The 72,089-nt window shown below is 40.8% G+C and overlaps 3 protein-coding genes across 5 annotated transcripts; all 3 read left to right on the forward strand.

The window, feature by feature from the left end:
* Positions 1-2,957: 2,957 nt before the first annotated feature.
* LOC132897530 (transmembrane protein 273-like) lies at positions 2,958-8,428 on the forward strand. 2 transcript variants are annotated; one of them, XM_060938792.1, is made up of 5 exons: positions 2,958-3,139; positions 7,655-7,702; positions 7,879-7,995; positions 8,097-8,121; positions 8,233-8,428. In XM_060938792.1, exons 1-5 carry the CDS (start codon positions 3,076-3,078, stop codon positions 8,258-8,260), a joined length of 282 nt encoding a protein of 93 aa, XP_060794775.1. In that variant the 5' UTR covers positions 2,958-3,075; the 3' UTR covers positions 8,261-8,428. The 2 variants fall into 2 exon arrangements, with proteins under 2 accessions (XP_060794775.1, XP_060794776.1); XM_060938793.1 differs by having other exon boundaries at positions 7,885-7,995; positions 8,233-8,425.
* Positions 8,429-18,585: 10,157 nt separating this feature from the next.
* On the forward strand, positions 18,586-60,290 carry vstm4b (V-set and transmembrane domain containing 4b). 2 transcript variants are annotated; one of them, XM_060939496.1, is made up of 9 exons: positions 18,586-18,749; positions 20,032-20,430; positions 42,632-42,685; positions 42,938-43,045; positions 52,170-52,203; positions 52,355-52,476; positions 52,591-52,655; positions 58,033-58,154; positions 58,313-60,290. In XM_060939496.1, the coding sequence occupies exons 1-9, from the start codon at positions 18,698-18,700 to the stop codon at positions 58,350-58,352; spliced, it is 996 nt and encodes a 331-aa protein (XP_060795479.1). In that variant the 5' UTR covers positions 18,586-18,697; the 3' UTR covers positions 58,353-60,290. The 2 variants fall into 2 exon arrangements, with proteins under 2 accessions (XP_060795479.1, XP_060795480.1); XM_060939497.1 differs by having other exon boundaries at positions 58,033-58,121.
* An 11,020-nt stretch (positions 60,291-71,310) lies between these two features.
* Positions 71,311-72,078, forward strand: lrrc18b (leucine rich repeat containing 18b). The gene has a single exon (XM_060938794.1). The coding sequence runs from the start codon at positions 71,311-71,313 to the stop codon at positions 72,076-72,078; it is 768 nt and encodes a 255-aa protein (XP_060794777.1).
* Positions 72,079-72,089: the final 11 nt, after the last annotated feature.

Below are 72,089 nucleotides of genomic sequence, written 5' to 3' on the forward strand. Positions count from 1 at the left end.
CCATAAGCTAGTGGAGTTGACTCTGAAGACCTATCATATCCCAGAGCGATTCCAGAAGCTCTTGCAGAACTACTTCGACAGATTTAACATGCGTTTCACCTGCGGAGAATTCACCACGAGTTGGCAGAGGCTAGAGGTGGGCATCGTCACTGGCTGCACAATTTCAGTGATTCTGTTTTCTGCAGCGATGAACCTTCTCGTCAAGTCAGCAGAGAAGTTGCGTCGAGGTGCAGTCCTGGCAAGCGGCATGCAGATGCTGCCTATAAGAGCGTTTATGGACGACCTCACCATCACAGCAAGATCAGTGCCAGAAGGAAGATGGATTTTGGAGGACTTGATTGAGCTCATAAATTGGGCAAGAATGGAGTTCAAACCGGCAAAATCCAGAAGCCTAGTTCTGAAAAAGGGGCGTGTCCAGGAACGATTTCACTTCAAGATTGGAGAGGACATTATTCCATCTGTCCAAGAAAAACCTGTGAAGTGCTTGGGGAAGTGGTTTAGGTCAGACCTCAATGACAGACAGAGCGTGAAAGAGATGCTTAACCAAGCAGAAACCTGGATGACATCTCTGGAGAAGAGTGGTCTGCCGGGTAATTATAAGGCCTGGGGCTACCAACATGGGGTTCTCCCCAGACTGCTCTGGCCACTCCTGGTTTATGAGGTACCTGTTTCCACAGTGGAGAGGCTGGAGAGGAAGCTGAACACTTACTTGAGGAGATGGTTGGGTGTCCCAAGAAGCTTCTGCTCCATTGGCCTGTACAGCTCAGGCAGCAAGCTACAGCTGCCAATAACATCGGTGGTGGAGGAGTATAAGGTCGCAAAGATACGGCAGGCCATGATGCTACGAGATAGTAGAGATGAGAGAGTGCGGCAGGCGGGCATTGTTGTCAGAACAGGCCGGAAATGGTCAGCCAGTACAGCACTGAAGGAGGTGGAAGATCGACTGCATCATGCTGACATCATTGGGTCAGTAGCCCAGGGAAAACTTGGGCTGGGTTGCTTCACCAGAACAAGCTGGAACAAAGCCGATCCAAAGGAACGTCGAGGCTTGGTGCAAAGGGAGCTGCGGAAGGCAGAGGAGGAAAGCCGGCATGTCAAGGCCGTGGCCATGAGCAAACAAGGCAGCTGGACTAAATGGGAGGGAGCGAGGGAGAGAGCTTTATCTTGGCGGGACATCTGGAGCATGGAAGGCCACCGGATTAAGTTCCTGTTGCGTTCCACATATGACGTCCTGCCGACTCCATCAAACCTCTACACCTGGGGAATGGTAGAGAGCCCGAGCTGCAAGCTCTGTGGAAGGACAGCTAACCTAGAGCATGTCCTCTCCTCGTGTCACTCAAGCCTTGCAGACAGGAAGTTCCGATGGCGACATGACCAGATCCTCGCACAGTTGGTCGATGGTGTTGAGCAGGCGAGGAAAAAGGCAAGACAGCTTTCCAGGGGGCCTCGCTTCATCCATTTTGTCAGAGCGGGAGAAAGCTCTGTAGCAGGAGGGAGGAGCAAAGGGGTCCTTGCCACAGCAAGCGACTGGGAGATGCGGGCTGACCTGAAAAAGCAGCTCAAATTCCCAGAGGAGATAGCCCACACTAGCCTGAGACCAGACATTGTACTGTGGTCTAAAGGTACCAAACAGGTGGTGCTCATAGAACTGACGGTTCCCTGGGAAGAGAGGATAGAGGAGGCATATGAGCGTAAGCTTAAAAAATATCAAGCCCTCATCCTCGAGATCCAGCATAATGGATGGAAGGCCTGGAACTTGCCGGTGGAGGTGGGCTGCAGGGGTTTTGCTGGGCGGTCGCTCTGGAGAGCCCTTGGACTGTTGGGAATTGAAGGGTCAGCTAGGAAGCAGCTGGTGGCCAACACCACCAAGCGGGCAGAAGAAGCGTCACGCTGGATTTGGATCCAAAGGGAGGTGCGGTGGTAGAGCCGGCCTACTGAAGAACTGAAGGCATAGAGTTGGGTGGCGTTCAAGCGGGGGTAGAGCCAGGATGCTGGTTCTGCCGTCGAGCCCCTCCGAGGTGTCATGGGCTTAAATCGATGAAACACCAGTGAAGGGGGGTGCCCATTTGACAACCTGCTGAAGCCAGCCAACTCTTGTCTAGTTGTGGCATGCAGTCAAGCTTCGTCTTGGCTTAGGGAGGAGGGCGCCCTGCCACGCAGAGCCCCGCTGGTGCCTTGAGGGAAGGAGAAAGAGAGAGAGCGATGCCACTGGCTCACAGATGGTGCAGGGCCGAGTACCTGTAGAGGTGAGCCAGGTGCGATACCCCTATCGTATTTTGCATATATATATATATATATATATATATATATATAGGCGGCACGGTGATGTAGTGGTTAGCGCTGTCGCTTCACAGCAAGAAGGTCCGGGTTCGAGCCCCGTGGCTGGCGAGGGCCTTTCTGTGCGGAGTTTGCATGTTCTCCCCGTGTCCGCATGGGTTTCCTCCGGGTGCTCCGGTTTCCCCCACAGTCCAAAGACATGCAGGTTAGGTTAACTGGTGACTCTAAATTGACTGTAGGTGTGAATGGTTGTCTGTGTCTATGTGTCAGCCCTGCGATGACCTGGCGACTTGTCCAGGGTGTACCCCGCCTTTCGCCCGTAGTCAGCTGGGATAGGCTCCAGCTTGCCTGCGACCCTGTAGAACAGGATAAAGTGGCTAGAGATTTATATATATATATATATATATATATATATATATATATATATATATATATATATGTATGTATTTTTTTTGCGACAATGTCTACTATTAAAAGCACTATACAAATAAAATTGTGCACTTATAAAAATCTGTATACTGCATACAGGAAAACCTGATTCATGACCACAAAACTGATTGAGCTTCTCAAAAGCATTTTGCAAAAGTGCTGTAGCCAGGCACACTAGGCTGTACTATGTTGTCACACATTCATCAACTCTTTCATTTGCTTACTGTGTTCAGATAACTGGGTCAAAACATGAAGCCGCAGCCCCAGTGAGAATTTATATCTCTTCCTTTTATCTGAAAACTACTGTAGTGCATCAACAGGAAACAGCTTTATTTCTCAAGAAAAGACGCTTGGAAAGGCTTTTATAAAATGTGTTCAAATATACTTGACCCTCAAAGACATTACTTTATCATTACATTTGTTTTCATTGTTGGTAAGTACTGTAATATTCTTCTGCTTGTTATGTGTCTGGTTTGTTTCACAATGAACAGCTGAGCAGTTACATTATTAAGCAGCGTCATGTAGTTTGCATTTAGACATTTAAGCTCTATAATCTAGCTTTAGCCTATGTTTTTGTATGAATGATGTATTGTGTATAAAAGGATAACAGATTTAATAAGCACATAATCCAGTGCAAATGATTCATGAGGACTTCAAAATTTGATTGACTCCATCTGAGGTGCATTGAGGTGCAAATTTTAAGGTGCATCTTTCTTTGAGCCCTAACAGACACATAGCTTATCAAAGAATGACTAAAAAACACAAACTGGCAGCTATATTTTGAGTGTATTTCCAGACCTATTGAAAAAAAATATTAGGAATGAGCCCTTTACCGGTATGTACATTGTACTCTCATGTTCGGCGTAAACATTGCCTCTCAAGGTAATTCATGATGTGAAATTATAATATATGTATAAAAGTGTTGCTGTAACATATGGACCCAAAGAAATTGTATGGGCAGTAATAATATGATAATTATGTGTTTTCACATAGGAAAGACAAGACTAAATGTTTAATGCCCCAAAAACAAGCTGAGAATAAAAAAGACTGCACAATAGACGGCGAATTATAGACTTTGCAGACCAGATAATCACTGAAAGAAATTTGAAATCAAATATTCCAATTTTATTATTCGGTGCAATGGCAGTTTAGTGATCAAGTGTCACAGGATTCCAGGATGTCCCGAAAGCCACTGGTTCCTTGATCAAAGCTCTAAACAATTAGCTGTTCAGTAATCTGACTCAGGTCCACTTCTAATTTGTTATGGACACAAGTGTCTGATATACAGTGTACTGAATAGTTGCATATGCTTCTTTTAAATTAAATACATGAAAGTTATCCAGGGTGTGATTGTGGGTCTCTGCCACAAAACAGGACACCAAATTATCACTAGGTGTGAATGAGTGTCACTGTCAATATTTATTTTATTTTATTTATAAATTTTGCTGTTAAAAATGGCAGGGAATCCTCAACAGAGCAATAAGCTCCAATATCTGAGGTCCCGCAAAATTACAAAATTAAGTCGTACAATAAATAGATCAACAATAAATAATACAATATACAAGTTGGACAAAAAGGTATCAACAGCCTGGGAATATATACAAACTAGTAACAGCACAAGCTGGTGCCAAGGGTGGAGATTGGCTGACATGTATGACATTTCACACACACAGATTTAAAAGTCTGTGGTCTGTCGATGTCAAAATAAAGCCTAGTTAAATTACTATAATATGAAAAAAGATCCTACTTAAACTGTGAAAGTGATTGATTCCTGTTCCTTAAGTGCGGGGGTAAAATGTTCCAAATTCTAGGGCCCCGAATATAAAAACTGGTCTGAAAAGTTAAATTATTAGCCTTGGGTACATTTAACATATAGTGGTGCTTGAAAGTTTGTGAACCCTTTAGAATTTTCTATATTTCTGCATAAATATGATATAAAACATCATCAGATTTTCACACAAGTTCTAAAAGTAGATAAAGAGAACTCAGTTAAACAAACGAAACAAAAATAGTATACTTGGTCATTAATTTATTGAGGAAAATGATCCAATATTACATATCTGTGAGTGGCAAAAGTATATGAACCTTTGCTTTCAGTATCTGTTGTGACCCCCTTGCGCAGCAATAAGAGCAACTAAACGTTTGTGGTAACTGTTGTTCAGTCCTGCACACTGGCTTGGAGGAATTTTAGCCCATTCCTCCGTACAGAACAGCTTCAACTCTGGGATGTTGATGGGTTTCCTCACATGAACTGCTCGCTTCAGGTCCTTCCACAACATTTTGATTGGATTAAACATTAACTTTATTCTTCTTTAACCATTCTTTGGTAGAGCAAATTGTGTGCTTAGGGTCGTTGTCTTGCTGCATGACCCACCTTCTCTTGAGATTCAGTTCATGGACAGATGTCCTGACATTTTCCTTTAGAATTCACTAGTATAATTCAGAATTCATTGTTCCATCAATGATAGCAAGCCATCCTGGCCCAGATGCAGCAAAACAAGCCCAAATCATGATACTACCACCACCATGTTTCACAGATGGGATAAGGTTCTTATGCTGGGATGCAGTGTTTTCCTCTCTCCAAGCATAACGCTTCTCATTTAAACCAAAAAGTTCTATTTTGGTCTCATCTGTCAACAAAACATTTTTCCAATAGCCTTCTGGCTTGTCTGCATGATCTTTAGCAAACTGCAGATGAACAGCAATGTTGTTTTTGGAAAGCAGTCGCTTTCTCCTTGCAACCCTGCCATGCACACCATTGTTGTTCAGTGTTCTCCTGATGGTGGACTCATGAACATTAACATTAGCCAGTGTGAGTTTCAGTTGCTAAGAACTTACCCTGGGGTCCTTTGTGACCTTGCCGACTATTACACGCCTTGTTCTTGGAGTGATCTTTGTTGGTCGACCACTCCTGGGGAGGGTCACAATGGTCTTGAATTTCCTCCATTTGTACACAATCTGTCTGACTGTGGATTGGTGGAGTCCAAACTCTTTAGAGATGGTTTTGTAACCTTTTCCAGCCTGATGAGCATCAACAACGCTTTTTCTGAGGTCCTCAGAAATCTCCTTGTTCATGCCATGATACACTTTCACAAGCATGTGTTGTGAAGATCAGACTTTGATAGATCCCTGTTCTTTAAATAAAACAGGGTGCCCACTCACACCTGATTATCATCCCATTGATTGAAAACACCTGACTCTAATTTCACCTTCAAATTAACTGCTAATCCTAGAGGTTCACATACTTTTGCCACTCACAGATATGTATTATTCAATCATTTTCCTAAATAAATAAATGACCAAGTATAATGATTTTGTCTCATTATTAACTGGGTTCTCTTTATCTACTTTTAGGACTTGTGTGAAAATCTGATGATGTTTTAGGTCATATTTATGCAGAAATATAGAAAATTCTAAAGGGTTTACAAACTTTCAAGCACAACTGTAGTTGCCCTGGACTGATCTAATCGCCTAGTAAACCTTCTAGGTACACTGATAGAAATATTAAGGTCTGTTGACATTGACTTGAAAAGATAAACAAGGTCCAGGTACTCATGCCAGTAACACATGGGAAGGAGTCCTAGCTTTAACAGTCTATCCTTGTAGTTAACATCTGATCTGAACGTCTCTCTCTCATGTGTCTTGCTTGTTTCTCTCTCTCTCTCATGTGTCTGTCTCTCTCTCTCTCTCTCTCTTTGGCTCATTTCTCTCGTGTGTCTCTTTGGATTACAAAGTTGTCCACTAGATGTGAGGATACCTGTAATGGACTAGTCAAGGTGTATTTTTTGCCTCACATCCACTGTTCCTGGGATCCCCAGCCACCCTGACAAGGAAAAAAAAAATGCTTACTAAAATGAATAAATGACCAAAAGTTATCCAGATTAATTAAGTAATTCATCATTAATACAGTTTGTGGAAAAATGTTGCCCTGGTAGTATTGGGTTAAATACACCAGACAGAAGAGGCAATGTATTACCAAGAGTACCGAAAAATAAAATACTAAAATCAAAACCATCAAAGTGTGTTAAGTAGCAGAACATATCAGTGACCTTATCTCAGTTCTCAGTTCCACTTTGGATTTAAAAAAAACAACCTTCCTGTTCTTGTCAAAGTGTCTGTAGAGCAACTTAACTTAAAAAGTGATAAACTGCAAGTATCACTGTAAAAAAAAAAAAGTTATGCCAACTTAAAAATTCAAGGCAACTTACTGCACAGGATTTTTGAGTTTATGTGACAACTAAGATTTTTAAGTTTTGAAGAAAGTTGTGCTAACTTATACTTTTGGTCTTCATATTCACACAAACTTATTTTTCTCAGTTTTACATGATAAGAATTCAACTTTAAGGCCACTAATCTTTCATCCAAGTAAAAACTTCAAAATTTGAGTTCAATTTTCTTTTTATCCCACAATAAAACAAATAACAATCCAGTTCAAATAGCATGTTGATTTTAACATGATGGTAGCAAAACTGCTATAAAACTGTAGTGGCAGTGCTTTTTTGTTAAGTCACACATTCACTTATTTTAAGCCTGAAGCTAATTTGACAAACGAAATGTGCAAACAATTCAGTATACTGAATTGTTTGCACATTTCGTTTGTCAAATTAGTTTTTACTTGGATAAAAGATTAGTGGCCTTAAAGTTGAATTCTTATTATGTAAAACTGAAAAAAATAAGTTTGTGTGAATATGAAGGCTAAGTTATCTGAGACCAAAAGTATAAGTTGGCACAACTTTCTTCAAAACTTAAAAATCTTAGTTGTCACATAAACTCAAAAATCCTGTGCAGTAAGTTGCCTTGAATTTTTAAGTTGGCATAACTTTTTTTTTACAGTGTACACACACACACACAGAGCACCGAATGCAACTTATGATTCATGATCTTATTTTTTTTAATGTGCCTTAAATGACAATAATGTAATGTAATTTGGAAAATATCTGTGTTTTAGGCACACTTATCATCCATATAAGAGGAGATGACCAGTCCCAGGAACCAGGTAAGTGAAACAGCTATAGATTGCTGATATTCATTCCACTGATATACAAAACCATGCATTTTATCAGTCATTCTCATACTGTAGGTTGCATCATATATAATTACAGAAGGCTACAATGCATCCAATTATATCCTTATTTTTTACACTATTACTTATCTCTCTTAATTTCCTTTGAGCCTCAGAACTGAAATATGCAGCAATTGGAATAGGGGTTGGTTTATTTCTCTCCATCTGCTTCCTTGCAATAAAGATATGCATGATTAAAAGACATATTCTGGACAATGGACAGTCAGGTAAGCTCCACACCATACACACCATAAAGGGCATATTTTCCCTCTAACAATTTTCTGTCTACTATTCTCCAAGCTCATCTTAAAATGTCTTGTTTTTTTAGAGGATTCAGCAAGAGTATTTACAAGGTAAGCAGTTATTTATTTATTCAACTGTTTATCTACATAATTATAGATTATATTTATAATTACACTTTCATACATTATTACACTTTCATAAGTATATTTCTTTCCTTGTAGAAGTATTGATGCTGAAAGCAGGACCTGAGCAACAAAGCAAAACCCAGTCACAAGAAAGGATAAGCAACGTCTCAGCACAGTTTTGTTATTATGTAATGTTTGCAATGTCTGTAATGCCTGTAATGTTGTTCTGTTATCCCTATTAAGGAAGTTATGTTTTATTATTATTATTATTATTATTATTATTATTATTATTATTATTATTATTAAATTTCCTTAGGCTTGCTAGTTACAATCTGCTGCTGAGTCTTATTCCCATGACCTAGGGCAACAGAAAGTTGAAGTTGTTAAATTTTTCTGTGACATTGAAAGAACTTTTCTTAATGTGTGTGCAGTTCCTCAACATGATCTTTTGGATGTCAATAAGGTTTGGATTGCCTGGTATTTTTTTGAAGATTTTGTTGTTGTTGTTGTAACGTTTTTTACTTGGCCAAGTGATCCAGTGATGACTGGTACAACAGCAGTTTTCAACAGCCATATTTTTTCAATTTCTATTTGGAGGTCTTTGTATTTACAATTTTTTCAAACTCTTTTCCACTAACATCGGCACTGCCATGTCAATAAGTGTACAGGTTCTATTGAAGTTCTTAATGATAATATCAGGTTTGTTGGTTTTGATACCTGTATTTCTATCTGTGTGAACAGGAAAGCCCCATACGATAGGTGCATCAGCAATTTGGGTGACTGATTGCTGTTAATGTTTATGCCACTCCTGTTCATATGGAGCCCCAAAATGTTGGCAGATTTTCAAGTGCAAATATTGTCCAATTTTATCATGCTTTATTTTATATTCCGTTGGTGTTAGAATTGGACATCCAGAAATGTTGTAGTCAATAGTTGATCACATACATGGTATTTTGGGTCAGCTCCATTTTTTAGGACTTTGACTTGATATATACACATAAGCAGACTTTGGTGTTGTGTTGAAAGAATAAATCCTTCCATTTCAGATTTGAACCCTGTACCTCTTAGCCACTGATGGGTTTTGTTGAGACCAACATCAGCTTGTTGGCATCAAAGTACATACTGGCCATGTAAGGGTTTCTATTGCCAAGTCTCATTCATCTTGTTGAGAGATTCTTGTTTTGCTTGCAATTTTCTCTTCTTTGGCATGATGGCAGGACTGTGATAGTCTCTGTTAAGGTTATCACTGATGAGTTCAATTTCTCTCAACCGTTTGGTTCTCTTTTACTATTGAATACAATTTCTCCTTTTCTTTGTGTGATTTCACAAGTTTTAGGAGCCAGTTTCACTGACTTCTAGGTATCTGTGTAAACCTATGGTAGTGGTTTAATGCACCATTTTCAGTTGCATCAGGTATTATTATTATTATTATTATTATTATTATTATTATAACCCCAATGCCAAAAAATGATGGGATGCTGTGTAAACTGTAAATAAAAACAGAATGTGATAATTTGCAAATCATGGAAACCCTATATTTCATTGAAAATAGTACAAAAACAATATATCAAATGTTGAAACTGAGAAATTTTATTGTTTTTTGAAAAATATATGCTCATTTTAGGGGCGGCACGGTGGTGTAGTGGTTAGCGCTGTCGCCTCACAGCAAGAAGGTCCTGGGTTCGAGCCCCGGGTCCGGCGAGGGCCTTTCTGTGTGGAGTTTGCATGTTCTCCCCGTGTCCGCGTGGGTTTCCTCCGGGTGCTCCGGTTTCCCCCACAGTCCAAAGACATGCAGGTTAGGTTAACTGGTGACTCTAAAATTGACCGTAGGTGTGAATGTGAGTGTGAATGGTTGTCTGTGTCTATGTGTCAGCCCTGTGATGACCTGGCGACTTGTCCAGGGTGTACCCCGCCTTTCGCCCGTAGTCAGCTGGGATAGGCTCCAGCTTGCCTGCGACCCTGTAGAACAGGATAAAGCGGCTAGAGATAATGAGATGAGATGAGATGCTCATTTTAAATTTGATGTCAGCAACACATTTCAAAAAAATTTGGGACGGGGCATGTTTACCACTGTGTTGCATCACCTCTACTTTTAACAACACTGTAAACATTTGGGAACTGAGGAGACCAATTGCTGTAGTTTTGAAAGACAAATGTTGTTCCATTTTTGCCTGATATACAATTTCAGTTGCTCAACAGTTTGGCTCAACACCCTCATACCATGAGTTCAAAACCCTAATATGATCACAGATGCTGGCTTTTGAACTGTGCACTGCACGGGCGATTGCTCTAAGACAACGAGGGAGGCTCAGCCTCCTCTAAAAATGCCCTTATAACTTTAATGTGTGCGTGAGTTTCTCCCCCTCGTGACAGCGCGATGCAGCGCAGCCTCAGTGGGCTTCCATGGCATTGGGAGCTCTGCGCTTTCAATCTCAAAATGCAAGACGATTATTGGACAAATACTGCGAAAATGCCCGCCTACGGACTCCCAGCCTCAGTGGGCTTCAATGGCATTTGGGAGCTATGCGCTTTTCAATCTCAAAATGCAAGACGATTATTGGACAAATACTGCGAAAACGCCCGCCCACGGACTCCGAGCCTCACATGGGAGGGACATGGCAGTTTCCGCGAGAAGACTGGTGATTGGTGAAAGCGGCCGGATATTTTCTTTGATTGACAGCTCGTTTCAACTATAGACAGGCAGCGGTACAGTGTTGCCAGATTGGGGGTTTCCCGCTCAATTGAGCGGTTTTAAGTGCATATTGGCGGGTTTTGAACATATTTTGGGCTGGATAACGTCAGCAGTATCTGGCAACATCAGTTCAGTCCCATGCGGATTTGCAAGTGCTGTATTGTAAGAGATCAGCTTACATTTCGATTTCATTCATTACATACGGTTTCTACCAGCTTTTTTAGTTTGTATATATTTTCATTGTAAATAAAGTGTAAATATAGTGTTGTCAAGTTTGCCATCTTAGTTCCAGAAATTTCGTTTATTTGAGTGACTGAACTTGAACTTGAGGGGGCTAGTCAGCTAGCAAGAAAGCTGCACATGGATGCCAAGCATTGCTGATTTAATTTTGGCGAAGCCATTTGCCAGTCTTCCTTTCGAGGAAAAAATTAAAATTAAAGAGCAGGGTAGACCAATACCTCAAATTGACTTGGTGAAAAAGGTAGGGAATAATACTCGTTCCTTTCAGCTCTCCTGGTACGAGAAAGTGAATTGGCTAACAGCAAGTGACCCACATCAACAACAGTAAATAGGCTACTTTAGTAATATGTCATGGATGGACCAAAAATATAGAATCTATTTAAAATGTTTATGCTGAGTATATTATATTGGAATATATATTTTTCTGGATATGAATTAAACACAGCTACAATTTGGAAAACATTTTTAAACAAAAACACAGCCGAGAACATTTCACACTACAGACCTGGATTAAAAGTGAAGGGTTATCAAAATTGTCAATAAAACATTTCTCAGTCAAAATAAGTAAAATATAGGGAAAGTGTCATTGAATGAAATGTGTGGCACCCAGCTCTACTGCTGAGGTTCCTGACAAAGAGCTGCTTTCAATAATGATCAATTTTTAAACAACATGCCACAATTTTAAAATATAAAATGTTAAAATATACCCCCCTCCCCCCAACACCACCATCATGTATATTGGACAGTAGGCTAATGGGCCAAAAGAACCTGTTATTTCACAGTTTGTGACGCTGCCAACAATCAGCCAGATCAGAGGCAAGAGTATGGGCAAAATTGATGTGTTTTTTCTTTTAAAATCTGGAAATATCGTAACCGACCAGCCTCCCCTGTTTGAAAGACTACCAGCCGCCACTGGTGCACTGATAACAAGCCAGATGGTCCCTCTCCTCTTTAGCTTGGAGGATATTTTGTCGATTTCTAAAAAAAAAAAAAAATTCTACTTTTGATTCGTCAGACCTGAGGACAATTTTCCACTTTGCCTCAGTCCATTGTAAAAAAGTTCAGGCCCAGAGAAGGTGGCAGTGTTTCTAGATATTGTTTATATCTGGTTTTAACTTGCATTTGTGGATGCAGTAATGAACTGTTTTCACAGACGATGGTTTTCTGAAGTGTTCCTGAGGTCATACAGTGATTTCCACGACAGACACGGGTCTGCTTTTAATGCAGTGTCGCCTGAGGGCCTGAAGATCACAGGCATCCAATGTCAGTTTTCAGCCTTGTCGCTTGCATACAGAGATTTCTCCAGATTCTCTGAATCTTTTAATGATATTATGTACCATAGATGATGTGATCCCCAAATCCTTTGCAATTTTACATTGAGGAACATTATTCTTAAATTGTTGCATTGTTTGCCCATGCAGTTTTTCGACAGAGCGGTGAACCCCTCCCCATCTTTACTTCTGAGAGACTCAGCCTCCTGGAATGGTGTTTTAATATCTAATTGTGTTACTGACCTGTTGCTAATTAACCTTATTAGTTTTTTTGTTTGTTTATATGTTTGTTTGTTTGTTTTATCATTAGAAACTTTTTCAGTCTTTTGTTGCTCCTGTCCCAAATTTTCTGAAATGTGTTGACATTAAATTCAAAATGAGCATATATTTTTCAAAAAACAATAAAATCTCAGTTTCAACATTTGATATGTTGTCTTAGTACTATTTTCCATGAACTATAGGGCTTCCATAATTTGCAAAACTTCACAGTCTGTTTTTATTTGTTTTACACAGTGTCCGAACTTATTATTTTTTAAATTGGGGTATTATTATTATTATTATTATTATTATTATTCATGTAAATACAACTGATTTTGTTTTAGAGCACTGTCTAACTGGTAAAATATTCAATATGTGATATTAGATGTCCCAAAACCCTTGTGTATTCTGACTTTGCCTAGACAATTAGCTTAACATGTTAGGTTTATATAAGCCTTTATGAAGTTTTTAGATCTTTTTTTAATAAATGCAAATAATTTGCATACACATATTTCACATAAAAGACACAAAAAGTGATTTAACTGCAGTGACATTTAATTCCTATAATAGTCCTCAATATGAGACTAAAGTTATGAAAGTTGGAAAACATACTTTGAAAGAAAATTCAGTCACATAAGCATTAGTCTTTCCCAAAAAATAAATAAATTATTATTATTAATAAAACAGTGTGTACTGCATTACCATTACTTCTGTCATCATTAATCCTGTCTTATTTAAAGAACTATGGTCTAAGCTTTATTTGACCATTTACTCTTTTAGGTTTTTACACTTTTGGAAGCTGAAGAAATGGCATTCCCAAAAGGACAGTACATGACTTTATAGATTTACTGTAATATCATACATTATCCAGAAGAGGGCAGTTTACACTCTTAAATGCAGACCCTCAGCATATCATGCAAGACTTGTATCATGCAAATCTGGTGAAATGTTTAGATTGATCCATTTTTATTCAAAGTGATGTGAAGGTGTGGGAAGAAGTAGAAAAAGTAACAGCAGCACAACAGCTGGATTATGTCCGAGGACATGGTTTACTTGCTTCAGTGGATAATCTCACCTGCACAATGAAGACATACTGTAGATGTAGGCCTCTGGTTTGCTCATTAGGGATCTAAATCTACATCTGGATTTATTTATTTATTTATTTATTTATTTATTTATTTTTGTAAAATTGCTTTGTGACAAACTCTATTGTTAAAAGTGCTACACAAATACAATTCACTTGAAATGAAAGAGAATTTATGTTGGCTAGATATGCACACATAAAAACAGTCATGGTGACAGAGCTTCCCATGCATTGAGCTGCAATAGTTTCAGGGGTTTATTTGTATTTCTGATGAAAAGCAGAGATAGAAAGATACAGCCACGTGGGTTTCCTCTGAGTGCTCCGGTTTCCCCCACAGTCCAAAGACATGCAGGTTAGGTTAACTGGTGATTCTAAATTGACCGTAGGTGTGAATGTGAGTGTGAATGGTTGTCTGTGTCTATGTGCCAGCCCTGTGATGACCTGGTGACTTGTCAAGGGTGTACCCCGCCTTTCGCCCGTAGTCAGCTGGGATAGGCTCCAGCTTGCCTGCGACCCTGTAGAATAGGATAAAGCGGCTACAGATAATGAGATGAGATGAGATGAGAAAGATACAGTCTAATAAAAGTATTAGAACAGCAAGGCCAACACTTTTGTTTTTTCTAAACACTGAAGAAGCTTGGGTTTGAAATCAAAAGATGACTGAGACGCTTCATCAAGATTTTAGCTTTCTTTCCTGATATTTCCATCTAGATGTGTTAAACAACTTAGTAGATGGCACCTTTGTTGGCAGACCACCCAATTTTTGGGGTGAGCAAAACATTAGAACAGATTATCTCAAAGTTAATAAACATAATTGGTTCTTTATCTCTTGCTTGCAATAACTGTAACAAGTCTGTAACACACTGACATCACTAAACTGTTACATTCCTCTTTTATTATGCTTTTTCAGGCTTGTACCACAGCTTCATTCAGTTGTTGTTTGTTTTGGGAGTTTCTCTCTTCAGTCTTCTCTTCAGAAGACGAAATTATGCTCAATTGGGTTAGTGGCTGGTGATTGACTTGGCTGATCTAAAACCTTCCAGTTTTACCCCTTGATGAAGTCCTTTGTTGTGTTCGCACTGTTTTGGGCCATTGTCTTGCTGCATGAAAAGTTCCTCAAAATTAGTTTGGATGTATTTGTCTATAAATTGGTAAATAGAATGTTTCTGTAGACTTCTGAATTCCTTCTGTTACCATCATGAGTTACATCATCAATAAAGATTATGAGCCTGTTCTAGAAGCATCCATGCAAATCCAAGTCATGACACTACCTTCATAGTGCTTGATTGATGAGCTTATATGTTTTGGATCATGAGCAGATGCTTTCTTTCTACACATTTTGGTCTTTCCATCATGTTGGTAGAGGTTAATCTTGGTTCCAGACCTTTTGTGGCTCATCTCTGGATTTCTTTGTGAATTCCAATCTGGCTTTCCAGTTCTTAGAGCTGATAAATGGCTTGCATCTTGTTGTGTCTCAAAATCTTCTTTGAATGGTGGGTTGTGACATGTGGACATTGATGGTGACATTTCTGACTTCTTTTTTGGCTTCACATCTCCAACAATGTTTCTGTCATTAAATGTTGTTTTCCTTGGTCGATCTGTTTGATGTCTGGTTGTTAGAAGTACAGTAGTTTATTTCTTTTTCAGGACATTCCAAATTGTTGTATTGGTTATGCCAATTTGAGCCCTTGTTTAGTGGCTCAGATCAGTTTTCCCTCTTTTCTCCACTTCAAAATATCTTGCTTTTCTCCCATAGACAGCTCTCTGGTCTTCTTGAGGTAGTTATCCTTTTTAACCACAAGTGCAGACTTCACTGAAAAATCCAGAGCTCAAACAAAGAGTAGATATTCAAAGTTTTAATTGTTTAAACAATTGATTTAACAGGTTACACCTGGGCAACAAGAAACCTTGAACTGTCAGGCATGTGTTCCAATATTTTTGATCACTCAAAAATGGGTGGTTTGAAACAAAATAGGCCACTTTCTAAGTTGTTTAACACATCTAGATGTAAATATCAGAAAATTAAATCTGACATTCTGATCTTTCATCTTATATTCATCTTTTGATCTCAAAATTAAATGTCTTCAGTGTATCCATGTAAATTGACAAATTTCCAAGGGTTACTAATTGATGTGAGAAGCTAAACTGAAGTTCAAACATATAGTCATGTTTTGGATCATCTGCAGTGGTTTAACAGTTTAACCAGCCACAGAACTGGGTAATTCCATGATGTACATTTAAAAACATGTATGTAAAGTAAAGTAAAGTTGAAAGACATTTTAAATATAGGTAAAGTTTACTTCACAACAACATATGTACTGTAAATATTTCTGTTAAATTATTAAAACATTAATAAAACATTTACAGCACCTAGTAAACAGCATTTTTGCTTGCTCCAGCCCACTATAACTACAACCCCAATTGCAACATAGTTGGGATGCTTTGTAAACTGGAAATAAAAACAGAATGCGGTAATTTGCAAATCATGAAAACCCTATATTTAATTGAAAATAGGACAAAGACAAAATATCAAATGTTGAAACTGAGAAATTGTATTTTTTTTTAAATATATGCTCATTTTGAATTTGATGTCAGCAACATGTTTCAAAAAGTTGGGACGGAGCGTATTTAACACTGTGTTGCATCACCTCTACTTTTAACAACACTGTAAAAGTTTGGGAACTGAGGAGACCAATTGCTGTAGTCCTGAAAGACAAATGTTGTCCCATTCTTGCCTGATATACAATTTCAGTTGTTCAACACTTCAGGGTCTCCTTTGTCATATTTTAAGCTTCATAATGCACCAAATGTTTGAAATGGGAGACAGGTCTGGACTGCAGGCAGCCCACTTTAGCACCCGAACTCTTTTAGTATGGAGCCATGCAGTTTTAATATGTGCAGAAAGCTGTTTGGCATTGTCTTGCTGAAAGAAGGAAGGCCTTCCCTGAAACAGATTTTGTCTGGATGGCAGCATGTTGCTCTGAAACATATATATATATATATATATATATATATATATATATATATATATATATATATATATATGTCTTCCCAGATGTACAAGCTACTCATGTCATGTGCACTAATGCACCCTCATACCATCACAGATGCTGGCTTTTGAACTGTGCACTGATAACAATCCAGATGGTCCCTCTCCTCTTTAGCCTGGAAGATGTTTTGTCCATGATTTCTAAAAAGAATTTCTACTTTTATTTCGTCAGAGCTCGTGACAATTTTCCACTTCGCCTCAGTCCATCATGAAAGAGCTCAGGCCCAGAGAAGGTGGCAGTGTTTCTGGATATTGTTTATATCTGGTTTTAATTTGCATTTGTGGATGCAGTAATGAATTGTTTTCACAGACGATGGTTTTATGAAGTGTTCTTGAGCCCATATAGTGATTTCCATTACAGACGTGTCTGCTTTTAATGCAGTGTCACCTGAGGGCCTGAAGATCACAGGCATCCAATGTTTTCAGTTTTCAGCCTTGTCTCTTGCATACAGAGATTTCTTCAGATTCTCTGAATCTTTACATGATATTATGTACCATAGATAATGTAATCCCCAAATTCTTTGCAATTTTACATTGAGGAATGTAATTCTTAAATTGTTGCATTTTTTGCCCATGCAGTCTTTCACAGATTGGTGAACCCCTCCCCATTTTTACTTCTGAGGCACTCAGCCTCTCTTAGATGCTCTTTTTAGCATCACACTTTTTTTTTTTCAGTTTTTTGTTGCCCCGTCCCAGCTTTTCTGAAACAGGTTGCTGACCTCAAATTCAAAATGAGCACATACTGTATTTTTCAAAAAATGATAATTTCTCAGTTTCAACATTTAATATGTTGTCTTTGCACTATTTTCAATGAAATATAGGGTTTCAATGATTTGTAAATCTTCACATTCTGTTTTTATTTGTTTTACACAGTGTCCCGACTTTTTTTGGAATTGGGGTTGTACACTTTACCTTAATGAGTAAAGCTTTTCCATGAGTCATCCAGAATAGGTTTAAGAGTTAGTTCCCACAACATTCACTCAAGCCAACATGCATCGTCTGAATTTCTTGAAGAATGTGGGAATTTAAAAAAAAGTTCGATGACGTGATATTGACTGATCATGTCACTTTCCAAGTATAGCCATGTTATGCAAATTATAGATTGAAAGTAAAATATGATTTTTTTTATTGTAAATCATTAGAATGGCCTTAATGCTCTTGGCATAAATGTTAGTCAACCAAACTTTTTCAATGCTAATTTAAAAAAAAAGCTTCTGATTAAAAAAAGAAAAAGAAAAAAACTCTAAGTTCCTTTACTGATTTAAAATAAAATCCCTCCATTGTCAGCAAATAAACCTTCTAAAAATGAGATTGTTGTCAGAGATGGGTTAATACATTTTTTAATGGTTAATTGCATGATTTATTAGACTCAACATTGAAAAATTTAAATAGAAACAAAGCTTTTTTTTTTAAGAGTTACAAGGGCTAAATGGAACTACAATCATGGAATCACCACAGAGGATGACGATTGCCTGGTCAAAGAGCCAATAGATGCAATCTGATCTTCCTTATATTATAAAGTACGTTAACAAGCCTATAAGATGCACAGTCTGGAGGTTACTATAATATATTCTGTGAAGACAAGCTGGTCATGGACACTGATGGTAGTAGCAAAGCTGAACTGAGCTTCAACTCTGTGCCTGGACTGGTCTCCAAAACCAGAAGTAAAGTAGCCTTTAACTAAACTGCAGTGCCAGTGAAAGTCATTGAGGGTTACTGAGTACAGCAGTCTGTGTGTGTGTGTGTGTGTGTGTGTGAGAGAGAGAGAGAGAGAGAGAGAGCCTGCATCTGAGTCCTAAGAGGAGGAGCAAGGGAGTACACTAAGAAGAAACAGAACATGCCCTGACTCAGGTTTCAGAGTGGAAAAGGGAGAAAAGAAAGGAGACTAGACAGACGCCTTTCTGTGGCGACACTGAACTTTTTCTTTTTTTTTTCTTTTTTTTTAATGGAGTTATTCAGACTGGAGAATGAAGATCTGTGCAGGGTTAACAGTTTTCCTGACTAGTGTTTTTTTCAGAGGTAAGCAAATTATCTTATTATATGCAATAAACACGTGTGCTAGAGTATGTAATAATGTTAGCTATGTTAAATATCATTGATTAAACACAGCATGCACTGTTAAATAAGCCCTTAATAAATTAACTAAACCTTTTGAGATTGTTAGTTTTATTGTATGGATATACCAGAAGCTGTCAAAATAAGGAAACTTAAATTTGAACTTCACCGAAACTCGTGAGACATAAAATCATCATGGTAAAACAGTTCCAATTTAGAAATGCAAAACTTATTCACTTATTAAAACCCTTCAAAAACATGAGCAGTGCCACAGAAAGACTTTCTTAGAACAGAAAGAGAGTCTCCTTCTGTTGACTTTGTTGTGGCGTGTGACTCCTCCCTAACCAGAATCCTGTATTTACCACAATGTAGCTCACATGCATGAGCCAAAACTGTACTCGTGTAGGTAGATGTATGTGTATCAGTTACTATATACAGCATCAGACCATTATAGAGTCCTGTAGAGTCCTGTGTTTGGTTCTTTGACTCTAAGGAAAGTGCTTACTGTCTGTGGAATATTTCACTTGTGAAAAAAGAAAGCCAGATGTTTGAGCTGATCCACAATACATTAGACAGCAATGACACTGTGAAACCATTACTATTTATTCACAAAGATTATGTGTCTGACATCCAAAAAAAACAATGTCTATATGGTTCACCAATTTGGGTTCGTCAAGTAGCCATGTTTCTGTATCTAGAATACATTGCTTTAGAACAATAATAAATGTTGAACAATGTCAGATTACAAATAAATAAAATGCCTGATTTTTATTATTCAGAAAATATGGTTATTTTCCCTCTGGTAAAGAACAACTAGAAGGGAATTTAATATTCAACAGCTTTGAAAGGTTAAGAGAATTTCTAAAACGTTGAACAAGGTAAATGTGAATCATGGTGTTAAAACTGTGGTAGTGAAATCAAATAATGTCATGTGAATATGTTCTGAAGAAGATGTGAATAAAATAGACAGAAATTAAAAAGCTCTCTATGTCACTGTTTTTGCTGAAAAATATATCTTATTGTAATCTTTATGAACTAAGCCCAAGGGTTGTTTGTTTGTTTGTTCAAATAGGCCTAAAAATGTTTTACAATATTGAGGGTTTTTTTTCTTTTCTCTATAATTGTCTGGCATTTGTACCCAAAGTTTGTATGCACAACTTTTCATAAGATTTTTTATAAGATGGACAGAAACATCCACCTTAACTAAGCTACTACCTAACCTACCTAAAGTTTTCTGTATCTCTAGATGTTTGCACAGCCATTAATGCCACGGTCACTCCATCTCCGTTCCTGGTGGCAGTTGAGGGAGAGAATGTTACTCTATCATGTCAGGTGACCCAGCAGCACAAATCAGACACTGCTCTTGTGCTACGCTGGCTTTTCCATCCTGCGTATGGAGGAGACGAGCAGCTCCTTGCCAAAGTGAACATGAGGAGGGCTAAATTCTATGGAAACTACACAAAGAGCTTCCCCAAACCCAAGATTAAGTTGATAGTAGTGAAGCAGGGAAAGACCTACAACCTCTTGATCATCAACATTACAAGAAATGACAGAGGCTTGTACAGCTGCAAAGTACAGGAGTTTAAGAAGCATCAGAACAGATGGAAATCATCTGCCAATTTCACAGCAGCTACAGAACTTAAAGGTAATACCTTGGAGTAACATTTAATCATTTCACAAACACATTTAAACATGACAATCTGTTTTAAGCATATAGCTGAGGAGATCAGGGCCATGCTGAAGAACCTAAGTGTGACATGCCTTGTAGTTTGAACTTGCAAGCTTTGGGCCACTAACCTTCAGGTGCTTTCCCATGTACAATGTTTAGTCCATCTGAAATGAACCTTAATGTTGTTTCCCCCTTGGTATGGTTCTTTAGGGAGGTGACAACACAGCAATCACACTCTGGTGATGACTTACACAACCAGTCAGAGAGTGTCTGAATAAGGTAGTCTCAATCCGCTTCCAAGCAAACTATAAATTGCAGTGAGAAAACAATTTGACTCTGGATTGACTCATTTGCTGGAAGTGAAGCAAGCATAACATATATTTTGGTTTGTGGGCAGCATTCTTTGAAGATATGAGCTACTTACTTCTCTTTGTTCATTCCCTGATGATTTTTTTATTATTATTTCTATGTGTACTTAGCACATATACTTTGCACACAGTTTCTGTACCTTATGATAATGTATTCAGACAGACAGACAGACAGACAGACAGACAGACAGACAACTTTACTGATCCTGATGGAAATGGCATTTCTGAATAAATATTCTGAAGAATTTTCCAAGGACATTTTCATGTTTTATTTTTATTCTACCTGCTAGAGTATTAGCCTACATTAGTCTCCAGTATTAGCCAAAGTAAAGTATAAAATAGCCATTTTCTCCTTCTCATTATGGCCCATTACATTATATAGTCCACGACAATATAGACCTGTGAATTGACATACCTATGACCCATTACACATTGGGAGTTGCTTAGTTATTTACCATCTATAGAGAGGCCACAACTGTGCAATTGTCTGAATTAGAAAAAAAAAACTTTATTCCAATATTCATTTATTTTCTTAGTAGATTCCCATTCAAGAGAAATGTGATGTCAAAGTCAAGTTATATAAATATCCATCCATCCATTATCTATAGCCGCTTATCCTGTTCTACAGGGTCGCAGGCAAGCTGAAGCCTATCCCAGCTAACTATGGGCGAGAGGTGGGGTACACCCTGGACAAGTTACCAGGTTATTGCAGGGCTGACACGAGACAAACAACCATTCACACCTACAGTACGGTCAATTTAGAGTCACCAATTAGCCTTACCTGCATGTCTTTGGACTGTGGGGGAAACCAGAGCAAACCCATGCAGACATGGGGAGAACATGCAAACACCACACAGAAAGGCCCTCGCCGGCCGCTGGGCTTGAACCCAGGACCTTCTTGCTGTGATGCGACAGTGCACTACACCACATATATATGTATGTCTGTCTGTCTGTCTGTCTGTGTGTTTCAGCTTTCTGCTTTGGTTTAGGCTTCTAAATTGAGTTAGAGTTTATTCAGTCACAAAACTTGGAGGGCAAATCAACAATGGCACCAGACAAAATAAGCCTGATTGCTGAAGTGTAACAAAACAACATTGAAGGAGAGCAAGGAAGGGAATGTGAATGTGATAGATTAGCCATCAAGCCAACTAGTATCAAGTGCAATGTCATCCATGATAAAGCTTTCTAGATTTTTAGATGCCATATTAAATAAATTTGGAGTTAATCTGAGTTTAAAATACTTTAATGTCAACACTCACAATACTTTTGAATTTTCAATCAACCTACATGAGTTATAGTGATTATATATATATATATATATATATATATATATATATATATATATATATATATATATATATATATATATATATATGAGTGTGTGTGTCTCATCATCTCTAGCCGCTTTATCCTTCTACAGGGTCGCAGGCAAGCTGGAGCCTATCCCAGCTGACTACGGGCGAAAGGCGGGGTACACCCTGGACAAGTCGCCAGGTCATCACAGGGCTGACACATAGACACAGACAACCATTCACACTCACACCTACGGTCAATTTAGAGTCACCAGTTAACCTAACCTGCATGTCTTTGGACTGTGGGGGAAACCGGAGCACCCGGAGGAAACCCACGCGGACACGGGGAGAACATGCAAACTCCGCACAGAAAGGCCCTCGCCGGCCCCGGGGCTCGAACCAGGACCTTCTTGCTGTGAGGCGACAGCGCTAACTACTACACCACCGTGCCGCCTGTGTGTGTGTGTGTATATGTATGTATTAGTTCTTAATCCACAAACCATAACACTATTGAATGATCTATTCTGATTGGTCAGAATCAATTCACATCAGGCTGCATCACATTGAGTTTTATTCCCTCATTTATTAATTAGCATAGTAGGCAACCTGTAACAATTAGAAAAACCTCTTTATTCATGTTGTGTAGCTGAAATTAACAATGGTTAAGCATATTGAAACAACAGCAAAGATGTACCATGCATGAACTTTGAGAAAGCCAGGTCAGCTCTTGTAATTAAACAGTCACATGAAAATGATCTGACCCTGCAAGTATTGTCAGGAAGCCATGGAGGTTGTAAGTAGCTTTGTGTTTTTTTGTGTAGGAGAATTTGCTGTGGTGTAGAGGATGTGGTCAGGACTTAAGTACATAGTAGCAGAGAGAGTGGAGGAAAGCCCAACAGTGTTTGTAGACAGGATAACAACATACGAGGGAAGCATTCTGTGGAAGACATGCAGGAAGTAGCTCTAGATCCACTGAAGGCTGAATGATCTAAACAATATCTTTTTTTGAGATCTACATTTTGGTTGACCATTTGTGGGCTGGATAACAACACTGTAGAGATGGGTTTTGTGGAAGAATGAAACTAAATTTGAGATTCACATTTTTGGTTCAGTAAACAATGTACTTACCTACTACCATCTGGCAAGGCACGCTGCAATACAGATGCAAGTGAGGAGTTAAACTCTCGTGGTTACCAGAGGACTAGCCCCCCACTGTAACCTTAGCTATGCAATAGGCGAGAGGCCGAGGGCTACGGAAACGGAGATCGGCGCCGCCCGATGCGCCACATGGCGCGGGAAGGACTTTGACTTGAAACAATGTACTTAAACAGCTTCAATGTGATAGAAAAGAAAAAAGTGAAAAAGTCAGAATTTTGCCAGCTAAAATGCAGAATTTGTTTAGTTTTGAGATAAATGTTTGTAGATATATCCACCAGCAGCCCACAGCACAAAAAACAATGATGGATACAATACACAATATAGAATGACTAGAGTAATCACCTGCATATATGAAAGTTGCTGGTTGCTGATGTGATATTAAAACTTTACCATCTCTGATACAAAACTGCTATGGATAACTACTTGCAGAACAGTTCATAACATGACCTTGACCATGACCATGGCCAGCATTCAGTAAGAAGGGTCATTCCATGTCAAGTCAAACAATGGAGTGTGCATCATAGTCTCAGAATTGTTTATTTTATTTTATTTTAATTTATTTATTTATTTATTTATTTATTTATTTATTCCTGGGGTAGATAAGCTTAATTCATGGAGAAAACCAAAGTTTGAGGGTTGAAGGTTTCTTAGTTCCAAGAATAAACATTTTTTGCAGAACAGTGGGGTCCCATTTAAAAATCCTCACCTGTTATTTATTTATTACCTCCGCCAAGGAGGTTATGTTTTCGGTAGTGTTGGTTTGTTTGTTTGTTGGTTTGCCTGTTAGCAACATTACAGAAAAAGTTATGAACGGATTGCTCTGAAATTTTTTCCAGAGGTGTGACTGGGCACAAGTAACAATCCATTAAATTTTGGCGGTGATCCGGATCACCTTCTGGATCCCAGATTTTTTTAAAGGATTCTTGGCAGAGGTCTGTGCTCTCCGAGTGCTTTTCTAGGGTTTTTTTTTTTCATTTTCAATCCTAATTTTTTCAAGAAATATTTGAGATATAACCTCAAAATCTTCAGGATCAGGCAACTGTATATAAGGGGTGTTCACACGGCACATATTTACATCGATGCTGCACCGATGTATTTTGTTGCGATATATCTTACACTGGTGTAAATTTTGTGGAGTGTTCACACGTCACAAACCTGCTTACTAGAGAGAAGCGTGTTAGCACTGGTGCAGCCCCACTTGCATTCACACGGCAGTGTTTGTGACCGTGCTATACGATAGTAATAATGCGGAAATGAAATATGTGCATGCGTGAAAATGTACTTCCTTTTCCTGGTTGTCATGGCATCACCAAGATACTGCTGACGTTTTCCAGCCCAAAATATGTTCAAATCCGCCAAAATGCACTTAAAACCACCCAATCTGGCAACACTGGAAGACACGCAGTTCTGTTGTTGTTGATATTCACCATTTTGGAAGCGCAAAATACCAGGATGCAAATTATGCAATGCCCGTATGTAATCAACTCTCCTCACGCGTAGCGAGTCTACCACTGTAGCGTTCAGACGTCCCATTTTATATCGGTACTGCCCCGCAAACTAGCATTTACTCCGGAGTAAATTTCTTAAACCACCTCCCGAACAGGGTTAGATTTGCACCGGTTTAAGCAGCTTTCAGGGGCTACACCGGTATAACTTTGTACCGTGTGAACGCTCTACCGGGGCAGCCCCGGTGCTACACTGGAGTAAAAGTTGCCGTGTGAACACCCCTATAGTTGCAAATTTACCATTATGAAACTGTCAGATGTGAGATCCCCTTTTTATTTTATTAGAGTCTGAAAACTGTTTTTAAAAAATATCTAAAAAATACAATCATACAGCGTACTTTGACCTTCTTTTAAAGAAAAAAATGTATCAATAATATTTAAAATCTTTAATGTTGAACATCTCGTTTTTAACCAAGTCAATATAAGTTACCTTTAGCACCCTAGTATCTGCTATGAGGCTCAAAGAAAAGGACCGACTATCAAAATTTAATTTATTCAAGGTAAAGTTGCTACATGTGTACAAAGTAGCACCTCTTTGAAACTTTGAGGATATCAAGTTAGGTATGTTAGCAATTGGATGCACCTAGTTTCAATAAGGTTAAAGTGCATATCCTGGACCAGTTTCTTTTTTTTTTTATATGAAAGTATGTCCCTTTACACACTCATCCAGAAGGGTAATTTTGCACAAGGCCATCTGTCTACAGCAGAAAAAAATAAAATAACAAAATGTGTCTGGAAAAATCCCAAGGGAGTCTGGAGCCAGATTCGTGATGTCACCTGCGGAACCGCCAGCAGGCTGCGAGAGCTTGCATGGTTTCAGTGCACAGCCTGTGGAGACCAAGTTGATCAGCTAGCGATTTTGCATTGAAATATGGAATTGTCACCTGAGCGCAATGTTATTTCACCTTTGGATGAAGAATATAATGAGATGTCAGAATTATTTCTTATCCTGGCAACAGTCAACTTGTGAATTGCCGATTTTCTTGGTCTTTTTCTCGGCTCTGCTTGGTCCTCGGCTTCGAGGGCCTCTTTGGATGCAGCACTTCACCTTCTGTCAGGAGAGATGAACATGGCTGGCTCCTTTGGTGATGCTGACACAGATGGAGACAGTGTTGCTTTGGGCATTCTGACAGATGGAACTGCGTCTTTTTTCAGAGCAAGTTGCCTCGTGAAGCCCATTTCCCACTGCAAATAGTTCTCAAAGTCGTCGGGCCTTGTGAAGTGAGCACCGCAAATAATGTTGTAGTCTGTAGCATGTAACCAATTTTTCCGGGTGCCTCACACGAAGCGCTCCCATTTCTCTCTCATTGTCTGGTCTTTTGGAAAATGATGAGTACTAATCCCATCATGATTGGTGTTGCTACACCATCCTATGATACATCTGTGTGGCAGCGGGGGCGTGGCCAAGCATCAGTCTGTGAATGGAGGGCGGAGTCAGGGAAGGTAAGTGGTGGAATCACTGTACCTGATGGGAATTAACCTGTGCTTGTGTGTCTTCCCCAGTGACCGTGCCCTTTAAAAGGAGAGACAGAGCAGAGAAAGGGAGTTCTCTCCCCAACCAGAACACTTGTGTGTGTGCGCGTGTGTGGCTGGGAATGTGCAAGGCAAAGCTGAAAAGCAGAAAATAAAAGAGTTTTTGAGAACTCAGTTCTGGCCTGCCGTGCTTCTGTGCTCCACCCACCTGGTCAGATACAACAGTGGTGCCGAAACCCAGGACGGAGTGCAGAAGGGAACAGCCACATGGAGTCCTCCCCCTTCAAGGACCTGGTCCATGCCCTCGCCATGGCCCAACAGAGCCAGCACCAGGCGCTGATCGCCCTCTGGAAGGAGTAGGAACAAAGGTTCGAAGCCCTGGTGCTGGTGCAACAGGAAGATCACCAGGCATTCCGGCACCTGCTCGCATCAGCAGGGTCCACGATCACCACCACCATGGACCCTCCCCACCTCACCCTAATGAAGATGGGTCCGCATGACGACCCCGAAGCCTTCCTCACTCTTTTTGACCAGGCAGCAGAGGCATGGGGTTGGCTGGTGGAACAGCGCATGGCGCGCCTCCTCCCCCTGCTAACGGGCGAGGCGCAGCTGACCATGCTACAGCTCCCCACCGACAGCTGGCTGGTCTACACGGACCTCCGCAGGGCCATCCTCCAACGTGTGGGTCGCACCCCGGAACAGCAACAGCAGCGCTTCCGCGTGCTGCGCCTGGAGGAGGTCGGCCAGCCGTTCGTGTTTGGCCAGCAACTCCGGGATGCCTGCCGGCGGTGGCTGAGGGCTGACAACCGCAACGCCAAGGGAATCATCGATCTGGTGGCGCTGGAGCAATTTGTCCCCCAACTTCTGGAAGGAACAGCGGAGTGGGTCCAGTGCCATCACCCAGCATCGCTGGATCAGGCCATCGAGCTGGCAGAGAACCATATGGTGGCCGTTCCGATGGCAGAACAGCGTGTCTCCCCCTCTTCTCCCTCTCCCTCTGTTCCTTGTCCTCACCCCATTCTCCCACCATGGAGGCGGGGGCCGGCTCCACCCCAGCTGGCCTGCCGCACCCGCGGTGCCCTACCGTTTCCTACTTCCTTGTCTTCCCCCCCTCAGGTGAGTGATCTCCGGAACACCGGTGCAGGGAGAGAGCCTGGGCCAGTATGCTGGCACTGCAGGGAACCGGGGCACCTCCAGCATCAGTGCCCAGCAATGGAGGTGGGCGCGATGGTCTGAATCCCCGACGTGCCTGGGACCACCCTCGATACTGCTGGAGCGTATCGCATACTGGTGAGTATCCAAGGGGATACGTATCAGGCTTTGGTGGACTCTGGCTGTAATCAGACCTCAATCCATCAAAGCCTGGTGCAAGATGAGGTATTGGGAAGAGCACAATTGGTGAAGGTGTTGTGTGTGCACGGGGATGTTCACAACTACCCTTTAGTGTCAGTCCACATTCTATTTTGAGGGGAAAAATTTAGAGTAAAGGCGGCGGTTAATCCTCGCCTTACCCACTCAATAATTCTGGGGACTGATTGGCCAGGATTTCAGGAATTAATGACACATTTAGTGAAGAGTGGGGCCTGCCATAGTTCAGCGGGGGGTGGTCCCGGAGTGGCATTGGCGGGAGCAGCTGTCACAGAGCCGTCTATGTCATCACCGCGTCAGAGTGAGGAGGAGCATGCTCCTCCTCCCTCTCTTGGGGATTCCCTCGTGGATTTCCTGTTAGAGCAGTCACAAGACGAGACTCTGCGGCATGCGTTTGACCAAGTGAGAGTAATCGATGGTCAAACTCTCCAGACAAATGCCACCCCGTCCTTCCCCTATTTCTCCATTAAGGATAGGTTATACTGAGTGACGCAGGACACTCAGACTAAGGAACAAATAACACAACTTTTAATCCCAAAGAGCCACCAGGAATTTATATTCCAGGTGGCTCACTTTAATCCCATGGCCGGACACTTGGGGCAGGATAAGACACTAGCCCGAATAATGGCCCAGTTCTATTGGCCAGGGATTCGCGGCGATGTCCGAAGGTGGTGTACAGTGTGCCACGAATGCCAGTTAGTAAATCCCGTGGCCATTCCAAAAGTGCCTTTGCGCCCTCTGCCATCAATCGAGACCCTGTTCGAAAGAATTGTGATGGATCTCGTCGGGCCATTAGATCGGTCAACACGAGGATATCGCTTTATTTTAGTTCTGGTGGACTATGCAATGCACTATCTGGAAGCAGTGCTTCTTTGCAATATCTCAGTATGTAGTATTGCAGAAGCACTCTTCCGCTTCATCTCCCGAGTCAGAATCCCCAAAAAGATTCTGACTGATCAAGGCACTACGTTTATGTCACGCACACTGCGCGAACTGTATGGGTTACTGGGGATTAAGCCTATCCACACCAGCGTTTATCACCCACAAACAGATGGCTTAGTCGAACGGTTTAATCGCACCCTCAAAAACATAATTAGAAAATTTGTAAGCGAAGACGCACACAACTGGGATACATGGCTCGAGCCCCTGTTATTCGCAGTGCAAGAGGTCCCACAAGCCTCCGTGGGGTTCTCCCCATTTGAATTATTATATGGGCATAAGCCGCATGGCATTCTGGATGTGCTACGGGAAAATTGGGAGGAGGGACCTTCAACCAGTAAAAACGAAATTCAACACATTACTGACCTGCGCGCCAAACTCCACACACTCACACACCTAACCCAGGAGAATTTGCGGCAGGCCCAAGAACGTCAAGTCCATCTGTACGACAGGGGCACGTGCCTTAGGGAATTCACACTGGGAGATAAAGTACTCGTGTTGTTGCCCATGTTGAGCTCCAAATTGATCGCCAGGTGGCAAGGACCCTTTGAGGTCACATGGTGAGTCGGGGACGTTGACTATGAGGTGAGGTGAATGGACAGGGGTGGGGCGTTACAGATTTACCACCTCAATCTACTAAACTTTGGAACAAGGAGGTCCCCATGGCGTTGATGGCGGTGGTTCTGGAGAAGGCGGAGCTGGGGCCGGAGTTTCAAAAAAGAAAATTGACATCGCCCACCACTCTGGTCCCCTGTGGAGACCACCTCTCCCCAACCCAGCTCACGGAGGTCGCCCAGTTGCAAACAGAATTTTCTGACATGTTCTCGCCCTTGCCCAGCCACACCCACCTCATAGAACACCACATTGAGACGTCCCGGGGGTAGTCGTGCGCAGCCACCCTTACAGACTGCCCGAACACAAAAAAAAGGTGGTTCGGGAAGAACTCGAGGCCATGCTCGAAATGGGCATCATCAAGGAGTCCCACAGTGACTGGAGCAGCCCGGTGGTCTTGGTTCCCATGGCTGACGGGTCGGTCCGGTTCTGTGTGGACTATAGAAAAGTCAACGCGGTGTCTAAATTTGATGCGTACCCAATGCCTCGTATTGACAAGTTGCTCGATCGACTAGGCATGGCTCATTTTTATTCGACACTGGATTTGACAAAGGGATATTGGCAGATCCCCTTGACTCCGCTATCCCGAGAGAAAACGGCCTTTTCCACACCGTTTGTCTTACACCAGTTCGTCACACTTCTTTTTGAGCTGTTTGGGGTGCCCGCTACATTCCAGTGGCTTATGGATAGGGTCCTCCACCCCCATGCCACCTACGCGGCCGCATACTTGGATGATATTATTATTTATAGTAATGACTGGCCGTGGCACTTGGAACACCTAAGGGCCATCCTTAGGTCACTGAGGCGAGCGGGTCTCACAACCAACCCAAAGGAGTGTGCAATTGGGCGGGTGGAAGTATGGTATCTGGGTTTCCACTTGGACAATGGGCAGGTGCATCCCCATATTAATAAGACTGCAGCGATTGCGGCCTGCCCGAGGCCCAAGACCAAAAAGGGGTGAGACAGTTCCTGGGGCTGGCTGGCTACTATAGTAGGTTTATACCTAATTATTCGGACATCACCAGCCCACTGACTGATCTCACTAAAAAGGGAGCACCAGATCCGGTCCAGTGGATGGAGCAATGCCAGCGGGCTTTCTCGGAGGTAAAGGCTGCACTGTGTGGGGGGCCACTGTTACACTCCCCTGACTTTTATCTCCCCTTTATTTTGCAGACGGACGCATCAGACAGAGGGCTGGGGGCTGTTCTGTCCCAGGAGGTGGATGGGGAGGAATGTCCAGTGCTGTACATCAGCCGGAAGCTGTCGGTGCATGAGGGCAGGTATAGCACAATCAAAAAGGAATGCCTTGCCATCAAGTGGGCGGTCCTCGCCCTCCACTACTACCTGCTGGGGCATCCTTTCACCCTCTGTTCGGACCATGTGCCCCTGCAGTGGCTCCACCGCATGAAGGATGCCAACATGCGGATCACCCGTTGGTATCTGGCACTCCAGCCGTTTAAGTTCGAGGTGGGCCACAGGCCGGGGATGCAGATGGTCATGGCGGATTTCCTCTCCCATCAAGGGGGGGGGGGGGGGGGGGAGGGAGTCGGCTACAGGCCGGATGGCTCCCCGGCCTGAGTCGGGCAGTGGGGGTATGTGGCAGCGGGGGCGTGGTCAAGCGTCAGTCTGTGAATGGAGGGCGGAGTCAGGGAAGGTAAGTGGTGGAATCACTGCATCTGATGGGAATTAACCTGTGTTTGTGTGTCTTCCCCAGTGACCGCACCCTTTAAAAGGAGAGAGAGAGCAGAGAAAGGGAGCTATCTCCCCAACCAGAACACTTGTGTGTGTGTGCATGTGTGGCTGGGAGAGTGTGCAAGATAAAGCTGAAAAGCTGAAAATAAAAGAGTTTTTGAGAACTCAGTTCTGACCTGCCATGCTTCTGTGCTGCACCCACCTGGTCAGATACAACAACTTGTTAACCATTTTAATAATTACGTGATAACGTTGAAGAAATTTGCAGAAAACCACCAGGTCGTTTTCTCATAAACAAACCAGCGCCGACATAGGATTCAGAAGGAGGCGTCCCACACGTGACATCACGAAAATCAATGTTTGCCGGGAAATCCAAATGCCAAGTTTTTTCAGAGGTGGACGAATTCGCCTCAAATGGCTTGATTTCAACTGAATTTTTCAGGTATTGTGCAAGGTAAAAAAATTGTAGAGAATGCAGAATGTGACAGATATTTGACCAAAGTTTAATATAAAATAGGAGAATTACATTGATCTTGCTCCTGAATTTACCCATGATATGCACTTTAAGCTCTCTCCACGTTCTATATCTGATGCCAAAGTAGTGGCTTTTTTTGTCGGTTTATTTTGCTTTTAGCTTACTTTTGGTGGCCTGCCTGGTCTGCTGATTACAGCTTTTTGTGAAACTATTGAACTCTTTTTTTTGTTACCAAACCACAGAGAAACATCATGCCTACAGACTGAAAGTCTTCAGTGGTGAAATACATTAGAAGAACAGGATTAATTGGACTATGATGGTGCAAATTTTGTGTGTATTAACTTTCCATTAAAGTGGTTTCATGCATATTCATCCTTGCCAGCCTGAAATCACACTTGAGATAAGTCCTGGCCAGTATGTAGCTTGTCTGTATGATGGATACTGGTAGATAGCAAATATCATTTCAGTCTCCTCAGAAGCTGAAGGCCCGGTCACACAGCGCTTTACGGCTTTATCACGGCCAAAACCCGTCAAAAAGTGCTCTCCCGTGAAGCAGACGATATTGTTCGTGTTGATGTCGAAGTTAAGACGTGTTACAGTCGATATACAGACGTGACAGGACGCAGGGGAAAATCGGAACGGCGTCGGACGCGGCAAAAAGTTTTGGACTGCTCAAAACTTTAGACCGCGGACAACCACGGCCGGCACACGTGGTAAAGACGTGCAACACAGGTGAAAAACACGTGATAATCAGTGTCCCGGCCGTTATTAAAACTTGGGGAGACGTGGTAAGACGCGAAAGTTTGGCGGTCTATCACGGGCAGAGCACGGTCATCGGACGGGTGTTACGCGTTGGTATCACGGGATATAGCGTGTGTTTAGCGGCTTATCACTGAGAAATGGATTTTTCCGCGTACATAGCACTGTCTAAGCCCGTTAAACGACGTCTCAAACAAGTTCTAAATTCGATTGATCACTGTCTAATCACTTCTGCATCACTTCTGATTTGCGGCATGTAAATACCGTAATTTTCTGAGACCTCGGCACTTGCAGTCTAGATGTCAAGGGGTGAACATGAACCCTCAACGCTGTGATCTCCTCATCTTAATGCTCCAGCACCAACAGAACCAACTGATACAGGCTCAACATATCCTACCGCTTTTATATGCGCAGCAAGCCGCTCTTCCAACGACGCTGAGCCGCGGTTACCCGTGATTTGGCAGTGCTATGGCAGTGAAACAGCCGCCGACGGCCATACCCCGTACAAAGCACGGCAAAGCCAAAATTGACCAAAAATTACCACTTACGACCACGTCCACCTGATTTTTGTATCTTTTTGTACGTGATATAGACGCGGAGTGCTGTGTGACCGGGCCTTGAATACGATGACTTTGAAGCAAGGTTCCTTTACTCTCATGGCCCAGCAAAGTCATTCCACTGGCCATGACGTGTTTGGTGTCAAGACAGCATGTGCTATGCACTGTTCCTGTGCCTGATACCAGTGGTTTAAGCCATCGTTATAGATTTAGTGATACAAATGTGTTAACAATGATTGAACAAAAGTGGAAATCTAAGGTCTAAAATGTTATTTGTACCATTTTCTATCATGTGATAATCCTGGGTAATATAAAGGGGACAATATATTGAACCCTGAAAGTGGCATCTTTGTTATTAAGATTTAGGTTAAGGTTATTTTATTTGTCGTTTCAACCATATACAGTTGGTATAGTACACAGTTAAAATGAAACAACATTTCTCCAGGACCATGGTGCTACATTAAACATCACAGGACTACAATCTACAGTCTAAACATCACAAGACTACAATCTATAATTTAAACATCACAGGACTACAGTCTACAACACACAAAGTACAAGAGTGCAACAAGTGCAACACTGCAAGCAATAAACAACACAAACAACATAAAGTGCAGACACAAACAACATAAAGTGCAGAGTTGAGTATGCATATTGAGGTAGTATATGAAAAGGGAATAAATAAATGTGTGTGAGAGACATTGTAAACATTGTAAAGCAATAGTGCATTATTGTCTACTGTGCAAAGATTGCAGTGTGAGTGGTGTGTTCAGCAGTCAGTGAGTATCAGTCCAGTCCCACAGGGTTGAGGGCAGCAAGCTAAGATTTGTTTTAATTATCAGGACACACATATTTCAAACCTAATTCTGAAGTAATTACCAAGTCTGAACAAAAACAATTTTATGGCCAATGAAAGGAAGAATATCAGTTCTTCCATAGTTTAAGTGACAAGTTCCTGCAACCTTGTACACATGTGGTAATTTATTTTTGAAAATCATGAATTTTAACATTCTGCACATGTTCAGAGGTATCCTGAGAAGAAAAAGGTCATGCCTAATTTATCATACTAACAAAGCATTTAATATTGGTGCATTTCTTTCTTAATAAATCATTTCTGACACTTCAGTACTCATCTAAAGGTAAAATAACACAATTTTAAAACTGCGACTTGGTTAATTATATTCATTTTTAGAGCTCCATCAGACGAAGTTTATTCCTCGGATTGATTTTTTTTCTAATTTAATCATTAAGTACTTTTAATATATTTTAGATGCTGAAAACTTGAGGAAGATACCTTCAATAGTTTTTGAGCAATAAGGCTGTTAACTTGGGGATAAATTACAGGCAGAATTTTTAAAATGGCACCACCACCCCCTTTATAGGCCCATAACACATGAACTTCAAGGCAAAGAAGGTTATAATGCAGGATTTTCCACTAAAATAAGTCAAATAATGGATCGAATTAAAATCAGGTCAATTTGAGATTCAAGTGCAACAACTTTTCTGAATTTTGTTCCATTTCATGCAATGATCCAGAATACAAGGCTGTGTTCCAAACAGCATATTGAACAATAAGCAGTATGCTTAGACAGTGAGGACACTAGAACTGTACTAAGATAGTAGAAACCACAGTGATGTGCAGTTTACGTTGTGAGGGTTATTGGCCATTCTGAGGATGGTATTACAGAAGAATAAAAACAAAACAGTGTCCTCCATGATTATTGGCACCCCTTCTAAAGATTAGTAAAAAAGTGTTAGAAAAAAATCCACCTTTTGGTGAAGTAGCTTCATCTAATCAAGAAATAATTATTTTCAACAAAACACATGTGCCACTATTATTTGTACCCATGTAAATTATAGTGAACACAATGTTACTGAAGCATGTTTCCCATTTAAATTGTACATTTTTTGAGTTGATTGGAGTGTGTAGGAACTTTCAAGTTGTAATCTATGATTTCCTGATTAACTGGGGAACAAATATGAGGTGATACAGAGGCCAAATTCCCTTAGTCATCCATCAACATGGGAAAGATAAGAGAATGCACAAACCAAATGAGGGAGAAGTATGTTGACCTTCATAAGTCAGGGAATGGTTATAAAAAAATACCTACTCACCTGAAAATGTTCATTTCATTGTACAAGAGGTGCCAATAACCATGGAGGGCACTGTATATACACAGTGACTTGACTGTTACATTTACTGAGTATTATCTAAGTACATCTTCTTCCTTTCATCAAGAGCCTGTCTTTTAGCTCTTTTTAATCAACAGTTAGCTCTGACTGTGATTGCCTGATTGAGCAGCAGTATGTATGTATCACTGACCTGCTGCAGTGCTCATCATAACTACAAATAACCAACAGAATGAAGTAATCACCTAACAGTAGCTAGATTAGATGAAATATAAACTATTGTTGAAGGGGAAAAGATTGCTCTGCTGTAAACACACAGAGTGCTCCTGGCACTGAACTGTGTGTTAAATGTTGGGGTTTTCCCAGACACTACACATCTCTGGGGTAATAGACAGGAATGCAGTGTAAAGAATAAAACCATCATGTATGTTCACACAGCCACTGGGGGTGCATAAGCGTACTCTTGGTGCCGATCCCAAGCCTGGATAAACTGGAGAGGGTTGCATCAGGAAGGGCATCCGGCTTAAAACTGTGCCAAATCTAACATGCGGAATGAAAAGAGAAATACCATATCGGATCGGTCAGGGCCCGGGTTAACAACGACCGCCTCTGGTACTGTTGCTTTAAGAATGTTAATGGAGAAGTACAGAGAAGGCCAGAAGGCTACATTGTGTGTTTGTAGACCTGGAGAAGGCATACGATAGAGTGCCGAGAGATGAGTTATGGTATTGTATGAGAAAGAGTGGAGTGAATGAGAAGTATATTAGAGTGGTGCAAGACATGTATGAGAACAGTGAAACAGCAGTGAGGTGTGCAGTTGGAACAACTGAATGGTTCAAGGTGAAGGTGGGACTCCATCAAGGATCTGCTTTGAGTCCTTTTTTGTTTGCCATAGTGATGGATAGCTTGACGGACAAAGTGAGGCAAGAGTCACCGTGGAACATGATGTTTGCAGATGATATTTTGATATGTGGTGAAAGTAGAAAGGAGGTTGAGTTGGGTTTGGAGAGATGGAGGTATGCATTGGAACGAAGAGGAATGAAGGTGAGCAGTAGCAAAACAGAATACATGTGCATCAATGAGAATGGGGATGAGAGTGTAGTGAAGATGCAAGGAGTAGACAAAGAAAGTTGGTGAATTCAAGTACCTGGGGTCAACTGTGCAGGAAAATGGGGGCTGCGATAGTGAGGTGAGAAAGAGAGTGCAGGCGGGGTGGAGCAGTTGGAGAAGGATTTCGGGAGTCATTTGTGATAGGAAAGTCCCAGCAAAAGTGAAAGGTAAGATGTATAAGACAGTAGTGAGACCAGCTGTGATGTATGGATTGGAGACCGTACCCTTAACGAAGAGACAGGAGGCAAAGTTGGAGGTGGCGGAGTTGAGGATGTTAAGGTTTGCAATGGGAGTGACAAGGTTGGACAGGATAAGGAACGAGCACATCAGAAGGACTGCACATGTGGAGAGCTTGGGAATTAAGCTAAGAGAGATGAGACTGAGATGGTATGGGCACATCCTGAGAAGAGATGCAGAACATGTGGGAAGGAGAATGTTAAGGATGGAGCTGCCAGGCAAACAAAAAGGAAGAAGGCCAAAGAGGAGATACATGGATGTGGTGAGAGAGGACAGGAAAGTGGCAGGTATGGTAGAGAAGGATGCGGAAGACAGGGAGAAATGGAGACGAAAGATCCGCTGTGGCGACCCCTAACCAGGAGCAGCCAAAAGAAGAAGAAGAAGAAGAAGAAGATGTATGTTCACACAGATCAATAGATGAAATACAGAACTAAGTTTGAAATACTACAGAAACGCACTGCTAGCTGACTATGGCTATCAAACAACATGATTGAGTAGTGATAAATATTCAACAGTGAGTTTAAATCTGATGACCATTAATTACTAGAAAAAGAAACAATCAGAAATCACATCATACATTAATCTTGGTGGCACGGTGGTGTAGTGGTTAGCGCTGTCACCTCACAGCAAGAAGGTCTGGGCTCAAGCCCCATGGCCGGCGAAGGCCTTTCTGTGTGGAGTTTGCAAGTTCTCCCCATGTCCGCGTGGGTTTCCTCCGGGTGCTCCGGTTTCCCCCACAGTCCAAAGACATGCAGGTTAGGTTAACTGGTGACTCTAAATTGACCGTAGGTGTGAATGTGAGTGTGAATGGTTGTCTGTGTCTATGTGTCAGCCCTGTGATGACCTGGCGACTTGTCCAGGGTGTACCCCGCCTTTCACCCGTAGTCAGCTGGGATAGGCTCCAGCTTGCCTGCGACCCTGTAGAACAGGATAAAGCGGCTAGAGATAATGAGATGAGACATTAATCTTTTTTATGTCTTTTGGAGGGCGGCACGGTGGTGTAATGGTTAGCGCTGTCGCCTCACAGCAAGAAGGTCCTGGTGCTCCGGTTTCCCCCACAGTCCAAAGACATGCAGATTGGGTTAATTGGTGGCTCTAAATTGACTGTAGGTGTGAATGTGAGTGTGAATGGTTGTTTGTCTCTATGTGTCAGCCCTGCGATGATCTGGCGACTACAGGGTGTACCCCACCTCTCGCTCATAGTCAGCTGAGATAGGCTCCACCTTGCCCGCGATCCTGCACAGGATAAATGGTTATGGATAATGGATGGATACTTTTCCTGCCACCTAATTTTACTGTTTACTGCTGATGCTGTGAGTAGCCATGTTTATTTGCTGTCACTTGCTGAACTTGAAGTTGAGGAGGCCAACCCTAGCTCCTGAATAGGAATTATGAGTTGAAGGGGTGTTTTCTTTGAATTTCCCTAGTCAGATGTCAGAAACTGTAACCTTCATTTGAATGTAGTATTATTCCCCCTTTTAAAAAAAAGTTGTTGCAGCTGTATTGCTGATGCAGTTTGAAGGACTTCGTGTGTTGCAGAATGACTTTTGGCATCACATCTTTTTTTCCAGACTTCATACTGAATGAATGCTGTGGTAGACCATTTTGTATCTGGGTCTCTTTGTCCAAATATGTGCTGTGTGACTGAAGAGAAAGCGTCTCTATTCATTTTCCAATTTTGTCACTCATAAATTAGAACTCAAAATAAGTGTATTATTAAGCAGGCCATGAATAGTGACATAAATAACCAAAAAATGTACTGTGGTTTATTAGAGCCATTTTTATAGACAGTTCACTGTTCTTCTCCAGAGCCATTACTGAATTCAATAATGTATTAGTCATGTATGATTTAATCTAAAAACAATGCGTTATATTCAATAATAAGCTCTAATTTGATACAGTTGAAATTATGTCAATAAAGCTGATAAGAAAACTGGGTGGATATAACTTCTGGGTGAATTATGTTGGATTTCATGCAAATGAAGTCATAACAAAATGCTACAATTGCTAGTCCTTCCCTAACTTTAACAATATGCGAGCTTGTACATTAATTGGCTTATGCAAAATTATTAGCAATTTGCAATTAGCTAATTATTTTCCACATGGCCAGTCCATTACAGACAGAATATCAGCTGACTCCTTCTCTAAACAGTTCTTGTATAGTTTGGAGCTGTGCTTTGGGTCATTGTCCTGTTGTAGGAGGAAATTGGCTCCACAGGTTATGGTATGGCGTTGCAAAATGGAGGGATAGCCTTATTTGTTCAAGATTCCTTTTATCATGTATAAACCTTCCACTTTAGTACCACCAAAACACCCCCAGACCATCACCTTTCCTCCACCATGCTTGACAAATGGCGTCACGCACTCATCCAGCATCTTTTCATTTTTTCTACATCTCACAAATGTTCTTCTTTGTGTTCTAAACACCTCAAACTTGGATTAATCTGTCCATAACACTTTTCTTTTTCAGTCTTCCTCTTTGGGCGGCACAGTGGTGTAGTGGTTAGCGCTGTCACCTCACAGCAAGAAGGTCTGGGCTCAAGCCCCATGGCCGGCGAAGGCCTTTCTGTGTGGAGTTTGCAAGTTCTCCCCATGTCCGCGTGGGTTTCCTCCGGGTGCTCCGGTTTCCCCCACAGTCCAAAGACATGCAGGTTAGGTTAACTGGTGACTCTAAATTGACCGTAGGTGTGAATGGTTGTCTGTGTCTATGTGTCAGCCCTGATGACCTGGCGACTTGTCCAGGGTGTGCCCCGCCTTTCGCCTGTAGTCAGCTGGGATAGGCTCCAGCTTGCCTGCGATCCTGTAGAACAGGATAAAGTGGCTACAGATAATGAGATGAGATGAGTCTTCCAATGTCTGTGTTCCCTTGACCATCTTAATATATTCTTTTTGTTGGCCAGTCTCAGATCTGGCTTTTTCTTTGTAACTCTGCCTAGAAGGTCAGCATCCTGGAGTCACCTCTTGAGTGTTGATGTTTTGGCTGATGATTTGTTGTGCCATTCAGTGAAGCTGACAGTTGAGGACCTGTGAGACCTCTGTTTCTCAAACTAAATACTCTGATGTACTGTACTTGCACTCTTGCTCAGTTGTGCACTGAGGCTCCCCATTTCTCTTTCTATCTTAGTTAGGGCTAGTTTGTGCTGTTCTTTGAAACAAGTACTACATGCCTTTGTATCAAATCTTCAGTTTCTTTGCGATTTATCACTTCCTTTCTTGGAACAAGAATAGACTGATTAGTTTTAGAAGAGAGTTGTTTTCCTTTTTTTTCTTCTTCTTTTTTTTCCTGGTCATTTTGAGTCCATAATTGAACTCCCAAATGCTGATGTCAGAGACTTGAGTAGCCTCAAGTAGGCCACTTTTATTGCTTCTTTAATTGGCACAATGGTCTTCAACTGTGCTACCATGTAACTGCAAAAGGGTTTTCTTATGATCAGTTAGCCTTTTAGCATGATAAACCTGGACTAAAAAAGTGTGCTTTTCTTCCAAAAAACCCAAGGGAATTTACAAATGACCTCAAACTATATACAACCCCAATTCCAAAAAAGTTGGGATGCTGTGTAAACTGTAAATAAAAACAGAATGTGATAACTTGCAAATCATGGAAACCCGATATTTCATTGAAAATAGTACAAAGACAACATATCAAATGTTGAAACTGAGAAATTCTATTGGTTTTTGAAAAATATAGGCTCGTTTTGAAATTGATGTCAGCAACACGTTTCAGAAAAGTTGGGACAGGGGCAAGAAAAGACTGAAAAAGTTGTGTAATGCTAAAAAAAAGCCTAGTTTGTTTAATTGGCAACAGGTCAGTAAGATGACTGGGTATAAAAAGAGCACCCCAGAGAGGCGGAGTCTCTCAGAAGTAAAGATGGGGAGGGGTTCACTGCTCTGTGAAAGACTGCGTGGGCAAACAGTGCAACAATTTAAGAATAACGTTCCTCAATGTAAAACTAAAGAATTTGTGGATCACATCATCTGTGGGCCATAATATCATTAAAAGACTCAGAGAATCTGGAGAAATCTCTGTATGCAAGAGACAAGGCTGAAACCTGACATTGGATGCCTGTGATCTTCAGGCCCTCAGGAGACACTGCATTAAAAGCAGACATGTGTTTGTAGTGGACATCACTGTATGGGCTCAAGAACACTTCAGAAAACCATCATCTGTGAAAACACTTCATTACTGCATCCACAAATGCAAGTTAAAGCCAGATATAAACAATATCCAGAAACACCACCACCTTCTCTGGGCCTGAGCTCTTTTAGGATGGACTGAGGTGAAGTGGAAAACTGTCCCAAGGTCTGACGAATCAAAAGTAGAAATTCTTTCTAGAAATCATGGACCCCACGTCCTCCAGGCTAAAGAGGAGAGGGACCATCTGGCTTGTTATCAGTGCACAGTTCAAAAGCCAGCATCTGTGATGGTATGAGGGGGCATTAGTGCACATGACATGGGTAGCTTGTACATCTAGGAAGGCATCATTAATGCTGAATGATATAAACATGTCTCAGAGCAATATGCTGCCATCCAGACAAAATCTTTTTCAGGGAAGGCCTTTCTTCTTTCAGCAAGACAATACCAAACTGCTTTCTGCACATATTAAAACTGCATGGCTCCGTAGTAGAAGAGTCCAAGTGCTAAACTGGCCTGCCTGCAGTCCAGACCTGTCTCCCGTTTAAAACATTTGGTGCATTATGAAGTGTAAAATATGACAAAGGAGACCCCGAATTGTTGAGCAACTAAAATTGTATATCAGGCAAGAATGGGGCAACATTTCTCTTTCAAAACTACAGCAATCTGTCTCATCATTTCCCAAACGTTTACAGAGTGTTGTTAAAAACAGAGGTGATGCGACACACCCCTGTCCCAACTTTTCTGAAACGTGTTGCTGACATCAAATTCAAAATGAGCCTATATTTTTCAAAAAACAATAAAATTTCTCAGTTTCAACATTTGATATGGTGTCTTTGTACTATTTTCAATGAAATATAACGTTTCCATGATTTGCAAATTGTTGCATTCTGTTTTTATTTACAGTTTACACAGCGTCCCAGCTTTTTTGGAAGTGGGGTTGTATACTGTATTTAGCAAAACAAGTTTACTGGTAAGTAGCACCTACTTTCGTGAAGTCCATTCTAGTTATCTAACACTTAAAATACTTGAATACTAAAGTGGTAAATCAGCTTAATTTTATTTGTTTAGGCTTAAATAATTCATTATGTATGGAATAAATCACTCAGTGTCAAGCTGTTTTTGGAAAATATTCATGTAGTGTGATATGGCCTGATGTGAAGCAGAGTTACTGTTCCCATGTTGATTATTTATCAATAACAGCATATCCCAAAGTGTTTTATTCCTCTTATAACACAGCAATTTGCCAACATTTTCTAAAATTCATGAAGCAACAACACATCATACTTTTTCATTTGCATTATAGAAGCTGTACAAATTGTTACTTTAGAAATAATAACATATTCAAACAAGTCAGTAATAAAATCTTTTTAATAATAAATAATAAATCTAAGAAAATTATTCATCACATTCTGACCAATCAGAATGGAGAATTAAATGCATTTTAGTTTTTATTTGATATATTTGGTAATATGATTATTACTGCACTTCGATTAATACTTGCTACTTACCATCACCATTGTTAACTGTTTAGTCATGGTTATTGAAGTATTAAGTAATGTTTACTAACATTGTAAAGTGTAACAGACTTTTCTGTGTATTTTACAATAAATAGTTCAAATTGGGTAGCACAGTGGTGGAATGGTTAGCACTGTCACCTCATAGCAAGAAGGTTGCATGTTCTCCTCATGCCTGTGTGGGTTTACTCAGGGTGTTCAGGTTTCCTCCCACAGTCATGCAGACAAAGACTTCGGTCAACTGGCTACTCTAAATTGCCCATAGTTGTGAATGTGAGTGTGAATGGTTGTTCGTCTCTGTGTTAGTCCTGTGATAGCCTGGTGGCCTGCCCAGGGTGTGCCCTATCTCTCGCCCAAAGTCAGTTGGGATTGGCTCCAACTTCCCCCATGACCTTGACAGATAAGCAGTATAGACAATGGATGGATGGATGGTTCAAACTGATTAATCTAAGGCACATTTTAATACACTTTATGCTTGTACCTTTGTACATTCTAAAGAATTGAGTCATTGCTAAATAGTAAACACCACATGAGAATTAAAGCAGATCATGAACAAGCAGTACATCAAAGTGCCAACATTCCTTCTGCTTACGTCGTGCCATCTGTAGGCCTGTCTAACCTTATTATCAGCTGCCGACAAGGTTTATGAGTATTTCAGAGGCTCCCAGTGGATGTCAACCATGATGAGCTGCTTCGCCAAGAACAAGCACATCCATAGAAAGGGATAGCCTTCATGCTGTTATCCCACACACAGCACCCTGTAATTTACTTTATTTAACCCTGAGCGCCATGCAATTACCAGGCCGATGGAGCTGCAGTCATGAGTGTGCATTTCTCCCTGTTCTTTCTGTAGTGCACTTCCTTCCATCCACCAATGCCAAGGATGGGCTTTGGAGCCTGTTTGAAGGTAAGCCACAGATTTATTCTTACCCATCCAGTCCTAGACAAAAATAGTGCAGAGCTCCAAATAATGTACCATCCAGGGAAGTGGAAGGAAAGTCTTCTCTTCTTTTGAAACCTGAGAGAATAAACTTCAATCATTCTTCCCACAGCAAATAATCTGGTTTAAATTATATAATTATGAGAAACTCTTGTGGTCATTTGATAAGTCTGGAGCCATTGTTCATAAGCTGAAGTTCATGTTTTGTGTGTGTTTCAGATGTGTATCTTTGTGCAGTGCTGATTTGCTGTGTTGGGCTCTTGTGCATGTGTATGTTTACCGTTGCCGTGGGCTGCCAGTATCTGCAGAAGAAGAGGCATTTAAAAGGTACAACCTAATTTATTAACTTCACTTCAGAAGTGAATGTTATAAATATGAGGTGAGCTGGTATGACAAGGAATGTGCAGTTTGAAGTTTTAGGTTTTAGTGCAGGTTAAAGTTTTAGTGGTCTTTTTTAAATGTATTTTTATCATATGATTGTGACTACTTCAGCCACCACCACCACCACTACTACTACTACTACTACTAATAATAATAATAATAATACCACACCTCAAGTGCCCCCTTTGCACAATTATAGAGCAAAAATGTCTGGCCATACATGAAATATAGCCCCCTGGGGAGGGCCCTTTGTTACTCTGTAATATAATCAAACCAACCACATCGGAAAACAGGGAAATGACTATCTTTTATAACCTTTTATTACCTTCTGCGTCTCCATTTTAGCTATGCTGTCATAGTTAGTCTTGCCGGAGTCCCTGCTTGCACTGAACGCACAAGGAAAATAAAGATTTTAAACATATGAACTAATAAAGTTATCCTGATTAAATGTATTTATCCCTAATAATTAAGCCAGAAAGTGATCATGGCAAGGAAAAACTCCCTGAGACAACATGAGGATGAAACCTTGAGAGGAACCCGACTAAAAAGGGAACCCATTCTCATCTGGGTGACACCAGATAGTGTGATTAAAAATAATTAATTTCTAGAATAACCAAAACAAAAGCATGTCATAAACAAAAACACATCGAGTGAACTTAAGACAAAACAACATGAACTGCACTGCTCATCTGTCAGAACCACACCACATGCTGAGATGGAGAATTTGTGACAAATGCCATAAAAATGGCATTTTGGCATTCCGCAGGTCACTTTATACTATTGCACTTTATAATATTCCTGCTGCTGCATAATTTAATTTAATACTCTTCATATTTATTTCTGTGCTGAGCCAATTTGCAACGAAATTTCGTTTGGTGTACATTTGTTGCATACTGAATGACAATAAAGGTTGTCTAAGTCTAAGTCTGTGTAAGTCTAAGTCTAAAAATGTGGCCTTCTTAAAATGTCAAGGCCATGAACCCTATTGCATTTGCTATTGCCTGAATAAAAGCAGGACAATTTGGCTGTGAAGATTTCACTGTACTCAAGTTTTTATTTTATTTTTGCCACCCAGGGCAATTTGATTTTTCTAAAGTCTTAAAAGATTTGCTGTATGTTTGCTGTATGCTATTTGTTGTATATGTATTTTCTACATTGAAATGCTGATAAGTCAATGTCAATGACATGAGCTACATTGATAACTTCCTACTTCCAAAAACCTAGTGAATCATTAGGCTGAATTAGGCTTAATGTGGCTCCACATATTCCGATATAAGTCACTATGAGAAGTGCACAAAATGTTTTGTTGTTATTTTGCCGATACTATGATTAACGCTGCAGTCATTGGATCCTTTAGATAACTTACAGTCTAGGCTACAGAAATTAACTTGGTACAGACTATTCTTTCAAACCAAGATTGCTTACTTTATAACAGCTGCACTGCAATAATGATACAAGTAATAAGTATAATTCGACAGCCAGACATATGTCAGGGCATTAAATGCAGTTCAATGGTTTGTGGAACCAAAACCAGTTTGTTGAACCAATGTTACACACACTTCATTACTTCAATATACCTTACACAGCTTAGCAGTAAACTGAAAGCGTCATTTGATGACTGTAGCAGTTCATGTAGGTGGGTGGAGCACAGAAAGACGGCAGGACAGAACTGATTTCACGAAACTCTCTTTTATTAAGCTTTTCAGCTTTTATCTCTATTCCCACACACTCAGACACACATACACACATCAGCCGTCTGGTTGTGGAGAGAGCTCTCTCTGCTCTTGCTCTCTCCCCTTAAATAGGGCGCGGTCACTGGGAAGACACACAAACACATTAATTAACAACAGGTGTAGTGATTCTGCCACTTACCTTCCCTGACTCCGCCCTCCTGTCACAGACCGATGCTAGACCACGCCCCCGCTGCCACATACCCCCACCGCCCGACTCAGGCCGGGCAGCCGTCCGGCCCGCAGCCGACTCCCCCCCCCCCCCCCCCCCCCCCCCGAGGGGAGAGGAAGTCCTCCACGACCATCTGCGCCCCCGGCCTGTGGATGACCTTGAAATTAAAGGGTTGGAGTGCCAGATACCAACGGGTTATCCGCGCGTTGGCATCCTTCATGCGGTGGAGCCACTGGAGGGGCGCGTGGTCCGAACAGAGGGTGAAAGGGCATCCCAGCAGGTAGTACCGGAGGGCGAGGACCGCCCACTTGATCGCCAGGCACTCCTTCTCGATGGTACTGTAGCGCCCCTCACGCACCGACAGCTTCCGACTAATGTATAAGACTGGGCGATCCTCCCCCTCCACCTGCTGGGACAAAACGGCCCCCAGCCCTCTGTCTGACGCATCCGTCTGCAACATAAAGGGGAGAGAAAAGTCAGGGGAGTGTAAAAGTGGCCCCCCACACAGTGCAGCCTTTACCTTAGAAAAAGCCCGCTGGCATTGCTCCGTCCACTGGACCGGATCTGGTGCCCCCTTTTTAGTCAGATCAGTCAGCGGGCTGGTGACGTCCGAATAATTAGGTATAAACCTACGATAATAGCCAGCCAGCCCCAGGAACTGTCTCACCCCCTTTTTGGTCTTGGGCCTCGGGCAGGCCGCAATCGCTGCGGTCTTGTTAATCTGGGGACGCACATACCCATTGCCCAAGTGGAAGCCCAGATACCGTACTTCCACCTGCCCAATCGCACACTTCTTCGGGTTGGCTGTGAGACCCGCCCACCTCAGCGACCTAAGGACGGCCCTCAGGTGTTGTAGGTGCCGCGGCCAGTCATTACTATAAATAATGATATCATCTAGGTACGTGGCCGCATAGGTGGCGTGGGGGCAGAGGACCCTGTCCATCAGCCGCTGAAACGTAGCAGGCGCCCCAAACAGCCCAAAAGGAAGTGTGACGAATTGGTGTAAGCCGAACGGTGTGGAAAAGGCCGTTTTTTCCCGCGATAATGGAGTAAAGAGGATCTGCCAATAACCCTTTGTTAAATCCAGTGTCGAGTAAAAACAAGCCATGCCTAGCCGATCGAGCAACTCATCAATACGAGGCATTGGGTACGCATCGAATTTAGACACCGCGTTGACTTTTCTATAGTCTACACAGAACCAGACTGACCCGTCGGCCTTGGGTACCAAGACCACCGGGCTGCTCCAGTCACTGTGGGACTCCTCGATGATGCCCATTTCGAGCATGGCCTCGAGTTCTTCCCGAACCACCTTTTTCTTGTGTTCTGGTAACCTGTAACGGCAGCTACGCACTACCACCCCCGGGGCGTCTCAATGTGGTGCTCTATGAGGTTAGTGCGGCCAGGCAGGAGTGAGAACACGTCCGAAAACTCGGTCTGCAACTGGGCAACCTCTGCGAGTTGGGTCGGGGAGAGGTGGTCTCCACAGGGGACCGGAGAGAGGCGTGATACTAATGTTCCTTTTTGAACCTCCGGCCCCAGCTCCGCCTTCTCCGGAACCACCGACACCAACGCCACGGGGACCTCCTCGTTCCAGAGTTTGAGTAGGTTGAGGTGGTAAATCTGTAGCGCCCCACCCCTGTCCATTTGCTTCACCTCATAGTCGATGTCCCCAACTCGCCGTGTGACCTCAAAGGGTCCTTGCCACTTGGCGACTAATTTAGAGCTCGATGTAGGCAACAGTATGAGTACTTTCTCTCCCGGTGCGAACTCTCTAAGGCGCGTACCCTTGTCGTACAGGCGGGTTTGCCGTTCTTGGGCCTGCCGCAAATTCTCCTGGGTTAGGTGTGTGAGCGTGTGGAGTTTTGCACGCAGGTCAATAACGTATTGAATTTCATTTTTGCTTGGTGAAGGTCCCTCCTCCCAATTTTCTCGCAGCACACCTAAAATGCCGCGCGGCTTACGCCCATATAATAATTCAAACGGGGAGAACCCCGTGGAGGCTTGGGGGACCTCTTGCACTGCAAAGAGCAAGGGTTCGAGCCATTTATCCCAGTTACGCGCGTCCTCACTTACAAATTTTTTAATTATGTTTTTAAGAGTGCGATTAAACCATTCCACTAAACCGTCCGTTTGTGGGTGATACACGCTGGTGCGGATCGGCTTAATACCTAATAACCCATACAGTTCGTTCAGTGTTCATGACATAAACGAGGTGCCTCAATCAGTCAGAATCTCCTTCGGGATTCCAACTCGGTAGATGATGCGGAAGAGTGCCTCCGCAATACTGCATGCTGAGATATTGCGAAGAGGCACTGCTTCCGGGTATCGTGTTGCATAGTCCACTAGAACTAATATAAAGCGGTACCCTCATGTTGACCAATCTAATGGCCCGACGAGATCCATCCCAATTCTTTCGAACGGGGTCTCGATTAACGGTAGAGGGCGCAAAGGCACTTTTGGAATGGCCGCTGGATTTACTAACTGGCATTCGCAGCATGCCGTACACCACCTACGGACATCGCCGCGAATCCCTGGCCAATAGAATCGGGCCATTATTCGGGCTAGTGTTTTATCCTGCCCTAAGTGTCCAGCCATGGGATTAAAGTGAGCCGCCTGGAATACCAATTCCCGGCGGCTCTTCGGAATTAAAAGCTGCGTGACTCGCTCTTTAGTTTGAGTGTCCTGCGTCACTCTGTATAATCTATCCTTCATAATCGCGCAGTAGGGGAAGGACGGGGTGGCGTTCGGCTGGAGTGTTTGACCATCGATTACTCTCACTTGGTCAAACGCATGCCGCAGAGTCTCGTCTCGTGACTGCTCTAATGGGAAATCCGCGAGGGATTCCCCAATAGAGAGAGGAGGAGCCGGCGGCTCCTCACCCTGACGCGGAGATGACGTAGACGGCTCTGTGACAGCTGCTCCCGCCAAAGCGACACCGGGACCTCCCCCTGTCAAATGGCAGGACCCACTCTTTACTAAGTGTGTCATTAAATCCCGAAATCCCGGCCAATCAGTCCCCAAAATTAAAGAGTGGGTAAGGCGAGGATTAACCGCCGCCTTCACTATCAATTTTTCCCCTCAGAAAAAAATGTGGACTGACACTAAAGGGTAGTTGTGAACATCCCCGTGCACACACAACACCTTCACCAATTGTGCTCCCCCCAATGCTTCATCTTGCACCAGGCTTTGGTGGATTGAGGTCTGATTACAGCCAGAATCCACCAACGCCTGATATGTATCCCCTTGGATACTCACCGGTATGCGATATGCTCCGGCCCGATTGAGGGTGGCTCCTGGCGCGTTGGGGATCCGAACCACCGTGCCCACCTCCATTACCAAGCACTGCTGTTGGAGGTGGCCCAGTTCCCCGCAGCGCCAGCAGACCGGCCCGGGCTTCCTCTCTGCACTAGTGCTCTGGGGCTCACTTGCCTGAGGGAGGGGAGAGACAGACACAGAAGGGAGACATGGAAGGGCACCGCGGGTGCGGCGGGCCAGCTGAGGTGGCGCCGGCCCCCGCCTCCGTGGTGGGGGAATGGGGCGAGGAGAACACACAGGAGGAGGGGAGAGAGAGAGAGGAGAGAAGAGAAGGGGTCGTCTGCTGTCCTGCCGTCGGGACAGCCGCCAGATGATCCTCCGCCAGCTCGATTTCCTGATCCAGCGACGCCGGGCGGTGGCACTGGACCCACTCTGCGGTTCCCGCTGGTAAATGTGTGATGAACTGTTACAGTACCACCTGGTCGATGAGTCCCTCGGCATCGCAGCTGTCGGCCCTCAACCACTGCCAGCAGGCGTCCCGGAGTTGCTGGCCAAACGTGAACGGCCGGCCAACTTCCTCCAAGCACAGAGCGTGGAAACGCTGATGTTGTTGCTCCGGGGTGCGTCCCACCCACTGGAGGACAGCCCGGCGAAGGTCCGCGTAGGCCAGCCGGCGGTCGGCGGGGAGCTGTAGCGCGGCCAGCTGCGCCTCTCCCGTTAGCAGGGGGAGGAGGCGCGCCGCGCGCTGTTCCACCGGCCACCCCGAGGTCTCTGCTACCTGCTCAAAGAGCGTGAAGAATGTCTCGGGGTCGTCCTGCGAGCCCATCTTCGTGAGGGTGAGGGGGGAAGGGCCCGCGGCGGTGGAGATGGTGGACCCCGCCGACGCGAGGAGGTGCCAGAACGCCCAACGATCTTCCTGTTGCGCCAGCACCAGGGCCTCGAACCGTTGTTCTTGCTCCTTTCGGAGGGCGAGCAGCGCCTGGTGCTGGCTCTGTTGGGCCGTGGCGAGGGCGTGGATCAGGTCGGCGAAGGTAGAGGACTCCGTGTGGCTGTTGTCTTCTGTGCTCGTCCCGGGTTTCGGCACCACTGTAGCAGTTCGTGTAGGTGGGTGGAGCACAGAAGGACGGCAGGACAGAACTGATTTCACGAAACTCTCTTTTATTAAGCTTTTCAGCTTTTATCTCTATTCCCACACACTCAGACACACATACACACATCAGCCGTCTGGTTGTGGAGAGAGCTCTCTCGGCTCTCGCTCTCTCCCCTTAAATAGGGCGCGGTCACTGGGAAGACACACAAACACATTAACAACAGGTGTAGTGATTCTGCCACTTACCTTCCCTGACTCTGCCCTCCTGTCACAGACCGATGCTAGACCACACCCCCGCTGCCACAATGACATAAACACAACATTTTGCTATCTAGCAATTTATCCTACTGTAACTCAGATATGTCTGAGATGTATTCTGTAACTTGTAACTATTCTGTAACTTGTCAAGATGTTGCTGCTGGTGGTGGTTTTTAGTAAAGCATGTCATTGTGTAGAACAGGCTTTATTTTGCACACCAAATGCAGATTTGTTTGTAGTGTGGGGGGGAATGAAGTGTGCATGTACACTGTAAAAAAATAATGTTTATTTGACAAGAATTTATTGGCAACCAATACATATTTACAGTAAATTACTACTAGATCATCCCTCCATCCATTATCTGTAGCAGCTTGTATTGTACAGGGTCGCAGGCAAGCTAGAGCCTATCCCAGCTGACTATGGGCGAGAGGTGGGGTACACCCTGGACAAGTCGCCAGGCCATCGCAGGGCTAACACATAGACACAAACAACCAATTAGATTTAGAGCCACCAATTAGCCTAGCCTGCATGTCTTTGGGGGAAACCGAAGCACCCAGAGGAAACCCACCCAGACACAACATGCAAACTCCACACAGAAAGGCCCTCATCAGCCACTGGGCTCGAACCCAGGACCTTCTTGTTATGAGGCGACAGTGCTAACCACTACACCACCATGCCGCCCCAGCTGAACTAGCTTGTATTAATTCAATGCAGTCTATTACTAGTGCATCTCAAAAAATTAGAATATCATGGAAAAAGTTTTTTTTGTTTTTTGGAATTTAATTAAGAAAAGTAAACTTTCACATATTCTATATTCATTACACATAAAGTGAAATATTTCAAATCTTCAAGACTTTTGTATTTTCATTTTGATGATTGTGGCTTATAGCTCATGAAAATCAGAAATCCAGTATATCAAATTATTCGGATATTTCCAAAGATCAAACATAAAAGGATTTACAATACAGAAATGTTCAACTTCTGAAAAGTATGTTAATTTATACACTCAATACTTTTTTGGGGCTGATTTACCATGAATTATGGCATCAATGCAGCATTGCATGGAGGTGATCAGCCTGTGGCACTGCTAACGTGTTATTGAAGCCCATGTTGCTTTGATTGACTTTTCTTGACAATCCTCTCAAGGCTGTGGCTATCCCTGTTGCTTGTGCACCTTTTCCAGCCAGCCTTTTCAGCAATGCCCTTTTGTGGCTTACGTTCCTTGTGGAGGGTGTCAGTGATTGTGTTCTGGACAACTGTCAAGTCAGCAACTTTCCCCATGATTGTGGTTGCATGGACTGAACTAGACAGAGAGTGAAACGGTATTTAAACTGTTTGATTCAAACTTGAAGTGAAACATTATAATAATTTGAGATCCTGGATTCCTGATTGTCATGAGCTATAAGCCATAACCATCAAACTTTAAAAAAAAAGACTTGAAATATTTCATTTTACATGTAATGAACATAGAATATATGAAAGTTTACCTTTTTGAAATAAATTCCAAAAAAATTAACTTTTTCACATTACTCTAATTTTTTTAGATGCACTCATACTTGATCTAATTCAGTGGTAGAAGTTAGTTGAATCACTGCAAGCTAGCTGTGGTGTTGCTGTGGTGTAGTTGTGATGACTCAGTGGTTAAGGCTTTGCGTCACAGCCCAGAAAGTTGCGTATTCAAATCCCAGCATTGTCAAGCTGATGCCATTAACCTTGAGCTCAGTTCTATGCTGTATCAGCCAAATGAGAAAGTGCATTGTTATTTTATACATTAAGATATTACAATATTTTACTGTAAATAAGTTTTACAGTTGTTTATTGTAAATTTTACAATACTTACCTGGAAACCCAAGTTGTCACTAAATTACTATAAAATTTACAGTACATTTTAACTATGTATGCAAAAGTTGTTTCTATTCTATTCTATTCTATTCTATTCTATTCTATTCAAAAACAAAACATACAATACAAAACTTGTTTGGAGAATGTAGCCCATAACAGTTAGCTCTAATTTTGTAGCAAAACTGAATGTTTGTAAATGTCAAAGTACGGTTTACTTTTTAGGGAACATAGCATGTTTAAATAAATTAATTAATTTAATATTTTTATTTCTATATAAACAGATAAGTTGGTGGATTATGTTTTATCAGTTCCCAGTTCCATATGTATAAACACACACACACACACACACACACACAAAGTAAAAAATGGCAAACGTCCATGTTTTATTCATTGCCAAATGACATGTAAATCATTTTTATTATCATCAGTTGCAATCCATAATTTCACGAGAGAGGGATGGGGTAATTAGGGAGAAGTAGTAAAGCCTTGTCAATGTTTTATTGCAGTTCACTTCACAGTAAGCAGGGGGCACAAATTTACAAGCTGCTCTTGTTTTGATCAATTAATGTTATGTGATATGAGATTGCAGATGCAAAAAAGATAGATTTCCACACAGTTTTATAATCATGGTGCTTTCATACTGCTATTTTGCTAGCTCAAAACTTTTGACTATATTGTGTGATTAATTAGCTTTCCCCTTTTTTTTGGCTTTTGTTTGTTCAGAAAATTATAATTTGGTGAAGAGTCCCCAAAACAGGTGAGTCTTTTTAATATATATATATATATATATATATATATATATATATATATATATATATATATATATATATATATATATATATATATAAGCCTTGCTGTGTTAGTGGAAGTTCATTCGTCATGATAAACTAATTCTTGTCTCTGTTCAGTTCTGGAGAAACAGTCACAAGTGTTGTTAGCCTATCTCCAGCTCTTCCCAAGAAGCAAAAGAATTACAAGATGAAGAAAAAAGTAGAACAGGTTGAGGAGCCACCGGAAATCCCAGCTAAAGGTAAATGTGGCACTTCCCTCTTAATTAATTGATTAAAGGCTTTAATTTAGGACAGAGGTCTGTCTTACTCTTTTATTAACTTACTCATAACTGCACCAATATTTTATTTCCCAGCACCCATTGCTGACAGACTGAGAAAGCCAAAACTTTTAAAACCTCAACCAAGAAAGATCATTTTGGTAAGTTCACCAAGGATGGCTAACCCTCCTCCTCTCTTTACTAGCAATGGATGGCTCATTTCTTTAGAGGAAACCGATTTGAAAGAACCCAATATATATTTACCTTAATTATATGTATATTAATAATTATTACACCACAACACTGCTTAATTCTCAAATCAGATTCATTTTCAATAATGAGGCTAATCACAGGATTATTTTAAATGTGACGTCGTAATTCATTATCATTTCTATAATACCAGCTCCATCATAGGGATGGTATGAGTAAGTGCCACATAATATAATCCTAATAATGAACAGATTAAAAAAAACAGATTAAAACATATTGTTATCTAACAACAAAATCATATAATTGTTGATATGCACTGTAAAAATGGTTTGTTGTTTTAACTTAAAAAAAGTTAGTAATCTGGTTGCCTTAAAGTTCATTGGCTCATTGTGCTGTTGCTTAATTTCAATGAACAGAACATTTCCAACACACTTCCAAAGATGCTGTTATTGGAAAATACTCAACTTTGGAGTAGTAACAGTAATGTCACTTCATATCATGTCAGCTAGTCATTGATTTTATGGAATACCATTGATTTTATCATGTGGTGTTGCCTTTCAACAGCCACAGCAAAACTCAAAACTTTCCAGGTTACCATGGCAACTAGCTGCTGACTGTGGTTATGACAAACTGCTTTTTTGTTGTTTTTTGTTTCCGTATAAAAGCAGCATTATGTAGGAATTAAGAATTTTACTTTAAAATATCTGGTTCAAAATTATTTTGATGATACATTGACTTGGAACAGAGAGAATGACTTGTCTTCCATTCTGACTCCACTTATAGCAATATGTACAGGTAACTCTGGTGGCGCATCCCAGAGACCTCTCTTGACAACTGCTCTTCTGTAAGAACTGCATAACACTTTACGGCACCACATCACACATAAACAACTATTGGTCTTCAGCTAGCTATAAAAAGAAGCTAGTCCAGTTTTCTTTTGGTCTCCAAGCAAGACACAGGACAAGTATAAATCTTGGACTGGCTTTTACTGTTGGCTAGAACAAAGAGAGATAAAAGGCTGCAAGACAGACACCAAGTTGGCCTTCTTTTAAGCCAGGGGAAGCCATGGCTTAATGGTGAGAGAACCAGCTTTGGGGCCAAAAAGTTGTCAGTTTGAGTCCCTGGACCAGCAGGAATGGCTGAAGTGCCCTTGAGCAAGGCACCTTATCCCCAACTGTTCCCCATGCTGTGGGTATGTCAGGGTCCTGTTGTACATAAGTCAATTTCAAGAGAGGGTTTGCTGCTAATATCTCAAGCTGATATTAGAAATCTTGCTAGATAACACTCAGACATTGGTACTGTTAATAACTGCTCTTCCATTAGCTGCTGTCTAGCTTTGTTGGCTAGTTTGCATCACTTTGTGTCAGGGGCATCTAAGGTTTGTAAAGTTAATTTTGTTGACTAACTGTCCTTTGTCCATTAGTATCCCCAACATTAGATATGTTGGCGTTAGCAGCATGTTTTCTGTGATTCTGGTTACGTTAGATTACTGTACTACTATTCCAAGTTGTGTGCAATATGTGTGCAAACTTTGACTGCCGCACAGCAAAAAAATGTCTGAACATGCATGTTATTTCAAGACTTAAGTTCTCGAGACATTGTTGAAAATAGTTATGATGCCATTGAGTTTTGTTTGTGGTGAGCTAATACATTACATCTGAAAACAATGTTCCAGAAACCAACTTGCCAGTCTAGTTTCATCCTCACATTGCTGTTGTACAGCTGTAGCAATAAACATACTGACTTGCCCTTTTCATTCCAGCTATCAAAAGCGGCAAGTAACATCTAACCTCAGTCGCGTCTCAGGCTAGCATGCAAATAAATTAATCTCATGCCAAAATATTTGTTGAGTCTTTGTGTAATAAGTTGCATTGCCCAATGTATATTATGTGCAATATGTGCCTATAGATACCTATGTATGTGCCTGTGTCATATCACCAACATTTTATTTGATTACACACATACTCCACGTTCAAATGCTTAGCAAAAAATGTATATGGCATGAAAATACAAACATGGTATTTCAGCAAAATGAAAACTTTTGGTCATTCTTTTTTGTGATTCTTTTTATTATGCTAGTATTCATCTCCAATGTCACCATAAATAGAGGATATTACACAGTTGCACAAAGACATGAACTTTATCTTCAAGTGGTGTATATATTTATGAGTGAGTGAAGCAAATGAGTGAAAATATTTTCAACAGGAGAAGATAAACTTCATATCTTCACACCACCGTGTAATGTTCTTTGTATTATATGGACACATCCACAAAAAATACGCAAGTTAATCAAAAGAATTTTAATTTTGAACTGGTTCGCCATTTTGACAATGCACATCTAGTCAGCTTTAAAACACTGGGAGTGATATCATTGGAGTGAAATATCAGGAAATATGTCACTCAGATCCGTGATGTATTTCATATGAAAAATGAGAGGTTTTCAACACAAGAAGATAAACTTCATATATTCAAGCCAACTTGTGATTTTCTTTTTTATTATATAGACACATTCACAAACAAAAATTACCCAAATTTATCAAAACAATTAATCTATTTCCTCACGAGTGACATATAGAGATTTGTCATAGTTTTGGATTTCCATGTCCTGGATGTAGCTCATATGAAAAATACAAGTGGCTTTTTTCCCAGGAAAACCACGGAAGCCGAGAGAGGCCCTTCATATACTCCTTTTTTTACTCACCTTGTTATCCCGAGATAATGACATAATTAATTCAGGATCTCGAGAAAACAACACAACTAATTTGAAATCTCGAGAAAACAAAACCGTTATTCCGAGATAACGACATAATTAATTCAGGATCTCGAGAAAACAACACAACTAATTCGAGATCTCGAGAAAACAAAACCGTTATTCCGTGATCTCGAGAAAACAAAACCGTTATTTCATGATCTCGAGTAAACAGCTGAGAAATGGTTCATTCAGGTACGCCAAGAGACTTGTGATATGCTGACTTTGGGGCTATTTCTCATTCTGTATAGACGCAACTTTGGTCATTAGAATGTCTGGAATAATCGATCACCTAATAAGGCAATATTTTGATCGGGTTGACTCGAGATCATGAAATAATTGTTTTGTTTTTTCGAGATCACGGAATAATTGTCTTGTTTTCTCAAGATCACGGAATAATTGTTTTGTTTTCTCGAGATCTCGAATTAGTTGTGTTGTTTTCTTGACATCCTGAATTAATTATGTCGTTATCTCGGAATAATGGTTTTGTTTTCTTGAGATCTCGAATTAGTTGTGTTGTTTTCTCAAGATCCTGAATTAATTACGCCGTTATCTCAGGATAGCAAGGTGAATAAAAAAAGATCATATGAAGGGCCTCTCACGGCTTCCGTAGAAAACAATCAGATCCATATAATATATAAAACCATGCTGTCATTTTTTGTGTAAAATACTGTAATATTACTCAACATTGTCAGTTGACATGTTGTCTTTGCCATTTCCATGGTTCTGGATGTCAACAAATGCAAATGTACAGCTGCCCATGAGGGGAGCTCCAAGTGCAATTTCTATTCGCAACAATGGTGTACAGTGGTGCTTGAAAGTTTGTGAACCCTTTAGGATTTTCTATATTTCTGCATAAATATGACCTAAAACATCATCAGATTTTCACACAAGTCCTAAAAGTCAATAAAGAGAACCCACTTTAAAAAATGAGAAAAAAATATTATACTTGGTCATTTATTGATTGAGGAAAATGATCCAATATTACAAATCTGTGAGTGGCAAAAGTATGTGAACCTTTGCTTTCAGTACCTGGTGTGACCCCCTTGTGCAGTAACTGCAACTAAAAGTTTCCAGTAACTGTTGATCAGTCCTGCACACCAGCTTGGAGGAATTTTAGCCCATTCCTCCATACAGAACAGCTTCAACTCTGGGATGTTGGTGGGTTTCCTCACATGAACTGCTTGCTTCAGGTCCTTCCACAACATTTCAATTGGATTAAGGTCAGGACTTTGACTTGGCCATTCCAAAACATTAACTTTATTCTTCTTTAACCATTCTTTGGTAGAACGACTTGTGTGCTTAGGGTCATTGTCTTGCTGCATGACCCACCTTCTCTTGAGATTCAGTTCATGGACAGATGTCCTGACATTTTCCTTTAGAATTCGCTGGTATAATTCAAAATTAATTGTTCCATCAATGATGGCAAGCCGTCCTGGCCCAGATGCAGCAAAACAGGCCCAAACCATGATACTACCACCACCATGTTTCACAGATGGGATAAGGTTCTTATGCTGGAATGCGGTGTTTTCTTTTCGCCAAACATAACACTTCTCATTTAAACCAAAAAGTTCTATTTTGGTCTCATCTGTCCACAAAACATTTTTCCAATAGCCTTCTGGCTTGTCCACGTGATCTTTAGCAAACTGCAGATGAGCAGCAATGTTCTTTTTGGACATTACTCTTGAAGTGATCTTTGTTGGTCAACCACTCCTGGGGAGGGTAACAATGGTCTTGAATTTCCTCCATTTGTGCACAATCTGTCTGACTGTGGATTGGTGGAGTCCAAACTCTTTCGAGATGGTTTTATAACCTTTTCCAGCCTGATGAGCATCAACAATGCTTTTTCTGAGGTCCTCAGAAATCTCCTTTGTTTGTGCCATGATACACTTCCACAAACATGTGTTGTGAAGATCAGACTTCGATAGATCCCTGTTCTTTAAATAAAACAGGGTGCCCACTCACACCTGATTGTCATCCCATTGATTGAAAACACCTGACTCTAATTTCAAATTAACTGCTAATCCTAAAGATTCACATACTTTTGCCAGTCACAGACATGTAATATTGGATCATTTTCCTCAATAAATAAATGACCAAGTATAATATTTTTGTCTCATTTGTTTAACTGGGTTCTCTTTATCTACTTTTAGGACTTGTGTGAAAATCTGATGATGTTTTAGGTCATATTTATGCAGAAATATAGAAAATTCTAAAGGGTTCACAATCTTTCAAGCACTACTGTAAAAGTGAATTAAACTCTGCAACTTTAGGGGGAGCCCAGGAGCAAAAAATACAAATTCTTGCATAATGCTGCTTTAACTACAAGATTTTTTTTTTTAAAAAAGAGGCTGGTGAGATAAATTCTGTTTATACTGTTGCTGCTACAGTGTACAGTGAGTGATAACAGGAGCTATGTCTCTCAGACAGTCAACAACATTAAATGTAACTATAATGTGACAAAATAAGATTTCATTAATTCCTTACATGCTTAATTCCTTACATAACAAATATAAGCAGTATACAAGGTTCATAGTCATTGGTTTGTTAATGACCTCAAGATCTCTCTATTCTTACAGCCGAAGATTGCAGAGGAGAGTTTAACTTATGCAGAACTTGAACTAGTGAAACCTCTCCCAGATGCCAAAACATCAAAAACAGGAACTGTGTACGCCCAAATCCTTTTTGAAGACAAAATGGTGTAGGATGAAATCATTTTGCTTTATGATTGATTATTTATAATGCTCAATATTATTGAAAATGTCCAGTAAACCTTTGTTACCAGATTTGTAATGTAGTGTTGAATTGTAATTCTTTATTCATATTGTGTTTTATTATTTTTATTATTGAAAACCTCAGACACTCTGCACATAGACTGCTACACAAGATGCCAGACTGAGTGATGACGCAGATCATGGTAAAAGCCATTCCACTGTGTTTTGTCTGATGCATCTATCTCATAGCTGTATAAACAGCCATTTTTATCCATCAACTGCCCTGTAACTACTCATGTTATCAGATGTCCCCTTTCATCTGTGTGCCAAGATCAACTCCCTGCTCAGGCCATGCACAAATTAGTGATCCAAGGTAGACCTTGATTGCTAGTTGGAACTGGAGAACCAGACATGAGCAAAATACTGAAAAAAAAATCATGCTTGCTTTAATCACTGAATGCTACATTATGTTTATCTCTTTAGTGCATGCTAAGCTAATGTATGAGAAAATACTGACTGAAATGATAATGATAACCTTCATATCTGTATCCACCAGCGTTTAGAGATCAGAATCTCCTTACTTGCCATTCAACATGCATCTACATTATGTAACTCCTAATAAAACCTGTATATATGTATATATGCACACCATTTTGTTTGATAGTAAATAGGTGGAGCTGGCAAGCTTGAAAATCTGTGTATGTGCAACAACATAACACAACACATGCATGGTTGTAACCTATGACAATATAAAACAGTACACTCTCAAAAAAGAGGGACTTTTCTTGCCACTGGGTTGATACCCTTATCTTTTGTGCCTGGAATGTGGATATAATGTGCCTTTAAAAAAGGTTAAGGCACGTAACTAAGCAGTAATTGCCTTTTAGAATAAAGTATTGAGGTGTTACTGTTTAGTACCCTTTTTTTCAGAGTGTACAGTATTGTAGCATAGTACTGTAATATAGCATCATGATTGTGATGTGTGAGTAGAAGAGATTTAACCTATTGTACAGTGTAATTAAAAACATATCACATACAATAAACAAAAATATGAACTTTTGCATAAATATATATTATAACCATCCAGTACAGACAGTAAATGTCATTAGAAACATTTGTGATAGACCAATGGAAGTGGACAAGCACTATTCCCAGCAGCTTAACTGGACCTCATCTGCATCTTTTTCTGTATTTATTATTATTATTATTATTATTATTATTAATAAATATATTTTATTATTCCATTGGACTCAACTCTGGAAAAGCCTCGTTTTCCAGACTTGAGTCCAAACAAGCAGAAACCAACATGGAAACAATCATGTAGCAGAGAATTATGGGATGTCCATCCATCCATTATCTGTAGCCGCTTATCCTGTTCTACAGGGTTGCAGGCAAGTTGGAGCCTATCCCAGCTGACTATGGTCAAGAGGCAGGGTACACCCTGGACAAGTTGCCAGGTCATCGCAGGGCTGACACAGAGACAAACAACCATTCACGCTCACATTCACACCTACGGCCAATTTAGAGCCACCAGTTAACCTAACCTGCATGTCTTTGGACTGTGGGGGAAACCGGAGCACCCAGAGGAAACCCACACAGACACGGGGAGAACATGCAAACTCCACACAGAAAGGCCCTTGCCAGCCACTGGGCTCGAACCCAGAACCTTCTTGCTGTGAGGCGACAGTGCTAACCACTATGCCACCGTGCTGCCCCATTATGGGATGTCATTAACCCATTAACCATTTAGAACAGGGTACTGACATCAGAACAACTCTTTTTTTTCTGAGAAAGTTATTTAACTGTGAAAATGAAACACTCCTCCAAACCACTCTGAGCATAATGGGAGACCACTGTGTGCACCACTAATAAGTACCAGCTGTGAATTCAGCACAGCAAGACCATCCTCAGCTCTCACAAACAGAACATGCTGCATTGATTTCTCTCTTTCCAGCTACACATGAGCATACTGCAAAAGTTTTATCAAAGAGGAATAGATTGTGCAATATGACAAACATGTAAACATGCTGACCAGATTAACTTGATTAATGTATACCTTATATGTGTCCTGCATGTTTTGTGACTTATTTGAATGTGTGTGTGTGTGTGTGTACTGTATATATACTGTGTGTATATATATATATATATATATATATATATATATATATATATATATATATATATATATATATTTATATACACACACACACACAAATAAGTCATAAAACATGCAGGACACATATAAGGTATACAAAAAATATCTAATGTTATGACAAATATATATATATATATATATATATATATATATACACACACACATAAAGTGAAAAATGGAAAACATCCATGTTTGAATCATTGCCAAATGCCAACAAATGCAGAAAATGATATCAGTACCATGAATGCCACTTTGCACCTGTCTTTGTCTTGTTATTTTTGTTGTTTATTGTAATTAGATAGCTATATGTTTAGATAACTAAATGTTACTGAGATAGCTATATATAGAGAGAGTTATTTATATACCTTGTTTTGTATTTTTTTCTATTTCTCTATAAATGCACCAGCCTGAGGGAAACGGTATTTCAATGCTCTGTATACTTCTTTATGGATGTATTGACAATAAAGCTGTCTTGAATCTTGAAAAAAAAACAGTAATGTACATTTATCTTGTAATTCTCATTATAAGATCATGATAAGCAAATATAACCTTTTTAGACATTTTACAACTTATTCCAAGCCTGAAATTACTTCTTTAAACAAAATGTCATTGGTAACTGCTTTGACACACCATACCTCATTAAACCTCATTAAAATAAAAATATTTTAGTACTTACAGTATATTAACATACTGTACAAGTTGCCTTCATTTACAATTATACAATTGTATAACCACAAGTGTATAGCACTTTTAACAAAAGACAGTGTCACAAAGCAGCTTTACAGAAAATATAGATTTTAAACATATGACTTAATAAACTTATAAATTTCCATTTAGATTTCCATTGGATTTTGTTGAACCATGAAATTAATCTATTATCTAATAGATCACAGTCCTGCTGAATCCTCAAATCTGGTTGGTCAGAAGGAGAAGGTGTTGATTCATTTTCTACAACAGTAGCTCTGACAAAGTGCAGGTTTTGTCCTTGTTGTTGATTGAGCGAGAGAGAGAGAGGCTGGTGAGGGAATGGCCCTTTGTAGCTGCTATAATGTTACTGACAGCAAGAACTAACTTCCACAACATTAAATGTAACTAGAAATGGTTAAAAAAGTATGATGGGTTGTCCATTAATGGGTTAAAATTGTAATAGTTGTAAAATCACTGTGGTATAAACAAAATTAAAAAAAAAAACATCAAGACATGCTGTTTTCAGGAAATTAATCCTCTTCAGGGTGGTAATGGCCTCAGACCACCCTGTTGTGGATTATTTTCCTATAATAGCATATCCTGTTTTATTTTATTCCTCACATAATGAATGGTACATTCTGCAACAGTCTCTTCCAAGATGGTGACATCAGTGTGTGAGAGACAGCATGGCAGTATGGCTCCACGATATTTCAGGAAACAGAGCAAGATGGTCATAAATCAGCCTACAGAAAGTTTAAGAAACAACATACTGTTGTTTCTTAAAAAAAGTTCTCCATCTGTTAAGAAACAGATCCCCTTCTAGAGTCAGCGAACACCAAAAGTAGATGAATGGGAAATTATTTTAGATATTTAAAAATACTAAAAATAAAAATCTTTCCACTTTGGCTTATATAGTAATGACACTGAACAGTAATAAAGTAAGCAAAGCAGGTGGAGGAAGGCTCTGTCTCATGCACTACTTAATAACAGGGTGTTACAAAGACAAAGTATGTAAAATCCACATCCTTCTGTTGATTAAATAAACTGACCCCAAGCTCTGTAGCTACCAGATTTCCACTAGATGTCTCAAAGACAAATTTAGTTCTCCACAAACCTACTTTTTCAGTATCCATCCATCCATCCATCCATCCATCATCTGTAGCAGCTTATCCTGTACAGGGTTGCAGGCAAGCTGGAGCCTACAACAAGGTACCCCACCTATATATAGGCAGGGTACATCCTGGACAAGTCACCAGGTCATCGCAGGGCTGACACATAGAGACAACCATTCACAGCTCTGGTCAATTTCAAGCCACCAATTAGCCTAACCTGCATGTCTTTGGACTGTGGGGGAAACCAGAGCACCCAGAGGAAACCCATGCAGACACAGAGAGAACATGCAAACTCCACACAGAAAGGCCCTCATCAGCCGCTGGGCTCGAACCCAGGACGTTCTTGCTGTGAGGCAACAGTGCTAACCACTACACCACCTGTGTGTGTGTGTGTGTGTGTGTGTGTGTGTGTGTGTGTGTGTGTGTTATTCACATCCACAAGGCCATCTTGAACTATTTGACATTATACTTCGTTTTTTATATATATATATATATATATATATATATATATATATATATATGTACAGCGCCCTCCACAATTATTGGCACCCTTGGTTAAGATGTGTTAAAAGCCTTAAAATAAATTCAAATTTTATTGCAGAAGCATAATCTCACACTGAAAATTGTAGGAAAATGTAACCCTTAACTCAAGTGAATTAAAAAAAAATCCCTGACTAAGAAATAATTATTTTTCATGAAATTACCTGTTCCACAATTATTGGCACCCATAATTCCTAGGAAATAAATGTAATTGAAGCATTTCTGTCATTTCTACTGTAGTTTATAAAGTTGATCAGAGTATCTAGGAACCTTTAATTAGTAATTCATCATATCCTGTTTCCCTGGGGTATAAATATGATGTGACACAGAGGCCTATTTCTCTTATCCACTCTTCAACATGGGAAAGACAAGAGAACACACCATTCAAGTAAGGCAGATGTGTGTCGACCTTCATAAGTCAGGCAATGGCTACAAGAAAATAGCCACTTGCCTACACCTGCCCATATCTACAGTCAGAGGAATCATCAAGAAGTTTAAAACAACTGGAACAGTGGCAAACAAGCCTGGATGAGGATGCAAGTTTATCTTGCCACCACGCACAGTGAGGAGGATGGTAGAGAATTGCATCAAAGAGTAGCATCTTGGGGTCACAAAGTCTCCATAACAGCCATCAGGCACTATCTACATGCCAACAAGCTGTTTGGGAGGCATGCACGGAAAAAGCCTTTTCTCACAAGCGTAAACGTCTGTAGTTTGCTAAGCGGTACTGGGACTTCAACTGGGACCATGTGCTTTGGTCAGATGAGACCAAGATAGAGTTTTTTGGCAACAAACACTCTAATACATCACAAAAGATGAGTATGCGGAAAAGCACCTCATGCCCACTGTGAAGTATGGGGGAGGATCGGTGATGCTGTGGGCCTGTTTCTTTTCCAAAGGCCCTGGGAACCTTGTTAGGGTGCATGGCATCATGAACCCATTGAAATACCAGGACATTTTAAATCAAAATCTGGTGGCCTCTGCCCTAAAGCTGAAGATGGGTCATCACTGGGTCTTTCAGCAAGATAATGACCCTAGACATGTGGCCAAATCTACACCAAAACATCTACACATGATTTCATGTAAAATAATTATTTCTTAATGTGGGATTTTTTTCCCACTGAATAAATGCACTTGAATTAAAGGTTGGATTTTTCTCTTTTTTTGCATTGTTGTCCTATATTATTTTTAAAAAAAATTAATTTATTAGAAGCCTAAGAACATACCTTAACGAGGGGTGCCAATAATTGTGGAGGGCGCTGTATATATATATATATATATATATATATATATATATATATATATATATAAAATGTCAAACATGTGAGCATAATGTCAAACAGTACAAGATGGCCTTGTGAATGTGAATTATGAGTCATATAAAGGCTGACATGAAATATTTAACAACTTGGGAACTGAAGTCATGTACATTAATTGTAAGTGACCCTGGAAAGTTGCACCAAGACAACACACAAATTGTTTTTTGACAGTAACACTCTGAGAACATACATGCTTTTAACAGTAACTTGATTGCATATGACCATATATTATGGTGTATAGTTTCCATGTTCAGAGTGGTGGACAAAGACAAAAATGTGGCCCTTTGACCAGTTATGTTAAGGTTGATACACATAAAATTATACTTTTTTTAATTTTTTATTATTTTTTTAAGAAAACCAATTGTTGAACTCTTAGTTAACAAAAAATTAAAACCTAAAAAAAAAAAAATTAAATATCCATCATGAGGTTCAGGTCCTGCAGTTATAATAGACTTAGGTTTAAGCATCTAAAGCATCTATTTGAGAAATGGATAGAACCTTTGGTTTTTATTTTCCTGAAAATAGGTGTATAAGACGTATTTTTCTCATTCGTCTTACTTTAATAGGTATTTCTTAGGATAAGTGGATAGTCAGATTTGCTTGATTCAGTTCCACAGGCCCAAACAGTGTACCATTTATCAGTTTCCATCATGTTTTCCATCTGGGTTGTTTTGACCAGAGGTGATGAGAGACGGAACATGGGGAAAATAAGGAGACATTGTAATGGGTTCCGCAGTGGCAGAAAGAAGAAACCAAATTGTCCAAATCCACTGACACACAAACCTGAGAGTGAGACTGAGGGTCAAATGTACTCCTAAGAGACCAAGATCACGTTTCACATACAAACAACTACAACATACACAGAGTTGTCATGCTCACACACACACACACACACACACACACACACACACACACACACACCATGTTGCTGTACAATTAAATAGTATTTCTATGACCACATAACATGATTCGGGTTTTACTTCATTCATAATTTTGTACAGAATAAAACACTTGGGGCCATTGTTACAGGAAAAATTTTTATTGCTGTTAAAGCAATACAACCTTTTCATTATGTATTCCTATCACCTTAGATGATGATCCATCATTCACTGAATAAAACAAGAATAATTTATCGGAATAGAAATTATTTTGTTGTGTTAATTAAAAAGAATGAATAATAATATCAGTTTATAAACTCCTTCAGTTTATAATATTTTATTCCTACTTCTATATGTATATGCATATATGTACAGAGTCCTACAATTACATGAGCTGCAATTTTGAACGTGTTGATGTCTGTGTGTCTTTTGTGTCTTTTCTAAATGCCTCTCAGTCAAAACAGACATGTTTAAAGAATTCATGTTCTTTAATGCCAAAGGTCAAATACGTATATGAGGTTTGAGTTAAGTCTGCTTTCCTAGCAAGTTATATATATATATATATATATATATATATATATATATATATATATATATATATATATATATATATATATATTCATATTCGTAATTTTCAGGAGTAATGACAATTATTCTGAACTGCAGTATGCAACTAAATGCTGTATAGTCAACCACAAAGGAGAAATAACATAATACATTTCATGATTTAGCAAGCTGAGCAGCATTAACACATTTACAGAAAAATACAACTTTCATTGACTTGACCAGTTTATTTCATGTTTTATACACTGATCAGACATAACATTAAAGTCTAATATTGTGTAAGTTCCCATTGTGCCGCCTCTGTGACCCACTGAGGCATCGACTCCACAAGACCTACAGTATGAAGGTGTGCTGTGGTATCTGGCACCAAGATGCTAGCAACAGATCCTTTAAGTCCTGTAAGTTGCGAGGTGGGGCCTCCACGGATCAGACTTGTTTGTGCAGCACATCTCCCAGATGCTCAATTGGATTGAAATCTGAGGAAATTGAGGCCAAGTCAACACCTTGAACTTTGTCATGTTCCTCAAACCATTCCTGAACAATATTTACAGTGTAGCAGGGCACATTATCCTGCTGAAAGATAATGCTTTACCACCTTGGGCAAGCATAAAAACTTTCCCTAAATACTCCCATATAGGCATTTTCTTTTTCTTTTTTCATATCTGTTATTTCAATTCAGGTTTTAAACTGACATATTGTCAGACAAAAATACATACATAATGCGTTAATTCAGAATAAATTAGTAATCAGTTCACAATTTTTTAAAGTATGGGAAACCCACGAATGTTTCCTATATGTCATTATTTCTGAGCAATATTACTGTCTTACAATCTAGCATAGTTTTAAACCCTCAAAACTCCTCCAACAAGCCTGAGAACAATACAATAAGCTTCTTTCAGTTGCCTGGTTACCGAAGAAAACAAAGCCAGCTTAAATAATGCCAGAGCACTGTCCCGAATATCTTAGAAAAGGGAGAAGCAAGCAACTCGTGTTTATTTACAGGCTAGTGAGACGAGATTGTGAATAATTCATATAGAGGAACCCTCAAGAATGGAGGAAGGGCTTTAAAGAGGACATAGCAGCTTCACTGAGAGAGAGGCATGAAGCTATCTGATCGTAGACCTGCTTTGGGATAAAGTCTAAAACAGCAGGTAAGAATGCTAAATTTGAGTTTTATGAACATGAATATTTTGTTTTGATTTTCTTTTTGGCTAATGTTAAGACTTGACACTGAAGCACTTTCAGGACTTGCCTGGAGGTTAAACTATATTTTCAATAATATAACCCCTTTTTCCATCTGTCCCAGATATTAATGCCTCTGCGTTCATGGTTCACAATGAACAACTCTTCTTCGTGGAAGCATAAAGCTGTTCAATTCTCACATTGAATTCTCAGACTGACCAGAAAGTTTTGATTAATCTTCAGCTCTGGCATAACAGCAACTTTGATAGTAGTTTGGCTGTAAGGCTTGCTCTAATACATGACTGTTTTTATAGTAGCAGCTCATTCACAGGGACCTGCATGGCAGAAGAACCACAGAAACTTAGTTTGGATTAAAAACCAACATTACCATTAAACATTAAATGTCACCATTAACTGATCAAAAGTATCATGTGATATTTTTAGATTAATTTAAAACGTGATTTCTGAAAATTGCTGTGGTGTATGAAGAATGAGACACTTCAGGAAGTGCTGTTATAGGAAAGTAATATAAAGACAATTTATTACAATTTACTACTAGTTCAATTTATTTTTACTTTTAGTGTACTATCTCATCTCATTATCTCTAGCCGCTTTATCCTTCTACAGGGTCGCAGGCAAGCTGGAGCCTATCCCAGCTGACTATGGGCGAAAGGCAGGGTACACCCTGGACAAGTCGCCAGGTCATCACAGGGCTGACACATAGACACAGACAACCATTCGCACTCACATTCACACCTACGGTCAATTTAGAGTCACCAGTTAACCTAACCTGCATGTCTTTGGACTGTGGGGGAAACCGGAGCACCCGGAGGAAACCCACGCGGACATGGGGAGAACATGCAAACTCCACACAGAAAGGCCCTCGCCGGCCCCGGGGCTCGAACCCAGGACCTTCTTGCTGTGAGGCGACAGCGCTAACCACTACACCACCGTGCCGCCCCTTTTAGTGTACTATATTCAATAGAATTAAATAGTGCAATTAGCATTCATGTCATGCAGCGAGGTAAGAAATGAAAGGGAAAATGATGGCACGGTGATAGTGTATTTGCGAAATTTATTTTTTGCTGGTATGATCTGCATCAAGGGGCAGTATGGTGGTGTAGTGGTGAATACCTCACAGCAAGAAGGTTCTGGGTTCAAAGCTCACCTTTCTGTGTGGAGTTTGCTTGCATGTTATCCACATTCCAAAGACATGTGCATTAGGTCAATTGGCTACTCTAACTTGCCCATAGGTGGGAATGACTGTCCATCTCCATATTAGCCCTGTGATAGGTTAGCAACCTTCACAGGGTGTACCCCACCTCTTACATGAAAGTTTGTGAACCCTTTAGAATTTTCTATATTTCTGCATAAATATGACCTAAAACATCATCAGATTTTCCCACAAGTCCTAAAAGTCGATAAAGAGAACCCAGTTAAACAAATGAGACAAAAAATATTATACTTGGTCATTTATATATTGAGGAAAATGACCCAATATTGCATATCTGTGAGTGGCAAAAGTATGTGAACCTCTAGGATTAGCAGTTAATTTGAAGGTGAAATTAGAGTCAGGTGTTTTCAAACAATGGGATGACAATCAAGTATGAGTGGGCACCCTGTTTTATTTAAAAAACAGGGATCAATCAAAGTCTGATCTTCACAACACATTTGTGGAAGTGTATCATGGCACAAACAAAGGAGATTTCTGAGGACCTCAGAAAAAGCGTTGTTGATGCTCATCAGGCTGGAAAAGGTTACAAAACCATCTCTAAAGAGTTTGAACTCCATCAATGCACAGTCAGACAGATTGTGCACAAATGGAGGAAATTCAAGACCATTGTTACCCTCCCCAGGAGTGGTCAACCAACAAAGATCACTCCAAGAGCAAGGCATGTAATAGTCGGCGAGGTCAGAAAGGACCCCAGGGTAACTTCTAAGCAACTGTAGGCCTCTCTCACATTGGCTAATGTTAACGTTCATGAGTCCACCATCAGGAGAACACTGAACAACAATGGTGTGCATGGCAGGGTTGTAAGGAGAAAGCCACTGCTTTCCAAAAATAACATTGCTGCTCATCTGCAGTTTACTAAAGATCATGTGGACAAGGTTATTGGAAAAATGTTTTGTGGACGGATGAGACCAAAGTAGAACTTTTTGGTTTAAATGAGAAGTGTTATGTTTGGAGAAAGGAAAACACTGCATCCCAGCATAAGAACCTTATCCCATCTGTGAAACATGGTGGTGGTAGTATCATGGTTTGGGCCTGTTTTGCTGCATCTGGGTCAGGATGGCTTGCCATCAGTGATGGAACAATGAATTCTGAATTATACCAGTGAATTCTAAAGGAAAATGTCAGGACATCTGTCCATGAACTGAATCTCAATAAAAGGTAGGTCTTGCAGCAAGACAATGACCCTAAGCACACAAGTCTTCTTAACAAAGAATTGTTAAAGAAGAATAAAGTTAATGTTTTGGAATGGCTAAGTCAAAGTCCTGACCTTAATCCAATTGAAATGTTGTGGAAGGACCTGAAGCGAGCAGTTCATGTGAGGAAACCCACCAGCATCCCAGAGTTGAAGCTGTTCTGGACAAAAGACTGGGCTAAAATTCCTCCAAGCCAGTGTGCAGGACTGATCAACAGTTACCGGAAACGTTTAGTTGCAGTTATTGCTGCACAAGGGGGTCACACCAGATACTGAGAGCAAAGGTTCACATACTTTTGCCACTCACAGATATGTAATATTGGATCATTTTCCTCAATAAATAAATGACCAAGTACAACCCCGATTCCAAAAAAGTTGGGACAAAGTACAAATTATAAATAAAAACGGAATGCAATAATTTACAAATCTCAAAAACTGATATTGTATTCACAATAGAACATAGACAACATATCAAATGTTAAAAGTGAGACATTTTGAAATTTCATGCCAAATACTGGCTCATTTGAAATTTCATGACAGCAACACATCTCAAAAAAGTTGGGACAGGGGCAATAAGAGGCTGGAAAAGTTAAAGGTACAAAAAAGGAACAGCTGGATGACCAAAAAGAGCATCTTGGAGTGGCAGTGGCTCTCAGAAGTAAAGATGGGAAGAGGATCATTAATCCCCCTAATTCTGCACCGACAAATAGTGGAGCAATATCAGAAAGAAGTTTGACAGTGTAAAATTGCAAACAGTTTGAACATATCATCATCTACAGTGCATAATATCATCAAAAGATTCAGAGAATCTGGAAGAATATCTGTGCGTAAGGGTCAAGGCCGGAAAACCATACTGGGTGCCCGTGATCTTCGGGCCCTTAGACGGCACTGCATCATGTACAGGCATGCTTCTGTATTGGAAATCACAAAATGGGCTCAGAAATATTTCCAGAGAACATTATCTGTGAACACAATTCACCGTGCCATATGCCGTTGCCAGTTAAAACTCTATAGATCAAAGAAGAAGCCATATCTAAACATGATCCAGAAGTGCAGACGTCTTCTCTGGGCCAAGGCTCATTTAAAATGGACTGTGGCAAAGTGGAAAACTGTTCTGTGGTCAGACGAATCAAAATTTGAAGTTCTTTATGGAAATCAGGGACGCCGTGCCATTCGGACTAAAGAGGAGAAGGATGACCCAAGTTGTTATCAGCACTCAGTTCAGAAGCCTGCATCTCTGAGGGTATGGGGTTGCATTAGTGTGTGTGGCATGGGCAGCTTACACATCTGGAAAGACACCATCAATGCTGAAAGGTATATCCAGGTTCTAGAGCAACATATGCTCCCATCCAGATGACATCTCTTTCAGGGAAGACCTTGCATTTTCCAACATGACAATGCCAAACCACATACTACATCAGTTACAGCATCATGGCTGCGTAGAAGAAGGGTCCGGGTACTGAACTGGCCAGCCTGCAATACAGATCTTTCACCCATAGAAAACATTTGGCGCATCATAAAACGGAAGATATGACAGAAAAGACCTAAGACAGTTGAGCAACTCAAATCCTACATTAGACAAGAATGGGTTAACATTCCTATCCCTAAACTTGAGCAACTTGTCTCCTCAGTCCCCAGATGTTTACAGACTGTTGTAAAGAGAAAAGGGGATGTCTCACAGTGGTAAACATGTCCTTTTCCCAACTTTTTTGAGATGTGTTGTTGTCATGAAATTTAAAATCACCTAATTTTTCTCTTTAAATGATACATTTTCTCAGTTTAAACATTTGATATGTCATCTATGTTCTATTCTGAATAAAATATGGAATTTTGAAACTTCCACATCATTGCATTCCGTTTTTATTTACAATTTGTACGTTGTCCCAACTTTTTTGGAATCGGGGTTGTATACTATTTTTGTCTCATTTGTTTACCTGGGTTCTCTTTATCTACTTTTACGACTTGTGTGAAAATCTAATGATGTTTTAGGTCATATCTATGCAGAAATATAGAAAATTCTATAGGGTTCACAAACTTTCAAGCACCACTATATATATATATATATATATATATATATATATATATATATATATATATATATATATATATAAAATGTGTGTGTATATATATATATATATATATATATATATATATATATATATGTGTGTGTGTGTGTGTGTGTCTGCTATTTGCATTAATTTCTGCATTAGAGTCACAAGCTGTGACTTGTGGTACAACGTCACCACTCACTTGATTATCTATTTCTGTTTTCTAAGACAAATGGCGAAGGGTAAAAGGAAATCAAATGATCCTAAAGGCCGAAAAATCACGCTTAAGATGGCCAAGAATGCAGTGAAGCTGACAATGGATGGCAAGCGCCGTTTAGACCTCAGCAACATGGAGATCACCACTTTCCCTAAGTGTATCCTCCAACTATGTGATGTGGATGAACTAGACCTGAGCCGCAACATGTTAAAGAAGATTCCGGACTTCATCAGCAAGTTTGTCAACCTGCGCCTCCTTGACCTGCATAGCAACCATCTAGAGCAGCTCCCAGAGGCCATTGGTCACCTGCAGAAGCTCCAGAACCTCAACATGTGCAACAACATGCTAACCACCTCCGGGATCCCACATACATCCGGCCTCCTTAGAAACCTGAAGAAACTCAACTTTGGCATGAACCGCATTGAGACAGTTCCTCCTTTCATTGCAGGACTGAAGGAGCTATGTGAGCTTGGGCTCTTCAACAACCTTTTGACTCAGATACCTCTGTGGCTCCATAATTTGCCCAATCTTTCCATGCTCAATGTCAAGTGCAACCCACTACCTTTAGAAAATCCACTGAAACTGGACCCTATTCAAAGGGTAGAGTGCCTCTACTTGGTCAGGAAGGACTGCCTTTGTAGTGAATGCCTCAAGAAGTGTAGAGAAGACAGAGACAGGCTGGACAAAAGGCTTAGTGGACACTCAGTACAGAGAAAAAACATCATTGCTGGGTCAATTATGATTAATTCTACAGAGCAGGATGGTGAAGCAGTGAGCAGATAAAGGCAATGTGT

The sequence above is a fragment of the Neoarius graeffei genome, chromosome 14, assembly GCF_027579695.1.
Source record: "Neoarius graeffei isolate fNeoGra1 chromosome 14, fNeoGra1.pri, whole genome shotgun sequence".
Classification (NCBI taxonomy): Eukaryota; Metazoa; Chordata; class Actinopteri; order Siluriformes; family Ariidae; genus Neoarius; species Neoarius graeffei.

Coding starts and splice junctions, on each gene's coding strand:
- LOC132897530 (XM_060938792.1), top strand. CDS start 3,076: ATGTGTTCAAATATACTTGACCCTCAAAGACATTACTTTATCATTACA. Junction 7,703..7,878: donor TGACCAGTCCCAGGAACCAG/GTAAGTGAAACA, acceptor ATTTCCTTTGAG/CCTCAGAACTGAAATATGCA. Junction 7,996..8,096: donor TCTGGACAATGGACAGTCAG/GTAAGCTCCACA, acceptor TTGTTTTTTTAG/AGGATTCAGCAAGAGTATTT.
- lrrc18b (XM_060938794.1), top strand. CDS start 71,311: ATGGCGAAGGGTAAAAGGAAATCAAATGATCCTAAAGGCCGAAAAATC.
- vstm4b (XM_060939496.1), top strand. CDS start 18,698: ATGAAGATCTGTGCAGGGTTAACAGTTTTCCTGACTAGTGTTTTTTTC. Junction 42,686..42,937: donor GCTTTGGAGCCTGTTTGAAG/GTAAGCCACAGA, acceptor TGTGTGTTTCAG/ATGTGTATCTTTGTGCAGTG. Junction 58,155..58,312: donor CTTTTTGAAGACAAAATGGT/GTAGGATGAAAT, acceptor TGAAAACCTCAG/ACACTCTGCACATAGACTGC.